Source organism: Muntiacus reevesi, chromosome 1 (assembly GCF_963930625.1).
Source record: "Muntiacus reevesi chromosome 1, mMunRee1.1, whole genome shotgun sequence".
NCBI lineage: Eukaryota > Metazoa > Chordata > Mammalia > Artiodactyla > Cervidae > Muntiacus > Muntiacus reevesi.
In genome coordinates, this window is record NC_089249.1 from 196,623,856 (window position 1) to 196,694,702 (window position 70,847).

The window sequence follows — 70,847 nt, forward strand, 5'->3', positions numbered from 1 at the left end:
ATAAAAGTGAACAGTGAAAGTGAAGTCGCTCAGTCGTGTCCGACTCGTAGTGACCCCATGGACTGCAGCCTACCAGGCTCCTCGGTCCATGGGATTTTCCAGGCAAGAGTACTGGAGTGGGCTGCCATTGCCTTCTCCGGTCTGAGACCCTGGTGGCTACCAACAAGAGCAGGAGGGAGGTTACCTTTTAGATATTGAACCATATTACCAATTCATATGCAACAAGTTAAATACAATTTTTAATAATAATAATATCCTAAGAGGATGCTTTTTAATTTATTTTTTAATTGGAGGATAATTGCTTTACAATGTTGTGTTGGTTTCTGCCATACATAAACATGAATCAGTCATAGGTATACACATGTCCCATCCCTCTTGAACCTCCCTCCCTTAAGAGGGTGTTGATGTAACACAAAAGCTAGCCATGGGGCTTTCCCCAATTATGACTTTTTAAAACCGCCTAGCCACTCAGGCCTCTTGACGAGAGTAGGTGGAGGGAATTCCAGGCTCTCCTTGCTGTAGAAAACATTCTCACTTGGATAGTGAACTCCTACATATACCTCAAAGCCCAGTTGAAATGTCCCCTCCTCCAAGAAATCTTCCCTGACCCTCCAAGAAGCTGAGTCTTTCTCCACTGGAGAAAACACTCCATGGGACTAGGAGCATTGATGCTGGACTCTGTCCCCGGCCCCCAGCCCCATGCCAACATGGAAGATTCTGGAAGTGGGACATGAGATGCTAGCACAGAGATAGACTCACAGGAAGAGTCTGGTGAATAAATGCATCATTAAAAGTAGACAGAGAGCCAGGTCCAGATATGTGGAGTTGGGGGCTAGGGGTGGCTCTCGGCCCTCTGCTTTCATCTACTACCAAGTGGATTTAACAGGGAAAGGTCCCTGATCACCAGCTGGCCATGACCCCGAGGGAGGCCCGGGCAGGAGGTTGTTGTGTCCCTGTAGCTGAAGAACATGGCCCCGGGTCATTTATGCCAGGCGTGCTGGCCCTACAGATTGAAAAACTTAGGAAACAGTATTGAGAAATCTGGGGCAGTCCCAGGGAGGGGGGAGGCCTCGGGAGTGAGGGCTGGTCGGAGGAGGGAGGAAGGCAGGAGCCAGATAAAAGGCAGCCTCCAGCAACCTCAGCTCACTCCCCCCTGCCCTCTCCCTCCGTCCCTCCGTCCCTCCATCCCTCCACTGCCCCAGCACCATGCAGCCCACCTCAGGTCCCAGCCTACTGCTGCTGCTTCTTCTAGCCAGTCTCCCCATGGCCCTGGGGAGCCCCATGTGAGTAGTCACAGCCTGACCCCCAAAAAAGGCTGCTTCAGAGATGGGAGTATGCATTTGTGGTAAGAAGCCCTGCATGTGTAGGGCGTATGTGCAGTGATGAGTGATTCTGCAGGAGAGGTGATTTGGTGTCCTGGACATTTGACTATCATAGATTCTGGGAGTTTGCAGTTTCAGGTTTTAAGGGTCTAGAGATTTCTTATGGGTGTATGTGGCTGAGGGCATGGATCTGGGTCTGGGGTGCCACAGGTTTAGGGAGAAGTTTGGGATGTTCTGGGCTGCCCTAGTGGCTCAGCAGGTAAGGAATCCTGCAATGCAGGAGACACAGGAAACACGGGTTCGATCCCTGGGTTGGGAAGATACCCTGGAGGAGGGCACCGGCAACCCACTCCGGTGTTCTCGTCTGGAGAATCCCATGAACAGAGGAGCCTGGCCGGCTACAGTCTAGAGGGTAGCAAAGAGCCGGACACGACTGAAGCCACTTAGCACATAGCACATATGGTGTTCCAGGGTTGGGTGTTTAGAGATTTGGTGTGTTTAAAGATTTTGGGATTAGAGCTCCTGGAATAAGTGTGTTCAGTGGTGATTTTGGAAGTCTAGAGTCTTGGAAGAGTTGGCACCTCTGATTTTGATGTTCAGGAGTTGATGGGATGTGAAGCACCGCCCCCGCATCCCCCCAGCTGTCTGCCGGGTCACCGGGTCCCCTGTGAGACCAGGGACTGGGGCAGAGCGCTCACCCTGGGGAAGGGCTGGCATCTCGGGCTTCCGGGGATGACAGCTCCACGCCCCATTCTCCCCTCCGGCAGGTATTCCATGATCACCCCCAACATCCTGCGTCTGGAGAGTGAGGAGACGGTGGTGCTGGAGGCCCACGGAGGACAAGGGAATATTCCGGTCTCGGTCACCGTCCACGACTTCCCGGCCAAGAAACAAGTGCTGTCAAACGAAAACACCCAGCTGAACAACGACAATGGCTACCTGGCCACCGTCACCATCAAGGTGGGCGCGCCAGGGAGCCCAGTCCTGCGGACGCTGCCCCAGCTCTGAGAGTCCTCCCCCCGGCTGAGCCCCTGCTCCCTCTCTGAGCCCCGCCCCTTCGGAGTCTCCCCCTCCCCCATCTCAGCCCTCCCCTTTCTGAGCCCCTCCCACTGCTTCATCCTGTGCTTTCTCAGAGCTTCTTTTTAATTTTAAATTAATTAACTTATTTTAATTGGAGGACAATTACTTTACAATATTGTGATGGTTTTTTGCCATACAGCAACATGAATCGGCCACAGGTATACATGTGTCCCCCCCCCCATCCTAAATACCGCATCCACATTGCTCCCCACCCTATCCCTCTGCTGCTGCTGCTGCTAAGTCGCTTCAGCAGTGTTCGACTCTGTGCGACCCCATAGACGGCAGCCCACCAGGGTCCGCCGTCCCTGGGATTCTCCAGGCAAGAACACTGGAGTGGGTTGCCATTTCCTTCTCCAATGCATGAAAGTGAAAAGTGAAAGTGAAGTCGCTCAGTCGTGTCCGACTCTTAGCGACCCCATGGACTGCAGCCTAGCGGGCTCCTCCGTCCATGGGATTGTCCAGGCAAGAGGACTGGAGTGGGTTGCCATTGCCTTCTCCGCCCTATCCCTCTGGGTTGTCCCAAAGCACTGGCTTTGGGTTCCCGGCTTTAAAAAAAAAACAACAACAAACTTTTAATTTATACTGGAGCATAATTGATTAGCAATGTTGCAGTAATTTCAGGTGTACAGTCAAGTGATTCAGTGATACATATACATGTATCTGTTCTTTTTCAAATTCTTGCCCCATTTAGGTTGTTACATAACATTGAGCAGAGATCCCAGTGCTATACAGTAGACCTCTGATCTCTCTCAAGCCCGCCTCCTTCCAAGCCCTAGGATCTCTGGGTCCTTTCCCATTTCTGACCCCCGTCCCTCCAAGCCCCTCCCCCTCTAAGCCCTTCTCTTCTTTCAGAGGCCCTTCCATCTGAGTCTTCTCTTTGAGTCCCCTTCCCCTTCTGAGCCCTCCCTCCTCTGAGCCGCCAGTCTTACTCCCCCTTCCCATCCCTCCCTCTGACCCCCACCCCCTCTCTTACCCTCCCCCCATCTCAGCACCCCGTTACTCCCCAAATCTGGGCAAACCAGAATTGATGGGCAGGCTGTGTTGTGAAGACGGGCAGGTGGAGCAGGCCCCTAATGATCTCTTGGTTCATGCCCAGATCCCGGCCAGCAAAGAGTTAAAATCAGACAAGGGGCATAAGTTCGTGACTGTCCTCGCGACCTTCGGGGGTGTTCCGGTGGAGAAGGTGGTGCTGATCAGCCTTCAGAGCGGGTACCTCTTCATCCAGACAGACAAGACCATCTACACCCCAGGCTCCACGGGTAAGGGGCGGGGAGGGGGGGCTGGAGAAGGCGGGGTGGGGGCGGGGCAGGGCTAGGGGAGGGGCGGAGTCTCAGCCAACGCTCTCTTTCTCTGCCACCGCCTCTCAGTCCTCTATCGGGTCTTCACTGTCGACCACAAGCTGCTGCCCGTGGGCCAGACGGTTATCGTCAGCATCGAGGTACCAGCCAACCGGGGCCCCAGACCTACACGGGGCTGAGACTCCGGGAGAGACAAAGAGATCGAGAAAGAGAAAGAGCCACCCGCGGAGACCCAAAGTCAAAGAGAGGCATATGGAGAGGTCGGGAGAGGGGGCGGGGACCCAGGGAGACCACGTGGGGCGAAGCTTGCTTGCGCCTGTGGATTCTAGCTCCAGATAGACGCCCGGTCACTGTGTGACTCTGGACAGGTCACTTCACCTTTCCGAGTCTGTTTCTTCATCCGAAGAGTGGGATGGTGACAGACACTAATTCTCTAGTGCCGCCAGAGGGCGCTCGTGAGCACTTGAGTCAGGCCCTGCTCCCTCCTCTGCCCCCAGCCCTCCAGGGCTCCCACTTGCCTGAGAACACAATTTCAAGTCCTCCTGCAGCCCACCAGACTCTGCAAGACCTACCCCCTCCCCTCCCTGCCCTCGCTTCTTCCCTCTCTTCTCGGCTCACTCTGCTCCAGCAACACACCAGTCTCCTCAGGCACAGCCCTGCCCCAGGGCCTTTGCATGGCCTATTCCCCCTACCCAGAAAACCCTTTTCCTGGAAATTTCCACACAGACCGCTCCCTCACCTCCTTCAAGTCTTTGTTCCAGTGTCCCAATTTTACAGTGAGATCTCCCTGAGTGCCCTGTAAAATTGCAACACCCCCTCTCCTTCTGGCATCTTGTAAATTGGCTCTATACATTTTATTAATTGCACCTTCTCCTAACCTCCACTGAACATAAATTCCAAATGGAGGGGAAGGGATTTTCTGTTGACAGCATGCTTGGCGGGTAGTAGGATAAATAAAAACTTACTGGAAGGAGGGAGGGAAGGCGAGGGGAGAGAGAAGCAGGGAGAGAAGGGGACGGGACCATACATGTAGAAGGAAGGGGGAGAGAGGGGAGGAAGACTGGGGCATGTCCTCCTCTGGGGACCTTCCTGAGTATTTATTGAGATTACACACAGCTAACAAGTCCCAGTTCCTGAAGGCTGTGAGCTGGCTTTAGAGATTTGGGGGTCTCCAGGGAACAAGACACACATCTCCCCTAAAGGCACAGTGTTCCGCTCCCAGCAAATGTCACCCCGTACCAACAGAAGCATGTTATCCACAGTGACCCCAATTTCCAAGAGAAGCCAGAAAACCAGATTTCTGTGTGATGTCTCCTGATGTTTGACTGTGGGCAATGCATGAAATCACATGTGTATGAGGTCGAGCCGAGCAACACTGCTGTGTCAGAAAGGCAAATGTGGGCAGTCATGTGTGGTGTGTGTATGTGCTAATCAAATGCTTAGCGCAGGGCCCTGCATCACCATAGAAAGACACATGCTCGTTATTATCATTTTTAACATTTATTTGTTAGGTTGTGTCGCGTCTTAACTGCAGCCTGTGGAATCTAGTTCCAATACCAGGGATCAAACGTGTGATCCCTGCATTGGAAGCGTGGAGTCTTAACCACTGGACCGCCACCAGGGAAGTCCCACATGCTCGTTATTATTTGTTTTTGGAGAGACACTTGTCATCTTCAGCTCTTGCCTATATTAACATGTCCCAAACCAGTGACATAGGAGTAAGAATTATCTTTTTCTAGATATGCGCATTGAGCGCAGAGAGGCTAAGTAACTTGCCCAAGGTCACATGGCTTGTAATGGGCTCAGTGGGGATTTGAACCCAAGCTGACTGGCTCGGGGGCACGTTCTTCACCACTGCCCCTTGGACCTAACACAGAGAGAATGTCCAGACACAGACAAGGAGGGGAGAGCCAAGAGGCAAAGCCTCACCTCTGAAGGGCCATTTCTCCGTGTCCCCCCAGACCCCCGATGGCATCCCCGTCAAGCGGGACTCCCAGTCTTCTCACAACCAATTTGGCATCTTGGCCTTGTCCTGGAACATTCCAGAGCTGGTGAAGTATGTCAGGCCCTCCCGGAGGGGGTTTGGGGCTCCCCTACCCCAGGAGAGGGAGTGGGGGGCTGCCAGTTCTGTCCAGATCACCAGCCTGCCCTCCCCACAGCATGGGGGTCTGGAAGATCAAAGCCCACTATGAAGACTCTCCGCAGCAGGTCTTCTCCGCTGACTTTGAGGTGAAGGAATATGGTAAGAGGACCAGGAAGCCGGGGTTGGCGCGATGGGGGGATGCATCAGGCTGGGCCCAGTGCTGGGCCCCCACCAACATGATCTGTCCCCCCAGTGCTTCCCAGTTTTGAGGTCCAACTAGAGCCTGAAGAGAAGTTCTACTACATTGATGACCCAGATGGCCTGAAGATCAACATCATCGCCAGGTGAGGGGCAAGGGGAGGGGCCAAGTAGGGGGAGGGGCTCAAGCAAGGCCAAAGCCAATTTGGAGGAAGATTCATCTGCAGAGGCAAGAATCTGAGACTGTCCCTGCATCGCAGGTTCTTGTATGGGGAGCACGTGGACGGGACAGCTTTCGTCATCTTTGGGGTCCAGGATGGTGACCGGAGAATTTCATTGACTCACTCCCTCACCCGTGTTCCGGTACCTAACAGAGGCCCTGTCTGGTCTCCTCCACTCTGAACACCCTTCCTGTCTCCTGTCGTCTGAGCCCATCCCCCGGGCCCTCCCCCCAGGTCCCCCCTCTGCCATGAACCCTTACTGTCTCCCCCAGATCAACGATGGTAACGGGGAAGCCATACTGAGACGCCAGGTTTTGCTGAATGGAGTGCAGCCATCCCGAGCTGATGCCCTGGTGGGCAAGTCCATATATGTGTCCGCCACCGTCATCTTGCAATCAGGTGCGGCCCAGTCTGGGGGCAGAGGCCCGGAATGAAAGGGGGATCCAGTCTGAGGGGGGAAGTCCAGTCTGAGGGAGGAAACACAGAATGAAGCAGGTATCCAGTCTGAGGAGGGAGGTCCAGTCTGAGGGAGGAGACCCAGAATGAAGGGGAGGTCCAGTCTGAGGTCCAGTCTGAGGGGGGACACCCAGAATGAAGCGGGGGAATCCAGTCTGAAGGGGGAGGTGCAGTCTGAGGGGGAAGGCCAGGAATGAAGGGGGCAGGATCCAGTCTGACAAGGGAGGTCTCGTCTGAGAGAGGAAGCCCAGAATGAAGGGCGGTGGGGGTTCCAGGCTGGCAAGGGAGGTCTAGTCTGAGAGAGGAGGCCCAGAATGAAGCGGGTATCCAGTCTGAGGAGGGAGGTCCAGTCTGAGGGAGGAGGCCCAGAATGAAGGAGGGGTCCAGTCTGACAGGGAAGAACCAGTGCAAGAGGGGAGACTCATTCTGAGGGTGGATGTTCAGAATGAAGCTGGAATCAGGTCGAAGGGGGAGATACTGTCTAAGGACAGAGGCCCAGTATGAAGACAGAGTGCAATCTGACGGGGGAAGCCTGGTCCTGAGGGGTGGCCCAGGAGCCCTCCCTCACGGCTGGCCCCCCTCAGGCAGCGACATGGTGGAGGCAGAGCGCACCGGGATCCCTATTGTGACTTCCCCCTACCAGATCCATTTCACCAAGACCCCCAAGTTCTTCAAACCTGCCATGCCCTTCGACCTCATGGTGAGACCCTGGGCAGGACTGCACCCCTTGGCCCTGCTCCTGAGCACGGTCACACTTCTGGGTCTGCCTGAATGCCCCCCACCTGCCCCTGTACCCACAGGTGTACGTGACCAACCCCGACGGCTCCCCCGCCCGCCACATCCCCGTGGTGACCCAGGGCAGCAACGTGCAGTCCTTGACCCAGGATGACGGCGTGGCCAAGCTAAGCATCAACACACAGAACAAACGGGATCCCCTGACCATCACTGTGAGTTCTGGGCCAGCCTCAGGGGACTTAATTTTGTAGAGTGGGGGTCCTAACATGTGCACAAAAGGATCCCGTCCTGGGCATAGAGTGGGATCCTTTCATTTGCATAAAGGGATGTGCCATCCACAGAGATGTTTTCATTTGCATAGAGGGGCTCTTTTTATGTTTTCACTTAATTGATTGAAGTAGAATTGACTTACAATGTTGTGTTAATGTCCGCTGTACAGCAAAGTGATTCAGTTAGACATATGCATATTTACATTCTTTTTCATGTTTGTTTCATGGTTTATCACAAGATATTGAATAGAGTTCCCTGTGCTCTACTGTAGGGCCTTGTTTACCCATTCTATATACAATAGTTTGCATGCATAGATGTGTTCTCATCTGCACAGTAGGGTCCTACCTTCTAGATGTCTTCTGCCCAGGTGTCTTTTTATTTTAAATTATTCACTTATTCATTTTTGGTGGCACTGGGTCTTCACTGCTGTTTGCCAGCTTTCTCTCCTTGTGGTGCTTGGATTTCTCATTGAGGTGGCTTATCTTTGTCGCAAACCGCAGGCTCTAGGGTGCATAGACTCAGTAGTTGTGATACACAGGCTTAGTTGCTCCACAGCGCGTGTAATCTTCCCGGACCAGGGATCGAACCCATGTTCCCTGCATTGGTAGGCAGATTCTTATCCACCGTGCCATCAAGGAAGCCCCTGCCTAGACATCTTATATGGACACTTGTGATGGCATGGGGCCCACCTGGATCATTCGGTCTCCTCCCCATCTCCTTAAGATCTTTAACCTAATCTCGTCTGCAAAGTCTTTCTCCTCACATAAAATACCCTGGTCTCAGGGGTATGGATTTAGATTTGTCTGGGGAGGGCAGGTGGGCATCATGGCGTCCATCTTTCCCTGACTAGGTACGCACAAAGAAGGACAATATCCCCGAGGAGCGACAGGCCACCAAGACCATGCAGGCCCTACCCTACAACACCCAGGGGAACTCCAATAATTACCTGCACCTCTCTGTGCCCCGCGTGGAGCTCAAGCCTGGGGAGACTCTCAACGTCAACTTCCACCTGCGCACAGACCCCGGGCAGCAAGCCAAGATCCGCTACTACACCTACATGGTCCGTGGCTTTCTAGAACTCCCAGCATCCCCGGGAGCTCTCACCCATCCCAGATTCCCCCCTCCTCACTCCCACCCATTCTCCCACTCACCTTCCTGATCCTTATACCCAACCGTCCTCCCAGATCATGAATAAGGGAAAGCTGTTGAAGGTGGGACGCCAGGACCGAGAGCCCGGCCAGGACCTGGTGGTGTTGCCCTTGACCATCACATCGGACTTCATTCCTTCCTTCCGCCTGGTGGCCTACTACACGCTGATTAATGCCAACGGCCAGAGGGAGGTGGTGGCCGACTCCGTGTGGGTGGACGTCAAGGACTCGTGTATGGGCACGGTGAGCTCCCTGGCACCTCTCTGTGCCCATCTGGGGACCCTCCGCCTGGCTGTCCCTCTCCCCATCTTGTGCCTCTGGCTCTGTCTGTCTCCAACCTTTTGAGTTCATGCCTCTCCCGCATTTCAGAGTTCCTGCCTCTCTTCCTTTTCCATCTCATTCTTTCTTCCATCTCTTTCAGCCTCAGTTTCTTCATCTTTTTTTTCGTGATATGGACCATTTTTTAAAGTCTTTATTGAATTTGTTACAATATTGCTTCTGTTTTATGCTTTTGGTTTTTTGGCTGGGAAGCAGGTGGGATCTTAGCGCCCCAACCAGGGATTGAACCTGTACTTCCTGAATTGGAAGGCGAAGTCCTAACCACTGAAACCCCAGGGAAGTTCCCTTAGTAGCTTCTTTTCTTCCAGTTTTATTGAGATGTAATTTACACACAGCACTAAGTTTAAGGTGTAGAGCATAATGATTTAACTTAGGTACATCATAAGTGACCACCACAATAAGTTGAGTGAATATTGATCATGTCGTAGAGATATGAGATTAAAGAAGTAGAAAAAAAAAATCTTTTCCCCTTGTGGTGAGAATTCAAGGTTTCCTCTAACGACCTTCCTATATGATGGCACAGCAGGGTTAATTACATATATTTATTATGTTGTACATTACACCCCTGGTACTTATAACTGAAAATTTGTTTTTAACCACCTTCACTCAATTCCCCCTCCCTTTACCACACATCTGATCTCTTTTTCTATGAGTATGTTTGTTTGAAGTATAATTGACCTATGGTGGTGGTTACTCGCTGAGTCATGTCCAACTCTTTGCAACCCCATAGACTGTAGTCTGCCAGGCTCCTTTTTCCATGGGATTTCCCAGGCAAGAATACTGGAGTGAGTTGTCATTTCCTTCTCCAGGGGATCTTCCTGACCCAGGGATCAAACCTGGGTCTCCTGCATTGCAGGCAGATTCTTTATGGACTGAGCTACAGGGAAGTACCTAATTGACCTATGCCACTATGTCAGTTACTGGTGTATGACATTTCTACAATCCAAATATCAATATGTGATTCGATATTTCTGTGGGTTTCAAAATGCTCACCATGATGAGTCCTGTTAGTAACCACGTGTCACCATACAAAGATCCTATGCGGTTATTGACTGTCTTCCTCACACTGTGTATTTGATACCTATGACTCATTCATTTCGTGAGTGGAGGCTTACACTCAGCATCTCTCTTGCCCCTGGTTTTCTCTCTTTTCTTGATTTTCTGCCTGATGCCAATTTGGCTTGCTTCTTCCCCTCCCCTTTCAGCCCAGCTCAAGACCTCCTCTGTCTTGGGCTTCTTGGGGTCTTACAGGGCTGACTTCCCCCTCCAATCTGCTCCCCTCCCATAGCTGGTGGTGAAAAGTGGTGGGAAGGAAGAGAAGCACCATCGACCCGGGCAACAGATCACCCTGAAGATTGAGGCTGACCAGGGGGCCCGAGTGGGGCTGGTGGCCGTGGACAAGGGCGTGTTTGTGCTGAATAAGAAGAACAAATTGACCCAGCGTAAGGTATGCCCCAGAGTCGCTGAGGTTGGTTCAGAGATGGCATTGGGGTGAGGTGGGAATGATGCTTGTTGTCATCAGTCACTCAGTCCTGTCCAAGTCTTTTTCAACTCCATGGACTGTAGCCCACCAGGCTTCTCTGTCCATGGCATTTCCCAGGCAAGAGTACTGGAGTGAGTTGCCATTTCCTTCTCCAGGGGACCTTCCCCACCCAGGGATGGGACCTGTGTCTCCTGCATTGGCAGGCAGATTCTTTACCACTGAGCCACCTGGGAATGGTGCTGGAGAGGAGCAGATGGGTTGAGCATAGAGGTCCGAATGAATGTAGACACGGGGATGGGTGGAAGTCAAGTCGAGGATGAGAATGTGGGTGGACAAAGGTCCACGTTGGAGATGGTGCTGGGAAAGGACGCGGTCCAGAGCCCAACTCTGGATCGTCCATCGTGACCTGCTGGCTGGGGGAGCAGGATAAGGATGGATGGGGTGGGGCTGGATGGACACGTTGGTGAGAGGGTGGCGGCACTTCTGACCCTCCGCCTCCACGCCACCCCGCAGATCTGGGACGTGGTGGAGAAAGCAGACATTGGCTGCACCCCAGGCAGTGGAAGAGACTATGCCGGCGTCTTCACCGATGCAGGACTCGCCCTCAAGACCAGCCAGGGCCTGGAGACCAAGCAGAGGGCAGGTGAGGACGCAGGGAGAGGCAGGGCAGGCGAGGAGCAGGGCCTCTATCCCCCAGATACTGGGAACAGGCTAAGGGCAGGGCTCTGGGGTGCAGGTCGGGGTGTTGAAGTCCCGCCTCCACCACCATCTCACAAATCACTTCTTTCCGAACCTCGGTTTGGGCCGCAATAACACTCCAGCATCACGGCGAGGGTGGGGGTGGGGAGGAAACCAAGGACACATTGTAGGTGCCTAACCCATCTGGTTCCCCTTCCACCTGCCTTTAGATCCGCTGTGCCCGCAACCAGCTGTCCGTCGGCGCCGCTCGGTGCAGCTCATGGAGAAGAGGATGGATAAAGGTGTGGGCCCTCCGCTGATCCCCACCCATTCTGGATCCCAGCTAGAGAGGGAAGGGGAGGGTCTGACCGTGGGGAAGTTCTCCCTGGGGCTGTGTCCTGAGCGCCTGCTGCTTCGAGGCCGCCGCTGAGGGCGCGCGGGACGTGGGGGGGAAACCTGTGTTCCCGCAGTGGGTCAGTACAGCGGCGATCTGCGCAAGTGCTGCGAAGACGGCATGCGGGACAACCCCATGAAGTTCCCGTGCCAGCGCCGGGCCCAGTTCATCCTACAGGGCGATGCGTGCGTCAAGGCCTTCCTGGACTGCTGCGAGTACATCGCTCAGCTGCGGCAGCAGCACAGCCGCCACAGCGCCCTGGAGCTGGCCAGGAGTGAGTCCTGTGGCGGGGAGGGCGGGCCTGTCCGCGGTGGGAGGGAGGGGTCCAGTCCTAGGACCTGGTCCTAGGACCTAGTCCTAGTCGCAGGCGGGAGAAAGTGCCTGTCTGAGGGATGAAGGACCTAGTCTAGTAGAGAAGACTCCTTGCCTGAGGGCAAGGAAATTTCCTGCCTGGGTGGATTGGCCTGGCCCTGGCCCCAGACACTCTGAAGTTTGACTTTACCAGTGCCCAGGACTCACATGGTCTGAGGGAACGTTCTAGAAGATAGAGCTGGTCACACTAGTTGCCAGTAGGAAGACCTGAGATGGGTTCTAAGCTTGCCTTTACCAAAGAAAACTAATTCATGTTGCCTTCTTAAGAGAGCTGCTCAACCTTTGCCCAATCAATGTTCGATCATTCATTCATTCATTCATTCGGTTTTGGATAGACATGTACACAGTCAAAACTCTACATCTCAGGCCACATCAATCTTAGGCAAAGCCAGGGGTTCTCTTAGAAGCCCCATTTAAGCAAAATCAGAATGGTCTCACCACAAAGTGGCCTTTACAGAACTGACAAGAGTCTCTACTGCCATCTGTTGAGAGACAGAGGAGCCCGGTGTGGCCTGATCTCACCATTATTCAGTTTTTAAAATTTTTGATTATGCCATGTGGCATGCAGAATCTTAGTTCCCTGACTAGGGATTGAAACTGTGCCCCCTGCAGTGGAATTTCAGGACCTTAACCACTGGACCACCAGGGAAGTTCCTCTCCTTTTCTCTTTTTGTTTTTTAAAAACATCTTTTGATATGTCTTAATTAGAGGACTTCTGTGCTGCAATGGGCTTTGTTGAAACTGAATTATCTGCAGACACCTCTCAAAAGCAGCCATTGCCAAAGTCAAATATTTCTGAATTCCTTTAGCTGGAACACTAGCTACCCCTTCAACCCTCTACCCCGCTAAAAACATAATGATTCCCAACATACATGAGCACAGAATTCTACCTTCAGTCTCTTTGCAAATTATAATGACTAGGCATGCTACTCTCTGCTCCAGTGACCCAAGACTTTTCCTTCACCAAGAAGCAATTTAGACAACCTGTGTATGATTTACACACACATGGATGACTCTCCCCCCACCAGCATTGTGTCATTTCTTTAGCCAACTGGGGGTGATACAGAGGGTTGATTAAGAGTTAGTATCCCAAAGGCACTCTGATAGATTATTCCAGAGTATTGGGCTTCCCTTGTGGCTCAGCTGGTAAAGAATCTGCCTACAATGCCGGAGACCTGGGTTCGATCCCGAGGTTGGGAAGATCCCCTGGAGAAGGGAAGGGCTACCCACTCCAGTATTCTGGCCTGGAGAATTCCATGGACTGTATAGTCCATGGGGTCGCAAAGAGTTGGATACGACTGAGCGACTTTCACTTTCTTCACTTTTATGTGTGTATTTAAGTATCTATGGAATTCCACCTACTTTGTGGTTAGGCAGAAAAGTGGAAGTGTTAATCACTAAGAGTCTGACTCTTTGTGACTCCATGGCTGTAGCCCACCAGGTTCCTCTGTCTATGGGATTTCCCAGGCAAGAATACTGGTGTGGGTAGCCATTTCCTCCTCCAGGGGATCTTCCCAACCCAGGGATCGAACCTGTAACTCCTGCATTGACAGGCAGATTCTTTACCATCTGAACCACCAGGGAAGCCCCAAGACCAAATTAAAATATGTTCATCATTTTTTGAGGAAAGCCCAGCCAGGATTGAACTCTATTCTAACCAACTTTGTGTACTTGCTGATGGGGTCAAGATGACTTTTAAAGGCCACTGTCTCTTTGGCAATCTCTGTCAAGTCCGGGGAATCTCTCAGCTAGCCTCATTGTTTTCAGGATAGACTTAACCATCACATGGCTAACATAACAGAGCAGGCATGGGCCAATGATGCTTTTAGAGGCTCATTCATGCAAGCGTTTTCATTCCCTTGAAAATCAAAGAAGGGGGAAAAAAAATCAGCCTAATGCAGTGTGGCTTATTTTCACCTTTATACCAACCTGGTTGTAAAATATGACTTTTAATATTTTTTTAATGGAGAAAGAAGCTTCTAAAAGGGGCAAATGTGCCTAGGATCCCCGGAAGTGATCATGTGACCTTGGGTGTGTCCATGCTAGGAATCCCTTCAGGGGATTATAAAGATAAATATCTAAAAGGGACTGTGGAGGGAGCAGGAGGGGGGATTCAGTCTGTTTTTACCCCCCACCCCCACCCACAGGTGACCTGGATGATGAAATAATCCCAGAGGAGGACATCATTTCCCGAAGTCAATTCCCCGAGAGCTGGTTGTGGACCATCATTGAGGACTTTAAACAAGCAGACAAAAATGGGTAAGACTGGGATGTCCCCACTTCAACCTATCCCCAGGCCAGCTTCTATGATCACCCCAGATTGGACACTGCATTTGCATGCACCTCAAACCCCCTTCTTTTGTGGAATCATGGTGGAAGCACACAGCCCAGCCTAGAAAAATCGAGTTGGGACTACCTAAATGTACCCACCTCCAGCCCCCTTCCAACCCTGTCCCTTGGGGCCCCTCCCTACCTGCTCTCCCCCTGCACCCTGCTAGAAGTCTTCTCCTAATGCCTGCCCCCCCCCCCCCAATTCTCCCTGGACCAGAATCTCCACGAAGCTCACAAACGTGTTTTTGAAAGACTCCATCACCACCTGGGAGATTCTGGCCGTGAGCTTGTCGGACAAGAAAGGTGAGAGCAGATGGTGGTCCGGTCCTCAGAGGCCGGGACCCCAGATCCCCTGAGCATTTTCCCGTTCCATCCTGACAGATCTTTTGTTTCCTGGTGGCTAACACTTTGCCCTGGTTACTAGAGAGGGATTAGAGTGCAGAATGTGAGTGACATCGTGATTTGGTAAATAGACTTTATTTTTAGTGCAGCTTTAGTTCAGAGCACGGAGAAGGCAATGGCACCCCACTCCAGTCCTCTTGCCTGGAAAATCCCATGGACAGAGGAGCCTGGTAGGATGCAGTCCATGGGGTTGCTGAGGGTCGGACACGACTGAGCGACTTCACTTTCACTTTTCACTTTCATGCACTGGAGAAGGAAATGGCAACCCACTCCAGTGTTCTTGCCTGGAGAATCCCAGGGACGGCGGACCCTGGTGGGCTGCCATCTATGGGGTCGCACAAAGTTGGACACGACTGAAGTGACTTAGCAGCAGTAGCAACAGCAGTTCAGAGCAAAACTGAGAGGATGGTGCAGAGACTTCCTATGTACCATTTCCCCTACCACATCCACAGCCTCCCTCAGCATCAACATTGTAACAGTTGATGGACACATCATTATCTTTGCTAGTTCTTGGCTGATATTAAGGCTCACTCTTGGTGTCATATGTTTCTGTGGGTTTGGACAAATGTATAAAAACACACAGGCTTCCCAGGTGGCGCAGTGGTAAAGAATCTGCCTGCCAAGGCAGGAGATGCAATAAAGGCAGGTTCGATCCCTGGATCAGGAAGATCCTCTGGAGTAAGAAATGGCAACTCGCTCCAATATTCTTGTCTTGAAAATTTCATGGATGGGCTACAGTCCATGGGGTCGTAAAGATTTGGACACGACTGAGTGAGCACACACATACATAAAGACGTATATCCACCATATCATATAGAATTATTTGCTATATGATATAATTATTCTATAATATCACATAGAATAATTTGCCACAAGAACTTGGTAGGGGTGATATTGCCATGGTAGTGAGTAAGGTAATTAAGAAAAACTAAAAGAGGAAGCGGGATGAAGTGAGTGATCGAAACACCAGTGGGTAGGCTGTGAAACACAATAAAAAGGTATATGCATCCCCTCCCCCCACCACTGCCACCAAGGGCTGCGTGTGAGACCCTGACAAACCCTAGTCAAGTATGAATGATTTAGAGCTGGTCTGGGAGTGGGGCAAGGAAAGTGAGGCACTGACTTTGAATGCAAAATTAAGTGGGTGCCAAAAAACTCAGTCATCAAGATAAATTGTATTTTCATGCAATAGTTTTTTTAAAAATCAAAATGAATGCCAAAAAAAAAAAAACAACAACAAAACCTATGATGTACAAAATAACCAGATTCTAAATAAAGATCAGCACTGTGTTGAGCCCTGTTGGAGCTTGAGGCCAAAGGAAAGATGTGTTTCATATACATATTTTCTGTCCATTTTAAAGGTTATTTTTTTCCCCAGAGCATTAAAGTAGTTCAAAAACTATTAAAAACACTAAAAAAAAAAAACAAACAAAAAGATGTATTAAAACTCACAGCATTTAGTGTATTTCATTTATACTACACCCAGTTACTCTAGTATAAGTTTATTTAGTTATAATTTATCATAAATTATACTTCAGTGTCATTTTACTTTCCTGACTTCAAAAACTTTTAAAATCTGCTTCTTTGCTTGTCTTGCTTTTCATGAAAGGAATTGTGATTTTCTGATAATTTCTCTTGAAATTATCAGGTGACGATGGCAGATGAAATCATATATGCAAGGCACATAGTTTTCCTTCTGCCTGGGACTCCAAAGTCACTCAGCACAGTTCTAGTTTGGGGTCCCCATCCCTGTTTCAAATCAGGGCATCTTCATATTTGCCTGTTGTACATTTCTGTATACCAAGGTTCTGTTTGAGGTTTCCTTTACCTAAAAATGTTCCTGCAGCTTGAAAAAAAAAAAAAATGTTAAAAACTACCATTAGACCCTTGCCCCCTAAGCGTGTTCCCTGGACTAGTTGCAATCTGGTAAAGGAGCTTTACCTGGGAGTTTGTTAGACATTCAGTATCTTTTTTTTTTAACTTTTTTATTTTATATTGAAGTATAGCCAATGAACAGTGTTGTGATAGTTTCAGATGGGCAGTGAAGTGACTCAGCCATACATATCCATTCTCCCCCAAACTCCCCTCCCATCCAGACTGCCACAAAACATTGCACAGAGTTCCCTGTGCTATACAGTAGGTCCTTATTTGTCGTCCATTTAAAATATAGCAGTGTGTATAAGACATTTAGGCTTCCTTTATGGCTCAGTCAGTAAAGAATCTGCCTGCAATGTAGGAGACCTGGGTTTGACCCCTGGGTTGGGAAGATCTCCTGGAGAAGGAAATGGCAACCCATTCCAGTATTCTTGCCTGGAGAATCCCATGGACAGAGGAGCCTGGCAGGCCACAATCCATGGGGTTGCAAGAGTTGGGCATGACTTAGTGACAAAACCATCACCATAAGACATTCAGAAATCTTGTACTCCTGACCTGCTGAGTCAGACATGTATTTTGTTACATGATTCCTGGGAGATTTGTATGGCCGTGAATGTTAGGAAACGTCTTCCCTCCTCCAGCATTTCTCAACCTCCTCACTGATGTGATTCTGGGCTGGGTTACTCTATGTGGCAGGAGACTGTCCCATGCAATATAAGATGTTGATAATCTTCATGGCCTCTATCTGCTAGATTTCAGTAGCAACCCATTCTCCTAGTTGTGCCATTCAAAATGTCCCAGGGGAGCCGTGCAGAATCCCTGTGGTTTTTACATCTTGCCAGTGATATCTTTTCAACATCATTAACATTGAATGCTCACAACTATCCTATGAGATTGGTATTATAAATGAGAACACTGAAGCCAGGGAAAGAAGGCGACTTTTCCAGGGTCACCAGTGAATGAAACTTTTAGGAATCCAAGCTTCAGAATAAAGATTGTAGCCTTGTAACCAATAGAATGGGGCTTCCTGGGTGGTGCTAGTGGTAAAGAACCCGCCTGCCAATGTAGGAGGCATAAGAGATGCGGGTTCAATCCCTGGGTCATGAAGATCCCCTGGAGGGGGAAATGGCAGCCCACTCCAGTATTCTTGCCTGGAGAATCCCAAGGACAGAGGAGCCTGGTGGGCTACAGTCCAGAGTGTTGCAAAGAGTCAGACACAACTGAAGCAACTTAGCATGCATGCAACCAATAGAACTTGAAAATTTTAGACTTAAGAGCTCTTATGGGGTAAAGAAAGAGTATCATTAAAAGCAGGGCGCTTCCCAAACCCAAGTCCCTGATTCCAAATCCCACATCTTTCTCTGGGCAGTTGTTTGGCCTTAATCAAGTTACTCAGCCTCTTTATGCTTATCCATAAAATGGGCACGACTGAAAGAGTAACTACTCAAAGTGTTGGGATTTTATAATAGTTATAATAGTACCAGCCACATTGTAATGTTCAATGAGTGTGAACTATTATTTTTATTATTGGAGTTGAGCATATTTTAGGGGCCAAAGAGTAACTGCCTTTTGGAGATGTATAGATGCCTCCTTAAATGACACAGATCAGGTATCAGAAGTCAATTCTTTTTTAAAAGATATTTCTTTTTATTTATTTATTTGACTGCACTGGCTTTTAGCTGTGTCATATGAGATCTAGTTCCTTGACCAGGGATCAAACCTGGGCCCCCTGCATTGGAAACCCAGAGTCTCAGCCCCTGGACCACCAGGAAAGTCCCTTTTTTAAAAATTGAATTATGGTTGATTCACAGTGTTGTGTTAGTTTCTGGCTTAGTCATTTCTTTTTAAGAGATTTTCTTTTTGTCCACACCATGCGATTTGCAGGATCTTAGTTCCTTGACCAGGGACCAAACCCCCCCAGCCCCCCCACCCCTGCCACGATGTTACATCCATGTATGAGTGCTTAGTGGCTCAGTCATGTCCAACTCTGAGACCCCACGGACTGTAGCCCGCCAGGCTCCTCTGTCCACAGGATTTCCCAGGCAAGACTCCTGGAGTGGGTTGCCATTCCCTTCTCCAAGGGAATCTTCCTGACCCAGAGATCGAACCCAGGTCTCCTGTGTTGCAGGCAGGTTCTTTACTATCTGAGCCACCAGGAAAGCCCCCGTATTATGTCTATGGGCTTCTGCAAAGACCTTGGGATAGCTCCCGAGGTCAAGTGTAAGCACTGAAACGTTGGCAGGGGCAAGAATTCGGACCCAGTCCACCCTGCCCAGTCCCCTAGCCCGTATTATGTCTATGGGCTTCTGCCAAGACCTTGGGATAGCTCCCGAGGTCAAGTGTAAGCACTGAAAGGTTGGCAGGGGCGAGAATTCGGACCCAGTCCACCCTGCCCAGTCCCCTAACCCCACTCCTGACACTCTGTTCTGTTTCCACTCCGGGCAGGGATCTGTGTGGCTGACCCCTATGAGGTCACTGTGATGCAAGATTTCTTTATCGATCTGCGTCTCCCCTATTCGGTGGTGCGCAACGAGCAAGTGGAGATCCGAGCGGTCCTCTACAACTACCGGGAGGCGGAGACTCTCAAGGCGCGTCCCTGGTGCAACAGAGGCATGGAGGGTGCGGGGACTTGGTGGAGCGAGTCTGTGGCATGTTCTCCTGACCCCATCCTCTCTCTCCCTGGCAGGTGAGGGTGGAATTGCTCTACAATCCAGCCTTCTGTAGCCTGGCCACCGCCAAGAAGCGCCACCAGCAGACTCTAGTGATCCCAGCCAGGTCCTCGCTGGCGGTGCCTTACGTCATTGTGCCCCTGAAGGTCGGCCTCCACGAGGTGGAGGTCAAGGCTGCCGTCTACAACCACTTCATCAGTGATGGTGTCAAGAAGACCCTGAAGGTCGTGGTGAGTCCTTGGGGTACCTGTTGCCCCTTGTCCTTCAGGAGAGGCTCCTGTTCGCCCTGTGCTGTCAACCCAACTTGGAGACCCAGGCCCACCATAGGAGATTCAGGAGTTCTGGAAGTTTGGAAGGAGGGCCAGGATTAGGGTTAGGCAAGTGAGCACAGAATTTTTAGCAGACACCCGAAAGCTCAGAGATCAATAATATTTTTTCATTAAAACGTATTTTAATATCAGATATGATATCTTGTAACATTTTAGCAGAGGCGTTTTCTTCTGACTTTAAACATCTTGGGGGCAGTTCCCTGGTGGTGACTAGGACTCAGTATTTTCACTGCTGTGGCCCTGGGTTTGATCCCTGGTCTTGAAACTAAGATATCATAAGCCACACAGCTCAGCCAGATAAATCAATAAATTTAAAACTCTTGAGAAAATATATTTCACAGAGCAAATATTGCAAAGGAATAATATACAATTGCAAGAACTAGGACACTTCTTTACCTATGATTCTTACCCTTAAAAAATGCACTGACACACACAACAAAAAAGAAGACCCATGGGAAAAAAAAAAAACTCAACCCAGAAAAAAGAAATATGCATTAACAGTCATGTTTCTGTTACTGTTTCCTATAGTGTCGAACATTTTCAAATATAGACAAAATCATCCAAAATGAAAGGATTTTAGCATCTTTCATGAATACTTTAAAGCAAAACATAAGATCATAAACAAGATCAAAAATATTCTAATGCAATATTTTAAGAAATCAAAATTCATTCCAAAAACCCCTGCAATATACAAAATATCAAAATTTTAGAGACAAATTTTATGGTGTCAAACCACCTCATATTGACGCCCAAAGCAAAAGAAAACTGAGTTGGGCCTGTGTATATTTTTTATTGGTTATTTTTTCCCAAAAACCATTACAGTAGTTGAAAAAATATTGAAACATTGAAAACCAAATGTATCAAAACTGACAGATTTCACATTGAAATGTTTTATTTATACCCAAATCATAATTTAATATAATTTTTCTTTCCTGGCTTTAATGGAAGCAAACATATTTTTTCAACTACTTTAATGTTCTGGAATTAATCTAACTATTAAAATAATACATTTAAAAAATTACACAAAAGTGTGTATATAAAGGTGCACACATTTCTCCTCTTGCTGTGAATTTCAATATGACTCAACACAGGCACTGGTGGGAAGACACCAGTAGTGTGCTGGAGCCTGTGTTACCCAGCTTCCTAGATCCAGTATGTCTACCACTTCCCAAGTCTGTACTCACTCACGGTGGTAGCTTGGAATCCATCGTGGTGGAGATATTTACACCAAGGAAATTGGCAGCACTACAAATCAAGAGCTTTTCTTCCTAGAGAGCTGGATGTTACATACTGATGAATACAACATAGGAAGGAACTCAGTCTGCAAAGGAAAAGATGGGAATCACTCCAGACAAAAGGAGAATGGGTTCTGTGAAGGCAAAAGCAGCCACTGTCCTCCATGGAGGCTTATGTGCATAGACACATAAGAGCTTGTGTTGGGCCTTTGACTCTAATTAAGATGCCCCTATTTTAATTGAGCACTTACTGTCTGCTAGGCACTGTGTTAAGTAGTTATGTACATTCTTTCATTTATTTTTTCCTCTTTCCTTTAATACTGATTCTTGTTTACTGGCTCAAAAATTTTCTTTTACTTTTAAATTATTTGTTTTAAAATTTTTATTTTATTTAGCCCATTAAGAGGCTTTGGGTTAAAAACAGACTCTGGAGCCAGACTATTAGGTTCAAACCCAAATTCTGTTCTACTTGCTTTGTGACCTTGGGCAAGTTACTTTACCTGTGTGTTCCCCAGTTCCCCCATCTTTAATATTTATTTATTTGACTTAGTTGTGGCACAGGGATCTTCTTCTCTAGTTCTGGCACATGGGCTCAGTAGCTGCAGCACATGGGCTTGGTTGCCCCATGGTATGTAGGATCTTAGTTCCTTTACCAGGGATCAAACCCATGTACCCTGCACTGCAAGGCAGATTCTTAACCACTGGACCATGAGGAAGTCCCTCCCCCATCTGTAAAATGGGAGTGATAAAAGTGGGTCATTGTGAAGATTAAATGAATTAACCACAGGAGAGCAATCATCTAGGCACATAGAAAGATTTCTAAAAGTTGTTACTTCTTTATTAATTTATAATTTCATTATGAACTTGCACAACAATAGGCATGAGGTAGATGTTTATATTACCTCCTTATAAAGAAGGAAGGTGAGGCACAGAGAGGTTAAGTAACTGACCTCCAGTCACACAGCTAAGATCGGGTGGAGGTCCTTTTGCCTTATGCTACAGTAGTCCACAGAATATGACCGACTGTCTGTCTGTCGTCTTATTCATGCAACTCCGCCTGCCCTTAACACCATCCAGCCAGAGGGAATAAGAGTCAACAAAACTGTGGCCATTCGCACACTGAATCCAGAACATCTGGGTCAAGGTGAGTCAGCCATGGGAGAGGGAGTGAGGCCTCGGTGGTGGTGATGCAGGATGGGGTGGGAGGGAGCTGGTGCCATCGGTATCTCCCATTCACCCCACAGACGGAGTGCAGCGAGTGGAAGTCCCAGCTGCAGATCTTAGTGATCAAGTCCCAGACACCGAGTCAGAGACCAAGATCCTCCTGCAAGGTGAGATGACCTTGAACCCCAACCCCAGGAGCCCAGAACAGTGTTGGGAGGAGAGTCATGACCCGAGAGCCGGGAGCCCAGTTCCATCTACTCTCACCCCAGGGGTATTTAACCACTGTGTCTCCTGCCTCCTCTTCACCACTTCATAGAAGGCTCCAGGCAGTACTTAGTTCAGCAAACAGCTTTTGCTGATAAAGAGAAATGTAGTTCAAGAGCAGAAATTCCGGATCTAATTATCTTGGGTGGAGAACTGGGGCAAGACGGAGCTAGAAAGGCACCTTGCATCTTGACAGCTGTGAAGTTTGGGGAGGAGACCCTTGGTTTCCTCATTTGTGATAGGAGCGAATAATAGTATTGATATCTAAGGGTTGTTGGGAGGATTAAATGAGATACTGTATGGTATTCTCTTAGAACAGAGCCTGGGGAATAGCGTGAAGCCTGATAAAAGTATTCATGACTGTTGTTACCGCTGGTGGAACCACAGGAGCCAGGGCCCAGAGTTCCCTGTGAAGCACAAGCCCAACCCCACCCCCCACAAATGCAAAACCCCCTCCAGCCAGTCAGCCATGAAGCATCTCCATCATTCACATGCCCCCAGCTGTCCCTGACCCCTTTGGCCCTAGCTGGTCAGAGCCTGAAAAGTCTGGAAGCAACCGTGGATTTGAGTGCCATCCTCCTACCGGGTTACAGGGACTCCAGTGGCCCAAATGACGGAGGACGCCGTCGACGGAGAGCGGCTGAAGCACCTTATCCAAACCCCCTCGGGCTGTGGGGAGCAGAACATGATTGGTATGACGCCCACGGTCATCGCCGTGCACTACCTGGACAGCACCGAGCAGTGGGAGAAGTTCGGTGTGGAGAAGCGGCAGCAAGCCCTGGAGCTCATCAGAAAGGGTGCACGTCCTACCCGTCCCTATAAGCCTGCTCCACCCCTGAGCCCCGCCCCTCTGTCCTTGCTCCGCCCCTGAGCCCCGCCCCCCTGAGCCTGCTCCACCCGAGCCCCTACCCTCTGAGCCGGCTTCAGCTCTGAGGCCTCGCCACTCCTGAGACCCCGCCCCTCTCGGGGTCCTGCCCCTCCTCTGAGACTGCCCCCTCGCCCCTCTCGGAGCTCCCTCTCTCGCTGAGGCCCCCTTGCCCCTGAGAACCCATTTTGAGAACCTCTTCTCTCTGAATCCCCTCTCCTCCAAGAATTCCTTCCCCCTCTCTCTGATCTTCCCACCTTCTGAGTCCCTCTTTAGCTCTCCGTCCTCCCACACACCTGCCCCCTACCCAGAGCCCCTCTTTCCTCTCTAGACCGCTGTCCCGCCCTTCACAGAATCTTTATCCTCTCTCTAAGCCCCTTCCCTCCCTGGAGGGTCCACACCCACCAGCCACCCCCTCCGCTCAGCCTCTGCTGACACTTCTCTCTTCCCTGCAGGGTACACCCAGCAGCTGGCCTTCAGACAAAAAAACTCAGCCTACGCCGCCTTCCTAGGTCGGCCCGCCAGCACCTGGTGAGTCTCCGGATCAGGTTGCACATCCTCAGCCTTTCACATCCCTGAGCAGGCCCTGGATCTCGGCCTGGGGTGGTCTAGGTAGGTCTCCACCCAGAGTCAAGGTACCAGCCCGCTGAATAATCCGCATGCCACCCTGGGTTACAAGCTTGATGGAACCAGGCCAGGCCCGGACCCCACTCTGCTCATTGGTTGGCTGGGATGCCAGTCTCCGGATCCCAGAACCAATTGGCTCACGCTCTGTACCCACCCCCAGGCTGACAGCCTACGTGGTCAAGGTCTTTGCACTGTCCGCCAACCTCATCGCCATAGATTCCAAGGACCTCTGTGAGACCGTCAAATGGCTGATCCTGGAGAAGCAGAAGCCTGATGGAATCTTCCAGGAGGATGGGCCCGTGATACACCAAGAAATGATTGTAAGAGGCAGAGATTCGGGGCAGGCCAGGGGAGAGGGCACCAGAGCATCACAGGATGGACTGGAGAAAGACGCCACCATCCACCCACTGCCCAATTCATTGCGTGCGGGGACAGGGACATAAGGGAGCTGAGTGTCCCTCCTCCCTTGCAAAGATCGGAGACCTGCAGGATCCAGTGCAAAACGAAACCCCCTTGCTTCCTGTTGCTCTTAAACATAGAACTCCTTAGAGCTATGGTCCTAAGAGTGTGATCCCCAGGCCTGCAACATCAGCAAAATTACCTGCAAGCTTTTAGAAATGCAGAATGTAAGAAATTCTTAGGCTGGACTCCAGGTGCACCGAATCAGAAGCTTTAGGAATCCGAGCTTTAACACCTCTCCACCCCCACCAGGTGTGCTTAAGTTGGAGAACTGATGCATAAGCCTGACCTTTCAGGCTTCCAGCCTCATGGGCTTACCCACTTCTCTCCTCACTCCATCTGTACTGCCAGGAACCTTGCTCTCCTTTGCACATGCTGTTCCTCCTGCCTGGCATGCTAAGCCCCACCCTCTTTGAGAGTTGACTTCTCCTCCCTGCTCAGATTGTGGTTCCAGCTGTCATCCCTCAGGGACACTTTTCCACGACTGAGTCACACTCCCATAGTCCATTCTCAATGCCATATCCACTTCTGCACAGCACTCATCACTTTCTAATTATATATCTGTTGATGAGCTGGTTGGTTCCTATCTGTCTCCCCTAGAAGACTGCGAGGGCTGGGGCTAGAATCTGGTCTTCATCCAACATCTCATCCACAGCGCCAGCAACATTTCCAGGATGAATGAATGAATACTAAAGAGCCTGGCCCTTCTGGAGAGACACTGGGGAGAGACCCAGCCCTGCCTTGATCCACTGAGCCTACAGGGGGCGTAGGTTGACATGTGAAGACATTGGTGACCCTGTCTTTGCTTCTGTGCTTCTCTAGGGTGGCTTCAGGGACGCCAGGGAGAAAGATGTGTCCCTTACAGCCTTTGTTCTCATCGCGCTGCATGAGGCTAAGGACATTTGCGAGGCACAGGTCAACGTAAGTGTCCCCCACCCTCCCCTCCCCCACCTAGGACACACCCACCTGAGGTGAGATGTTGCTTTCAGGCCATTTACAGTGCTCCCAGTGCACCAACAGTCACCCCAGTGGCCATAATAGTGTCCACATTTATCTGGCAATTAACTAAGATCCCAGGTGGCTCAGTGGTAAAGAATCTTCCTGCAATGCAGGAGACGTGGGTTTGATCCTGGGCCGGGAAGGTCCCCTGAAGAAGGAAATGGCAACCCACTCCAGTATTTTTGCCTGGGAAAGTCCATGGACAGAGGAGCCTGGCAGGCTACAGTCCATGGAGTTGCAAAAGAGTTGGACACGACTGAGCGACTAAACAACAAAACAATAGTCTCATATGTTTAATTCCTGTAATGCTTGTAACAGCCCAAGAGGTAGGCTACTCTTATTGCCCTCAGTTTACAGAAGAGACAACTGAAGCACAGAGAAATGAAAGATTGGGTGTTTTCTGCCTGCTTTACCATTTTCAGAGAGTTGTAGCCTAACCCAACAAAAAGCCCCTTCAGCTTGCTTTCCATGAGACTCCTACATTCATATTCCTGTGTGTTAGTCAGTCAGTCATGTCCAACTCTTTGCAACCCCATGAACTATAGCCCACCAGGCTCCTTTGTCCATGGGTTTCTCCAGGCAAGAATACTGGAGTGGGTTGCCATTCCCTTCTCCAGGGGATCTTCCTGATCCAGGGATCAAAACTGGGTTTCCTGCATTGCAGACAGATTCCTTACCATCTGCGCCACCAGGGAAGCCCTTACATATCCTTATGGCTTCCCTAAAGAAAACTGAGGACACAGAACTAAAAATGGAAGGAAAATCTTTCCTGGAGATCTTTAAGGGGATTCTTAAAGGGGTCCATGTCCATGACCCCAAAGGATTACCCAGTGGCTCAGTAGTAAGAATCCACCTGAAGTGCACAGGAGATGCAAGAGATGTGGGTTCGGTCCCTGGATTGGGAAGATCCCCTGCAGTAGGAAAGAGCAACCCACTTCAGTATTCTTGACCCTGGTGGAAGTTTTTATGCCATTTTAATGGACAATTTATTGGATTGGCAAAAGTTCAGGTTTTTCTACAACATCTTACAGAAAAGCCTGAATGAACAACTATTACCACACCCCTGGCCCCCAGCCCAGTCCTGTGCCTTCACTAGAGAGCTGGTTGTTAAATATTCACCAGCACACCACTTGGTATTTAGACACACACACTGCACCACACACACACACACACATAGAGCCCATAGTAGGTACTCAGCAACAAAGCAACTCACAGTGGAAAACCCTCAAACATAGATCCAAGGCAAATAGGTCCCAAGGACAAAAGCCACATGGTCCCAGAAAGTGATCTTCATCAGTTGCCTGTAACAGCAATGCCCCCCTGACCAGAGTACCCAATTCTATTTGTCATAGAGCCTGGGCCGCAGTATCAATAAGGCAGGAGACTTCCTTGAAAACCACTACAGAGAGTTGCGAAGACCATATACTGTGGCCATTGCTGCCTATGCCCTGGCTTTGTTGGGCAAGCTGGAGGATGACCGCTTCACCAAATTTATGAATACAGCCAAAGGTGAGGGGTAGCCTGGAGGAGTAAGTAGGGACCCATGGCTGGGGACTGAGGGTGGCCCTCTCGAGCTGGGGTGCATGGCTTTAAGCTGCACTGGAATGGACCTCTCCAAGCTGAAGTGGGATGAATGGCTCTGTGGTGTGATAATTTCTCGTTGTAAGCCACACAAGGAGGCTCACTGCATAATTCATTCAACCATATTGAATGCTGTGTGTTGAGCACTTGCTATGACCCAGCAGTGAGGTGTGATTAAGACCATGAGCACGGACATCAGACAGATCTAAACTGAAATCCCACTCTGCCACTTTCTCACTGTCTGACCTTGTACAAGTCGCTTAACCTCTCTGGACCTTAGTTTCCTCATCTTGAAATGATACCTAGGCCTTCCCTAGTGGCTCAGTGGTCAAGAATCTGCCTGCTAGGAGATTCTTGGTTTCAATCCTTGGGTCAGGAAGATCCCCTGGAGAAGGAAATGACAACCCAATCCAGTATTCTTGCCTAGGAAGTCCCACGGACAGAGGAGCCTGGCAGGCTACAGTTCATGGAGTCATAAAAGAGTCAGATACCACTTAGTGAGTAACAGCAACAATACTGTAATGCTGCAATTATCTCAAGGGTAATTAGGATTCAGTAAAATAATACCACAGGGAATTTAGCACAGTGCCTAGCACATAGGGGGCAGCTAATCATTGGTTCCAGTGATGACAGTGTATCATGTTTGTACTCACTGATAATAAGGTATCTCAAGTATCATATAAACACCAAAGTGGTTTAACACGACAAAAGTATGTTGTTGGTGGACAGCTCTCCTCCATACAGTGATGCAGGGATCCAGGTCTCTATCTTTTCATGACTCTGCCATTCTGGAGCCTCAGAATCCTGCCCTTTCAAGCTGAAAGGGAAATAGGAAGATTGTGCAAGGGACTAGACATAGAAGAGGCCCAATCACTGCTGTGCGCATTCCATTGGCCAAAGCTTAGTCATGTGGCCATATCTACCTGCAAAGGCTTATGGGAAATGTAGTCCAACTGTGTGCCCAAGGAGAGGAAGTTATCCTCCTCTTGGTTCTCAGTGATAATCTCTGCCATCATAACTTTCTTAGGCACTTGGGACACCACCGTGAGTACAGCACAGCCCTTGCCATTGTGTCCTCACACTCCAATTGAAGAAAGAAATGAGTTCATAGGTTACTATAGAGTATCAGAGTGCTGAGATGGGAGAAGCACAGGATCCTTTGAGAAACAGGAGGAAGAGGGACCTCCACTCAGTCTTGGGGTGCCCACTAATTGTGCAGGGTGGGTAAGAATTAACAAAGTAAATGGGGAAAAGGTACTCTATGTAAAGGGAACAGAATATGCAAAGGCTCAGAGATAAGAATGTGTGTTTCAAGTTTAGGAAATCTCCCACAGTGGGGCTGCAGTGCAGAACTCACATGGAGGAGGGAAGGTGGATGAGGGAAGGTGGATGAGGGAAGAGAATGAGGCAGGAGCCAGCAGATTGAGGACCTAGAATGTGGGCCAGAACACCTGAACACCGAGAGGTCTAGGCTATGAGTCTTTTTTTCCTGAGCTTTCTCTGAGCTGTTTACAGGATGGACAGAGCAGTGAGCACTGGGGGTGGGGGGTTCTCCCTGCAGAAAAGAACCGCTGGGAGGAACCCAACCAGAAGCTCTACAACGTGGAGGCCACGTCCTACGCCCTCTTGGCTCTGCTGGCACGCAAAGACTACGACACTGTGCCTCCTGTCGTGCGCTGGCTCAACGAGCAGAGATACTATGGAGGTGGTTATGGCTCCACACAGGCAAGTAGGCCACACATATCGCACCCTGATAACTGCATCCCAACCTCCTCTGGCTTCATTAGTCTTCCGAAGAAAGTACCGAGACCAAGAGAGGCAGTGCTTCTCTTCCATCAACCAGGATGACTGGAATGAAGTCAAGAATCTTTTTTTTTTTTTATTGCAAACCCATCTGTGGATTCTAGACTACATTCTGGATGCCCCGAGCTGTGTTCCAAGCCTCCCTTTCCCTCTTGGCATCTAGATCATGTTCTCAAGGTCCAGGTTCAGGTGTGAACCTCTCTCTCTCACTTTCCCAGTGCCCCATCTTACTCTGTCTCACTGGTGGGTTCTAGATCATGTTCATTTCACCAGGCCCCCAATGTTACTCAGTCTCACTGGTGGATTCTAAATTAGATTCTTAGTAACCCTACACCATTATCCAAACCTCTCTGTCCTTCTGGTAGGTTCTAGATCATGTTTGCAGTTCCCTGTCTTATTTGTCTCACTTTGTGGGTTCTAGCCCATGTTCATTTCACCAGGCCCCCAATGTTACCATGTCTCATCGTGGGTTCTAGACCAGGTTCTTAATGACTCTACAGCATTATTCAAGGGGCTTCCCTGGTGGCTCAGCGATGAAAGTATCTGCCTGAAATGCAGGAGACTCGGGTTTGATCCTTGGGTTGGGAAGATCCCCTGGAAAAGGGAATGGCAACCCACTCCAGTATTCTTGCCTGGATAATTCCATGGATAGAGGAGCCTTGTGGGCTACAGTCCATGGGGTCACAAAGAGTTGGACACAACTGAGCAACTAACACCTCACACACCATTATCCAAGCCTTTGTCTCCCACTGGTGGGTTCTAGACCACATTCTAAGTTCCATCAGGCTCCCAGTGTTGCCACATCTTATTGTGAGTCCTAGACCAGGTTCTTAGTTATTCTAATCCCTGATAGGTTCTAGACCATGGGTTCAATAACCTCAAACTCCAGGAACCTCAGGCTCCAGTTTAACTGCTTTTCTTTCTGGTGGGTTCTCAATCACACCCTCAGTGACACTTTGGGGTTCTAGATCAGATGCTCAGTGTTCCCAGATTCCAATTTCATTCTTTTATTTCATGAGTGGGTTCTAGACACATTCTCAGTGCCTCTACCAATGCTTATCTTAGTCTCTCTCCTCTGGATGTGTCTAGAGCACCTTCTCGGTGTGGCTGGACTTTCTGTCTTATGTCTGTACACTCTGGTGGATTCTAGCCATGTTCCCAGTGTCTCTAAGCTCTGTCTGACCTATCTCACTCAGAGAGTTCTAGGACATGTCCTCAGTATCCGACCAGCCCCCAGTCGTATTCTCGCCCTCTCTGGTGTGTTCTAGTTCACTGCCTCAGTGCCCCAGGTCTGATCTGAGTCTCTTCATCCCTCAGTGGTTAGCCACCCAAATTCATCCCCTTTCTCTGTCATGGGCAACAGGCCACTTTCATGGTGTTCCAAGCCTTGGCCCAATACCAGAAGGATATTCCTGATCACAAGGACCTGAACTTGGATGTGTCCATCCAACTGCCCAGCCGCAACTCTTTGGTCAAGCATCGTATCCTCTGGGAATCTGCCAGCCTCCTGCGCTCAGAAGAGGTAAAGTCACCTGGCCACACCCTCATCACTTTCATCCTCCATGACAGCCAGACTTTCTAGGAGGCAGGAGGGAGGGTCAATGACCATCACAAATGGGGGAAGGCTTGGTTCCAAATACTCTCTCTTCTCTCTCCCCACTCCTTGCAGACAAAGGAAAATGAGCGTTTCACAGTAAGAGCTGAAGGGAAAGGACAAGGCACCTTGTCGGTAAGGAATGGGAACCCACACCTTCTTGACCCACCACCTTCTCTAGGCCCCTGTGCTCCAGTATCCCCTTTCCTTCCCAAGTCAAATGGACTGACACCTCATCTCCCCTCCCACCTCACCAGGTAGTGACTGTGTACCATGCCAAGCTCAAAGGCAAAGTCACCTGCAAAAAGTTCGACCTCCAGGTTTCCATACACCCAGCCCCCGAAACAGGTAAAAGGAGGAGAGACCCTATCTGTTGCCCTTCCCCCAACCCTGTTCTTATGTCTGCCTCCCTCCTGGATCAGAACCCAGGAACTACACCCCTCCCCCTGCCCCACCACCATCCATCCTTCTGTTTTCTGTGTTTCTAGTCAAGAAGCCTCAGGATGCCAAAGGTTCCATGATCCTTGACATCTGTACCAGGTAAGAGATGGTTCCCTGGGATTCATCTTGGCCACCCCTCTGTCTCTAGCAAGACTTTCTACAAATAATAACTGTGATGCTTAATGCTTTCTGAGAGTATATTGTGCATCTAGTCCTGTGCTGAATACAGAATAAGAAGTCCTCACTTTGCATGGCAGTGTGAGATTAGCAACATGGTCTTGATGTCAGAACATGGTGCTGGGGGACTGGCGACGTTGAATTAGACCATGGTAACAGAATCATACAAAGTGAGACCTATGCATGTTCATTTCCTAGAACTGAGGTACAGAGAGGTTAAGTAACCCATCAGATGTTATAGAGAGCTGGGATTTGAACCCGGGCCAGTTGGGTTCCAGAACCTGAAAAATGAATCACCTTGATCATTATGTAGCTTTTCCTGTATTCCCCTTAGGAGAAGGTTTCCTACATTTGAACCTCCCTCTGTGCTCCTATGTGGGAACTAGAGGCCTCAGTCTTTGATATGACCCCCTTGTGCAGGCACTGACCCCACCTTGGGGGCCAACACCCTCTCCCCCTGCCCCATCCAGGTACCTGGGAGACCAGGATGCCACTATGTCCATCCTGGACATATCCATGATGACAGGCTTCTCACCTGATATTGATGACCTCAAACTGGTATGAAGGCCTTGGGCTCAGGGGCTGGGATCCATGGGCAGGAGCCCAGGGTCTGGAAGAAACTGGAGTGGCAGGGGGAATGGGGATGCAGGAGGGATTTTAACAAGCCACATCCTTCCCCAGCTGAGCAGTGGTGTCGACAGATACATCTCTAAGTATGAGATGAACAAAGACTCCAACAAGAACACACTCATCATCTACCTGGACAAGGTAAAGCTTCCATTGGGATCCTGAACCTCTACCTGGCTGACCTTTCCTTCTCCACTGGCCTCGTGCCCAGGTGGGGCCAGGGAGACAGGGTCTGGATGTGGGTGTGCGAGGACAGGGGCATGTAAAACAAGGCCAACCCATCTTCTGTAAGCATCTCACCTTCTGACCACTCATGTCCCAACCGCATTTTTCACTTGTTCCCTCCAGCTTCTCCTCACCAAAGTCTTAAACAACCACTGAGGGGGGAAAAAACCCACTTGTGGTTTAAAAAAAAGCAGTGCTTGATGGAGAGAAAGAACTTCCTTTGTTCCCCAGCCCCTAGCATTTCTCTCTTCTCTTATTTTCTCCCCATTCTTCCCTTGTTCTGTTTATTTATTTATTTGGCAGTGCTGGGTCTCCATTGTGGTGCATGGGCTCTTAATTGTGGCCTGTCACAACTACTGAAGCCACATCCCGTAACTGGAGAAGTCCACATGCCAATTTGCAGTCCGACCAACAGGGCACAAGGCTTCCCAACATTTGTTATTTGTGTTCTTTGTGATGATAGCTATTCTGGCATGTGTGGGTGCTATCTCATTACAGGTTTTGGGGTTTGTTTGGTTTTTTTTTTTTTTGGCTGAACTGGGTCTTCTCTGCTGCACATGGGCTTTCTCTAGTTGCGGCGAGTGGGGGCTACTCTTCGTTGCGGTGGCTCCTCTTGTTGCTAGAGCGTGGGCTCTAGGGCACAGGCTCAGTAGTTGTCGCACACAGGCTTAGCTGCTCCGCAGCATGTGGAATCTTAGTTCCCCAACCAGGGATCAAACCCGCATCCCCTGCATTGGCAGGTGGATTCTTAACCACTGGACCAGCAGGGAAGTCCCTTCCCTTGCTCTCTTTCTCTCCGCTATGACTTTTCTCCAAATACATGTGTCATCACATATACACGTGTATATGTATCAATATGGGGCTTCCCAGGTCGCTCAGTGGTAAAGAATCCACCTGCCAATGCAGGAGACTCTGGTTTGATCCCTGGGTGGGGAAGATCCCCTAGAGAAGGAAATGGCAACCCATTCCAGTATTCTTGTGCGGGAAATCCCATGGACAGAAAAGAGCCTGGCGGGCCACAGTCCATGGGGTTGCAAACAGCTGACGCCACTTAATGACTAAACAACAATGTGTCAGTACATATATGTGTATATCTGTCTCCTTCCTCCCTCCCTCACTCTCTTTCTCCCTCTTTTCTTTCTTTCTCTATAATTTTTCCAATTTTATTGAGATGTAATTGACATATAACACTGTGTAGTTTTAATGTGCACAGTGTAACGATTTTACATATTTATATACTGAGAAATAATTACACAATAAGGTCAGTTACATCCACCCTCTACATAGTTATAATGTGTGTGTTGAGAACTTTTTTAAGATCTACTCTTTTGGCAACTTTCAAGTGTCCAATGCAGTCTTGTTAACCACAGAATGTTTTTAAGGACAATAGATAGCAGTCCTTGGCCAGAGCTCAATCACATGGCCACAAGGAACTGAAACATACTGAGAAGTGCAATCTAGCCTTAGCCATGGGGAGGGGGCGGGGGTGGTGGTGGTGGTGGGTAATGGATTTCATGAACTGCTTATTAATCTTTTGTCAAAGATTCCTGCCCACTGCCAGCCACCACCCCCCGCACCATCTTCCCCACCTAGATCCCTCAGTTTCTCCACCACTTTCCAACCCCCATGCTGGACTTCCTCCCATGTCGGCCCTCCCCCGACCAACCTCCTCCTTCTTCCCAGGTCTCACACACGGTGGAGGACTGTCTGTCCTTCAAAGTTCACCAGTACTTTAATGTCGGACTTATACAGCCTGGGGCAGTCAAGGTGTACTCCTATTACAACCTGGGTGAGCAGCCATCCTAGGACCTGGGATCTGGGAATTAGAGTCTGGGGATCTTGGGGATCTGAGGGTTAAGAGTTTGGGGGTCCCCAGGTCTTGGAGTTAGGGGTCTGGGTTCCCCAGGTGTGGGAGTTAGGGGTCTGGGAGTTAGGGATCTGAGAGCTAGGAGTCTGGGGATCGGGAAATCTGAGGGTTAGGAGTCTGGTGGTCCCTGGGTCTGGGAGTTAGGGATCTGGGGGTTCCTGGGTCTGGGAGTTAGGGGCCTGGGGGTCTCCAGATCTGGGAGTTAGGAGTCTGGGTGTCCCAGGGCTGGGGACCTGGCATCTGGAGGTCTGACCCACTGGAGTTGGATAACTGAGCCTCCAGGTGTGGTGTCTGGGGCGGAGGCCCTAGCCCTCTGACCCCTCCCCATCACCTCTGCCGCAGATGAAACCTGTATTCGCTTCTATCACCCGGATAAGGAGGATGGAATGCTGAGCAAACTCTGCCACAAAGACACCTGCCGCTGTGCAGAGGGTGAGTGCTTAGGCGCCAGGAGGGTGGCCACACCCACTGGACCCCGGCTCCCTTGGGGTAGGGAGATGACCCAAGAGGGCTGGACCAGGGGACCGGGCGTACCCCTGGGTGGTAGGCACCCTGAACAGGAAGTGGGTCTTAGACCGTGTCCCCCTCCCGCCCCCCACCCACCCCTCAGAGAACTGCTTCATGCACCATCTGGAGGAGGAGATCACTCTGAACGGTCGGCTGGACAAGGCCTGCGAGCCAGGCGTGGACTATGGTGAGTGGGGCCCCAGCCGAGAGGCGCGGAAAAGGCGCACACACGCATGCTTGTGTGTGAGCAGTGTGAAGGCGGGTGTGGTCCTGGCTGCATGTGGTGACCGTGGTTGTGTGTGTGTGTGTGTGTGTGTGTGTGGTGAGGGGCTCTGATTGCACGGGGTGACATGGCCATGAGTGGGGTGGGTTTGTGGGCGTGTGTGTGACGGTGGTTGGGAGTGGATGTGGTTGCGCCATGTTGTGGGGAACCCATGGGTCACGGTGGATAGGAGTCGCTATCATTGTGCCTCTGACGGTGGTTGCGGAGGTCTCTGACTGTGTGCATGGCTATGAGTGGAGCCCGGCGTGTTATACTGCGGTGAGGCGGGTGGCTAGCAGGAACGTGAGCATGCCTGGCTGTGATCATCGCTTGGGAGGAGCCAGGTGAGGGTGCCCCACAGACAGCCCTGCCCAGGACGCCCTGCTGTTCTCCACACCCCTCAACAGTGTACAAGACCAGACTTATCCAGAAGAAGCTGGAAGATGACTTTGACGAGTACATGATGGTGATCGAGCAAATCATCAAATCGGGTTGGTCCTGTGTCTACTGTCTTTCTACCTCTCCCTGCCCCCAGCCCCTCCCCTTCTCCTCCCCCAGCTCAGCTTCCCTTTCCCTCCCCTCCAGGCTCGGACGAGGTGCAGGTTAACCAGGAGCGCAAGTTCATCAGCCACATCAAGTGCAGGGAAGCCCTTAAACTGAAGGAGGGAGCCCACTACCTCGTGTGGGGCGTGTCCTCTGACCTGTGGGGCGAGAAGCCCAAGTGAGTTCCCGCCCCCTGCCTTCCGGAGGCCGCCTCCTCCCACCCTCCCGGCCGCTCCTGACCCCTCTGTCTTCCCTCAGCATCAGCTACATCATCGGGAAGGACACCTGGGTGGAGCTGTGGCCCGATGCTGAAGAATGTCAGGATGAAGAGAACCAGAAGCAGTGCGAGGAACTGGCCAACTTCACGGAAAACATGGTCGTCTTTGGCTGCCCCAACTGATCCCACACACACCCTCACACACACACTGTCCACCCAATAAAGCTCCACTTCTACTTTACATGTCTCCCAAAGTCTGGAGGTCTTTGAGAGGGGGACAGAAGCAGCTTCGACCCCCCCACCGCCTCACTTGCCGCTCAGCTCCATCCTACGGGAACTTGACCTGATTCCCACTTCACTCCCTCCTGCAGTTCACCTTCACGTTCACGGGCTTCCAGTGCCCATGCCTGCCTCACCTGTTCCTAACCAGAAGTGCATATGCCTCTTCCCACATTGCAGGCGGATTCTTCACTGTCTGAGCCACCAGGGAAGCCCAAGAATAGTGGAATGGGTAACCTATCCCTTCTCCAGGGGAACCTTCTGACCCAGGAATCAAACCAGGGTCTCCTGCACTGCAGGTGGATTAATTACCAGCTAAGCTTCCCTGCCCAGGGGTTGAACCCTGCATTGGGAGCATGGAGTCTTAGCCACTGGACCACCAGGGAAGTCCCTCTTCATGTTTTCTTACCAGCATCCTTGCCTACATCCTCACCTGGGTATTTACCTGGCTTCTTGCTTGCACCTCCCCCTGCATCTCTACCTGTGTCTTCGGCATCAGAACCCGCCAGTCCTTCTCTGCCTCCTCACCCTCATGCTCACCTGTATCCTGAGCTCCCATCCTCACCTGTTGGGACCGTCATCGCATTTACCCTCCTCCTCAGCTCACTTTCACTCCATTTCCTGTCTCACCTGCACCCCTCTAGATTCACCCTCCCGGTCACCATTTTGTAGATGGTCCTGAGCAGACTGGTGGGATTGTGTGAGGCGGCTGGGCCAGGAGGGGGCGGTCACAGGCAGCTCAGGGTGATGTTTCCGCCTGGAGCCTGAGGGGCCAAGCCAGAGATATGATTCATGAGCCAGCGACTGAGGAAGGAGTGCAGGGGCCCTTGTGGTCACAGCCTCATCAGAAACACATGGGCAGCAGTCACAGAGGGTGAGGCCACCCTCTGCCCAAGGGCCCTAAGTGCCTGTCCACCTGTGGACCCTTGAGGATGGTTGAGGGCGAGGTCCAGGCTCCAGCTCTGGGTGAGACAGTCACAGGAAAACACCTCTGAACCTGGAAGTCACCCCTGCACAGCCCCCTTCCCCTGAGACCCCAGGTTCTGGAATTCCCCACCCCCTTAACTCCAGGAATGTGAGGGGAAATTGACTCATAGCCCATCCCTACTCCCTCCAGTCCCTGACTGCCAGAGACCCCTGTCAAGGGGACACTCAAAAATCCTCCTTACTCATTAGGTGTCCCTGCTGACGTCTACCAGCCACTCCCCTCCCCACCGCTCTCCTTGGTGGACAGTTTCTCATTTCACATTCATTTCTCCTTCCTTCTGGCTTGGAATTCAAGTTCCTCGTTTCTTTAATGCATTGGGTATTTCTGTTTTGTTGTTTGATTTTTTTTTTTCAGAATCTATGGTTCGAGGCTGTGAACATATGGTTTGAGGATCTCACATTTCTAAAGATAGCATGGAGTTGATTTCAGACAGTGAGGGTGTCCAAAAAAAGAAAGGAGAACAGGGTGATGTGGAAAGCCTGCCTGTGATGGAACCACCTTCAAAGTCATTTAGATTGAGGGATGGTTCAGTTTACATGTCAGTTTTTGCTAGGCTATGGTGACCAGTTGGGTTAAACACCAGTCTAAATGTTGCTATGAAGGTTTTTTTTTTCCTTGAAATTTTTTTTTACTATTTTTGAAAACTGGACAAAACACTAAATATCCACCTTTACAATAAACAAATACAGTAACAGTAACTCTCACTAAAACAAACCATATTGGAGAAGGAAATAGCAACCCACTCCAGTATTTGTGTCAAAAAATCCCATGGACAGAGGAGCCTGGCAGGCTACAAGCCAAAGGGTCACATGGGGTCGGACAAGACTGAGCAACTGAACACACACATGGCTGATTTCATGTTGCTGTGTGGTAGAAATCAACACAACATCGTAAACAATTATCCTGTAGTTAAAAATAATTTTAAAAAACAGATTTCTGATAGCTATTATTTTTCTGTTTGGGACTGTTTTCAGGGTTTCTTCTGTTAATATTTATGTATTTATTTGGCTGTGCCAGGACTTCAGTTGCAGCATGTGGAATCTAGGTCCCTAACCAGGGATGGGCCCCAGGCCCCCTGCACTGGGAGTGTGGAGTCTTAGCCACTAGACTACCAGGGAAGTCCTTGTTTTCAAGGGTTTTTTGTCTCAAAAACATGAATGTCCCAATCCAAAGGCTCAAAATAGGCCATCTTTTAAACAAAGAGGCGATGATTGACAAAAGGCTATGAATACAACATGTAACCAGTTGATACAGACCTAATAGGATTTGTCAAAATCAGGCACATCTAATAACACACCTGAAGTGTTCTTCTATAAAATACCATGTGAAGAAAAGAAGACTTTATCTAAAAAAAGTGGGCTTGTTTATAGACAATCTGACAAGTTATTATAAGAAGTGTTTCCTGAGACTTCCCTGGCGGTCCAGTGGTTAAGACTCCATGCTCTCAATGTAGGAGGCACAGGTTTGATCCCTGGTCAAGGAACTAAGGTTCCACATGCCACGCAGCATGGCCCAAAAAAAAAAAGAAATGTTTTCCTGAGACATAAGTTAATGCAACATTATTCTTGAACCCTTTCAGTTTGACTTCCCACTCAATAAAATAGCTGAGGATCTGAAACTGAGAAAGTATATTTGAGTACAAACAGCTTGTGAAACTTAATACATTTTTAAACTCTTTTTAAATTTATGTTTTAATTGGAGGAAAATTGCTTTACAATGTGGTGTTGGTTTCTGCCATGTGCGCTTTAGCGCTCAGTCGTGTCCTACTCTTGTGACCCCATGACTGTCGCCCGCAAGACTCCTCTGTCCGTGTGGATTCTCCAAGCAGGAATACTGGAGTGGGCTGTCATGCCCTCCTCCAGGAGATCTTCCCAACGCAGGGATTGAACCCAGGTCTCCTGCATTGCAGGCGGATTCTTTGCCATCTCAGCCACCAGAGAAACTCTGTTTCTGCCATACAACAATGCAAAATCGGCCATAATTATGCATATATCCCCTCCTTCTTGAGCCTCCCTCCTCTTGCCCCACCCCAGCCCTCTGGGTCACCACGGAGCACCAAGCTGGGCTCCCTGCGTTACACTGCAACTTCTCACCAGCTATCTGTTTTACACACGGGAGTGTGTATATATATATATGTCAATGCCTCTTTCTCCATTCATCCCATTCTCTCCTTCCCTCCCTGTGTCCACAAGTAATTTTTTTTTCTTTTTTGCATTATCAGCGGGTCTTACTGATCCAACAACCAACTTACCCACTCCATTTGCATTTCAGATGAGTGAGGCTTCTCTGTACAGGAGCCTGTATTGTCTTCGATCCTATGCTCAAGGTTGTCTCACAGAACAGTTTTCTTCCCATTTTGCAGTACTTTAGCCTTCCTATTAGCAAAAGAGGTGACCAGCCCCATAGACCAAAGGGACTACAGTCACAGAATGGGGATTTCCTCTTACTTTCTGTTTTCTGACCGAGCTGCATGGCATATGGGAGGGAGCTTAGTTTCCAGACAGGGATTGAACCCACGCCCCCTGCACTGGAAGTGCAGTCTTAACCACTGGACCACCAGGGAAGTCCCACCTCCTCTTACAATTTTTTATTTTGATGTTTGGAATTCTTTTGTTGTTTGAGTTTTGGGTTTTTTGGTTTTTGTTTTTTTTTTTTTACTTGTTTGGGGTTCTTTTTGTTTGCTTGTTTATTTTTAATAGAAATAAGAGCTTCCCAGGTGGCGCTAGTGGTAAAGAATCTGTCTGCCAATGCAGGCGACACAAGAGACATGGGTTCAGTCTCTGGGTGGGGAAGATCCCCTGGAGGAGGACATGGCTACCCTCTCCAGTATTCTTGCCTGGTGAGGAGTCCTATGGATGGAGGAGCCTGGCCGGTTACAGCCCATGGGCTTGAAAAGAGTGGGACACGACTGAGTGACTGACACTACTGCTACTACTAAAGTTGACTCACAGTGTTGTGTTCGGATGTTTGGGACTCTTGATGCCAAGTCTATTTATTTTATTGTTTTGAGTATGAGTTTATACACCCTTTCTGTGTTTCCTGTCTAGAGAAGATCCTTTAGCATTTGTTGGAGAGCTGGTTTGGTGGTGCTGAATTCTCTCAACTTTTGCTTGTTTGTAAAGCTTTTGATTTCTCCATATTTTAATGAGATCCTTGCTTGGTACAGTAATCTGGGCTGTAGGTTATTTTTTTTTTCATCACTTTAAATATGTCCTGCCATTCCCTTCTGGCCTAAAGAGTTTCTATTGAAAGATCAGCTGTTATCTTTATGGAAAGCCTCCTGTGTGTTATTTGTTGTTTTTCCCTTGCTGCTTTTAATATTTGTTCTTTGTGTTTGATCTTTGTTAATTTGATTAACAGGTGTCTTAGGGTGTTTCACCTTGGGTTTATCCTGTTTGGGACTCTCTGGGTTTCTTGACTTGGGTGATTATTTCCTTCCCCATTTTAGGGAAGTTTTCAACTATTATCTCCTCAAGTATTTTCTCATGGTCTTTCTTTTTGTCTTCCTCTTATGGAACTCCTATGATTCAAATGTTGGGGCATTTAACATTGTCCCAGAGGTCTCTGAGGTTGTCCTCATTTCTTTTAATTCTTTTTTCTTTTTTCCTCTGTTTCACTTATTTCTACCATTCTATCTTCTACCTCACTTATCCTATCTTCTGCCTCAGTTATTCTACTGTTGGTTCCCTCCAGAGTGTTTTTGATCTCATTTATTGCATTATTCATTATATATTGACTCTTTTTTATTTCTTCTAGGTCCTTGTTAAACCTTTCTTGCATCTTCTCGATCCTTGTCTCCAAGCTATTTATCTGTAACTCCATTTTGTTTTCAAGATTTTTGGATCATTTTCACTATTATTATTTGGAATTCTTTATCAGGTAGATTCCCTACCTCTTCCTCTTTTGTTTGCTTTGGTGGGCATTTATCCTGCTCCTTTACCTGCTGGGTATTTCTCTGCCTTTTCATCTTGTTCATATTGCTGTGTTTGTGGTTCCTCTTTATTGTGGAGGTTTCTCACTGTGGGTGGGGTTGGAAGGGTGACTTGTCAAGGTTTCCTGGTTAGGGAAGCTTGTGTCGGTGTTCTGGTGGGTGGAGCTGGATTTCTTCTCTCTGGAGTGCAATGAGGTGTCCAGTAATGAGTTTTGAGATGTCAGTGGGCTTGGTGTGACTTTGGGGCAGCCTGTGTATTGAAGCTCAGGGCTGTGTTCCTGTATTACTGGAGAATTTGCATGGTATGTCTTGCTCTGGAGCTTGCTGACCCTTGGGTGATGCTTGGTTTCAGTGTAGGTATGGAGGCGTTTGATGAGCTCCTATCGATTGATGTTCCCTGGATTCAGGAGTTCTCTGGTGTTCTCAGGATTTGGACTTAAGCCTACTCCCTCTGGTTTTCAGTCTTATTCTTACAGTAGCCTCAAGGCTTCTCCATCTATACAGCACCGATGATAAAACATCTAGGTTAATGATGAAAAGTTTCTCCACAGTGAGGGACACCCAGAGAGGTACACAGAGTTACATGGAGAAGAGAAGAGGGAGGAGGGAGATAGAGGTGACCAGGAGGAGAAGAGGGGGAATCAAAAGGGGAGAGAGCAAGCTAGCCAGTAATCACTTCCCTTTGTGCTCTCCACAGCCTGGACCCCTCAGGGATGTTCACAGAGTTACACAGAGAAGAGAAGAGGGAGGAAGGAGACAGAGGTGGCCAGGAGGAGAAAAGGGGGAACCAAAAGGAGAGAGACAGATCCAGCCAGCAATCAGTTCCCTAAGTGTTCTCCACAGCCTGGAACCCACAAACAGATTCACAGAGTTGGGTAGAGAAGAAAAGGTGGAGTCGGGGGGAGATAGAGGCGACCTGGTGGAGAAAAAGGAGAGTCAAAAGGGGGAGAGAGCAATCAGGCCAATGATCTCGCTCCCAAGGGAAAAATGGGTACTGAAGATTGGGTTCTTAAAGGTACAAAGTTGATAACAAATACCAAAAAGCAAAGATTAAAAATCTAGAGTAGAGGTTAGATTCTCAAAAATACAATATTAAAAAAAGTCACAAAAATTATAAAAAAAATATATATGAAGTTTGCTTTAAAAATAGGGTCTTTTTTTGCAAGGTAATAGTAGGTTATAAAAATGAAAATTAAAGGAGTAATAGAGGACTTAAAAAAATAATAAAAAATAAAAAATTTTTTTAAAAATTAAAAAAATGATAATAGTGAAAATATATCTAGGACTTTCTCTGGAGCTGTTGTGGACAGTGTGGGGTCAGTTCATTTTCAGATAGTTCCTTGGTCCGGCTTATACTACTCATGGTCTATAACCCCCTTCCTATGTAGTCGGTGCTAACTACAGGGTTTTAATCTATTGCACCTGTCACTTCCAAAGCGGTTCCCTCTGTTTATTTTAGCTTCTTCTGTTTGCTGGTCTCTTCAGTGTCTAATTTCCGCCCTGACACAAGGGGGGCGGTGGTGTCGCTTTCTTCAGGCTCCCTTGTTCAGTCGTGCTGGGGGGAGCGAGGAACACCGCGAACAATTATCACCAGCGTGTGCTCACAGTGATTTAGGCACACTGCGTTTGCCCCCGCTCACGGCGTGGGTGCTCTCCCAGTCTACACTGCTCAGGCTCCAGGTTGCTCTGCTGGGAACGGTCTGACGCGGTCCCTGGGTTGCATGCCCTCCCGAGGTCTAAGCCGCTCAGGCTCAGGTTCTCGGTACTCCACAAAGGCGCAGACTCGGTTGGGCCTGCGTTTTGTGCCCGTCCCAGGTCCGAGCAGCTCAGGTGACCAGGCGCTTGGTGGGCGCAGTCGCCCCAGTTGGAGGCTGTGACTTATCGCCGCCCCCACCCCGTCCCAGCCGCCCGGTTTTCTGGGTGTCCAATGGCGCGCCTTCTCAGGTGGGCCGTGTGTCTCTTCTGGGGAGCTGGTCTCTGGCTGCGACCCTCTCGGTGGATGTCGACTATCCAGAATCCCAAGAAGTCTTGGTTAGCAATGAAGCCTGCTTGCAGTTCGGTATAGAATGCCTCTCTGGGGCCCCGACTGCCCCTTTCCGGCTCTGGCTGCCCTCACCTGCCTGCCTCCAGCAGGGGATGGGTCGGCCTGCAGCCAGCTAGCTCTGCTCAGTCCTTTGTTGTGTGAGCGGGCCTGGCGGTGTCTTAGGTTAGGGCTTTTTGCGGGATAGCTATCCCACAGTCTGGGCTGCTATCTCAAGCTAGTTCCCTCAGATTGTCCTCGGGGCATTCAGGCCTGGTCCTTACCCTAAGCAATGCAGCCCGCGCCTCCCTGTCCAGCCCCCGCTTGCTAGTGGGGGATGCGAGCGTCTGGGCTGCTGCTCCGCTGGGAGTTGCTGTTAGGCACATAATCTGTGGGTTTTAATTATTTATTTATTTTTCCTCCCGGTTATTTTGCCCTCTGAGATTCCAAGGCTCCCAACAGACCCGTCGGAGAGAGTGTTTCCTGGTATTTGGAAACCTCTCTTTTTTAAGGCTCCCTTCCCGGGATGGATCTCCATTCCTACCTCTTTTGTCTCCCTTTTTATCTTTTATATTTTGTCCTACCTCCTTTCGAAGACAATGGGCTGCCTTTCTGGGTGCCTGATGTCCTCTGCCATTATTCAGAAGTTGTTTTGTGGAATTTGCTCGGTGTTCAAATGTTCTTTCGATGAATTTGTAGGGGAGAAAGTGGCCTCCCCATCCTATTCCTCCACCATCTTCTGTGTCTCCCCTGATGCCAAGTCTAGAGCAAGGTGTTCAGGACCTGCTGTGCCCAAGGAACAGATAAAGGACTTCTTGGTGACTGATGCACAGATGGAAAAACTTAACACACAATAACAGAAGTTGGTTGTTACTAAATCACGTCCTAGTCTTTTTCTGTGCTTTCACAAGCAGATCACATCTTCTTCAGTTTGCCCATGCCTCCAGCTCTTTTGTAGTTTTAACTCTGCAATGTCCATGGTGCTTATGTACGGAATCAGTTTAAAAGACTGTCGAATTCCTTTTCTCTTGAAAGTGAAAGTCACTCAGTTGCATCCGACTCTTTGCTACCCCATAGACTATACAGCCCATGGAATTCTCCAGGCCAGAATACTGGAGTGGGTAGTTGTTCCTTTCTCCAGGGGTCTTCCCAACCCAGAGATTGAACCCAAGTCTTCCACATTGCAGGAGGATTCTTTACCAGCTAAGCCACCAGGGAAGCCCAAGAATACTGGAGTGGGTAGCCTATTCCTTCTCCAGTGGATCTTCCTGACCCAGGAATTGAACCAGGGTCTCCTGCATTTCACGTGGATTCTTTACCAGCTGAGCTACCAGGGAAGCCCTAGAGCAAACAGTTGACCCTGACACGATCAATTTTTTAAAAAAATTTTATTGGCGTAGAGTTGATCTACAATGTAAGGTTAGTTTTAGGTATACAGCAAAGTGAATCAGTTATATGTACACATATATCGACTCTTTTTTAGATTCTATTCCCATGTAGGTCATTCATTACAGAGTATTGAGAAGAGTTCCCTGTGCTATATAGTAGGTCCTTACTAGTTATCTGTTTTACATACTAGTGTGTATGTTGATCCCAAACTCCCAATTTATCCCTCCCTTCTTTTTCCTCCCTGGTTTGTTTTCTACATCTGTGACTCTATTTTTGCTTTGTAAATAAGTTCATTTGTACCATTTTTTTTTAGATTCCACATATAAGTGATACCATATGATATTTGCCTCTGTCTGACTTACTTCACTCAGTCTGACAATCTCTAGGTCCATCCATGTTGCTGCAAATGGCATTATTTTATTTTTTATGGCTGAGTAATATTCCATTGTATATATGTACCACATCTTTTTTATCCATTCATCTGTCAGTGGACACTTAGGTTGCTTCTACATCCTGGCTATTGTAAACATTATTTCAATGAACATTGGGTGCATGCATCTTTTCAAATTATAGCTTTCTCCAGATATATGCCCAGGAGTGGAATTGCAGGATTGTATGGTAGCTATATTGTTAGCTTTTTAAAGAACCTCCATCTGTTCTTCACAGTGACTGTACCAATTTACATTCCCACCAAACAGAGTAGGAGGGTTTCCTTTTCTCCATACCCTCTCCAGCATTTATTCTTCATGGATTTTTTGATGATGGACATTCTAACCAGTGGGAAGTGATACCTCATGGTAGTTTTCACTTGCATTCCTCTAATAATTAGTGATGCTGAGCATCTTTTCATGTGCTTTTTGGGCTATCTGTGTGTCTTCTTTGGAAAAGTTCATCTATTTTTCACCTGGTCTCAGGTGTATCTGAAGGATTACCTTTCGTCACTCTCTGCTATCCCTTGTAGGGGATGTTCTGGATCATCCCTGTGTTTTGCAGGTTTGTTGGGAGAGGGAGCTTGGGGAGGCTGTGCCACTGTGGAGAGGTTGTGGGTTACCAGGATGCCTCCAAGAGCTGGTCCCTCCCTTGGCTGCAGGAAATCATCCTGGAGCCCTGCCCATGATGCCTTGTGGGCATCTGCAGTGCCAACGCTTCACTCCGGATGAATTTCTTGCTGCTCTATATGGACCAGGTGCTGTTGTGACCAAGAACTCCTTATTCATACAGTTCCTTAAGTCTTCTGGGATGCAACTTGTGATTGCCAGGTAGGTCTCTGCTCACTCGACCATGCCGTGGGAGGTGTACAAATGAGAGATCTTTCAAGGACCCTGAGCAAAGCTGTAAGGCTCTGATCAGAGGACTGCCAAGGACCACCCCTCTATCCTGCCTTCCCTGAGGTTTGGAGCTAAGGATTTCTCATCCACCAGTCCCTCAAGTGTCTCATTCACTAGAGATGCTCCATACCTCATCTGCTCTTTAAAAAAAAAAAAAAAAAACACACACCTCAAATTTTACTCATGGTACAGAAGTATTTCATAAGCGCCGTGTTGGTAGAGAAAAACACACAGCCTACAGCTCATCCTTTAAAACCAGAACAGCCAAGTAAAAAGTCAGTTTTTTTGTTTTTTTTTTTTTTACTGAAAGTCAGTATTATTTTTACTTGACAAATTAAAACACAAACAGAAAAAAAATTAAGGTACACATTGGGAACGGAACTACTATGGTTTTTGTTTCTAGGGATGTGACATCCATGCTTTCTGCTCAGTGATGTTCTACCAAACATTGTGCTAAACCAGCGTAGGAAACCCAAGCAAACAGATGACCAGTGAGGCTGTCTGCTATCTCCTACTGATGCTGAGGTCGGCCAGTGGAACATTATCATGATGAAGTTATTTTGACAGAAAGAAGGGAGTGCAGAGGGCTTCCCTGGTGGACCAGTGGTTAAGTATCCTCCTTGCAATGCAAGGGACACTGGTTCAATCCCTGGCCTGGGAGGATTCCACATGCCATGCAACAACTGAACCTGTGCACCACAACTACACAGCCTCCACTCTGGAGCCCACGAGCTGCAACCACTGGAGCCCACGTGCAAAGAGTCTGTGCTCTGCAACAAGAGAAGCCACCACAATGAAAAGCCATCGTCATGCAAGGAAGAGTAGCCCCCATGCACTGCAATTAGAGAAAGTCCCAGTGCAGCAACAAAGACCTAGTGCAGCCAAAAATTAAACTAAATAAGTAGATACAATCTTTTTTTTTTTTTTAAGAGAAGGAAGTGCAGAGCCCTTATCACAACAGAAAACCTAAAGAGCTGATTTACGTAGAAAGTGTTTCAAGCAAACTTGTGCAAACACCAAGGTGCTTGACGAAAAGAATGCCGTTTAGTCTACTTCCACCATGCATTCATTAGTGTCAGTAAAATAGGACCACCTGCTTTATTTTGTTGTTGTTATTTAATTCTTTATTTATTTATTTTTTACTTTACAATATTGTATTGGTTTTGCCACACATTGACATGAATCTGCTATGGGTGTACATGTGCTCCCCATCCTGAACCCCCCTTCCACCTCCCTCCCCATCTCATCCCTCTGGGTCATCCCAGTGCACCAGCCCCGAGCACCCTGCATCATGCATCAAACCTGGACTGGCGATTCATTTCACATATGATAATTTACATGTTTCAATGCCATTCTCCCATATTATCCCACCCTCGCCCTCTCCCACAGAGTCCAAAAGACACCTGCTTTATAGTAAAGTCATTGATGAGGTGGTGGTTATGTCCATTGAGATTACAGTGGAAGGAGACGACAAGGAGACCGCTCTGATAACAGTAAGTCCTGAGAGGCATAGACCATCTGCAGCCCCAGGGACTGCTCAATCCTGTCCTGCAAGTAAGGGTCATAAAATATGATGCGGAGGGATTTCCCTGGAGGTCCAGTGGTTAAGGTTCCGAGCTCCCAATGCAGGTGGCCTGGGGCAGATCCCTGGTCAGGGAATTAGATCCCACATACGGCAACTAAGATCAAAGAATGCAGGGGATGTGGGCTGCTTCCCCAGATCAGCTTGATGTTTTGTATTGATGTGCCTGAATTTGGCAATAAGGAGATCATGATCTGAGCCACAATCAACTCCCGGTCTTGTTTTTCCTGACTGTATAGAGCTTCTCCATCTTTGGCTGCAAAGAATATAATCAATCTGATTTCAGTGTTAACCATCTGGTGATGTCCATGTATAGAGTCTTCTCCTGTGTTGTTGGAAGAGGGTGTTTGCTATGACCAGTGCATTCTCTTGGCAAAACTCTATTAGCCTTTGCCCTGCTTCATTACATACTCCAAGGCCAAATTTGCCTGTTACTCCAGGTGTTTCTTGACTTTCTACTTTTGCATTCCAGTCCCTCCTTATTGCCAAATTCAGACTTAAATTGAAGAAAGTAGGGAAAACCAGTAGATCATTCAGGTATGACCTAAATCAAATCCCTCATGATTATACAGTGAAAGTGAGAAATAGATTTAAGGAACTAGATCTGATAGACAGAGTGCCTGATGAACAATGGATGGAGGCTCATGACATTGTAGAGACCATCCCCATGGAAAAGAAATGCAAAAGAGCAAAATGGCTTCTGAGGAGGCCTTACAAATAGCTGTGAAAAGAAGAGAAGTGAAAAGCAAAGGAGAAAAGGAAAGATATTCCCATTTGAATGCAGAGTTCCAAAGAATAGCAAGGAGAGATAAGAAGGCCTTCCTCAGTGATCAATGCAAAGAAATGGAGGAAAATAACAGAATGGGAAAGACTAGAGATCTCTACAAGAAAATTAGAGATACCAAGGGAACATTTCATGCAAAGATGGGCTCAATAAAGGACAGAAATGGGATGGACCTAACAGAAGCAGAAGATATTAAGAAGAGGAGGCAAGAATACACAGAAGAACTGTACAAAAAAGATCTTCATGACCCAGATAATCACGATGGTGTGATCACTCACCTTAAGCCAGACATCCTGGAATGTGAAGTCAAGTGGGCCTTTGAAAGCATCACTATGAACAAAGCTAGTGGAGGTGATGGAATTCCAGTTGAGCTATTTCAAATCCTGAAAGATGATGCTGTGAAAGTGCTGCACTTTTGGAAAACTCACCAATGGCCACAAGACTGGAAAAAGTCAGGTTTCATTCCAATCCCAAAGAATGCTCAAACTACCGCACAATTGCACTCATCTCACACACTAGTAAAGTAATGCTCAAAACTCTCCAAGCCAGGCTTCAGCAATACGTGAACCGTGAACTTCCAGATATTCAAGCTGGTTTTAGAAAAGGCAGAGGAACCAGAGATCAAATTGCCAACATCTGCTGGATCATCAAAAAAGCAAGAGAGTTCCAGAAAAACATCTATTTCTGCTTTATTGACTATGACAAAGCCTTTGACTGTGTGGATCACATTAAACTGTGGAAAATTCTGAAAGAGATGGGAATACCAGACCACCTGACCTGCCTCTTGAAAAACCTATATGCAGGTCAGGAAGCAACAGTTAGAACTGGACATGGAACAACAGACTGGTTCCAAATAGGAAAAGGAGTATGTCAAGGCTGTATATTGTCACCCTGCTTATTTAACTTATATGCAGAGTACATCATGAGAAATGCTGGGCTGGAAGAAGCACAAGCTGGAATCAAGATTGCCAGGAGAAATATCAATAACCTCAGATATGCAGATGACACCATCCTTGTGGCAGAGAGTGAAGAGGAACTAAAAAGCCTCTTGATGAAAGTGAAAGAGGAGAGTGAAAAAGTTGGCTTAAAGCTCAACATTCAGAAAACTAAGATCATGGCATCTGGTCCCATCACTTCATGACAAATAGATGGGGAAACAGTGTCAGACTTTATTTAGGGGGGCTCCAAAATCACTGCAGATGGTGACTGCAGCCATGAAATTAAAAGATGCTTACTCCTTGGAAGGAAAGTTATGACCAACCTAGATAACATATTAAAAAGCAGAGACATTATTTTGCCAACAAAGGTCCATCTAGTCAAGGCTATGGTTTTTCCAGTGGTCATGTATGGATGTGAGAGTTGGACTGTGAAGAAAGCTGAGTGCCGAAAAATTGATGCTTTTGAAGTGTGGTGTTGGAGAAGACTCTTGAGAGTCCCTTGGACTGCAAGAAGATCCAACCAGTCCATTCTAAAGGAGATCAGTCCTGGGTGTTCATTGGAAGGACTGATGCTAAAGCTGAAACTCCCAATACTTTGGCCACCTCATTCGAAGAGTTGACTCATTGGAAAAGACCCTGATGCTGGGAGGGATTGGGGGCGGGAGGAGAAGGGGATGACAGAGGATGAGATGGTTGGATGGCATCATTGACTTGATGGACATGAGTTTGGGTGAACTCTGGGAGTTGGTGATGGACAGGGAGGCCTGGCGTGCTGCGATTCATGGGGTTGCAAAGAGTCGGACACGACTGAGCTACTGAACTGAACTGAACTGAATGGTGTGCCTTCAGCAGCTTGCCCTGTATCATTGATGCCTATCTGCAGGGTCACTCTCAAGGGCCTTGAACTTCTCGAGGTCCTCCCCGATGAGGGTGATGATGTGATACATCGTGGCACCATGGGGGATCTTAGTTCTCTGACCAGGGATTGAACCCATGCCCTTGGCAGTGAAAGTGTGGAGTCCTAACCACTGCACCACCAGAAGTCCCCTTAATGTCTATTCTTACTTTAGGGGACAGCCCTTCTATAAAGGGCTATACAGTAAATGTTTTAGTCTCTGAAGACCGAGAGATAAAATTAAGACTATTAAGAAGGTATTCATAAAATGAAGGATGCTTCCAGCCTGCCTTATGCCTCATTTGCTTAGGATGGACCACCCAGGGTTGGAAGACAGGATTTGTGTCCAGCTCTGGAGACATTCTCTGGATGAAGAGTGATAGGCCCAAGGCTTGGAGATTATCAACTACAAATTGGCACTCGCCAAGGGCGTTTGCCATCTTCCTCTGCGGAGATGGGATCCTGTGCTGCTGCAGTTGCTGATTCTCAGGGTGGAGAGTGAGGCACTCTGCTCCAGAGAAACCAGTGGGACAGGTCTTTAGAAAGCTATATATTTTCAGAAACTGATTTCATGACCCCAATCCTTATATCTCCTCACATCTAGTGAGTGACTGTTAGTCGCTCAGTTGTGTCCAACTTTTTGCAACCCCACAAACTGTAGCCCTCCAGGCTCCTCTGTCCATGGAATTTCCCAGGCAAGTATACTGGAGTGGGTTGCCATTTCCTCTTCCAGGGGATATTCCTGACCCAGCAGTCGAACACAGGTCTCCTGCATTGCAGGTGGATTCTTGACTTTTATCTAGAAAAGCACTAAATCCCTTCATGATGACATCAGCTCCTCATGACTAGCAGAAAACCTCATGCAAAATGAGTGCTTGATTGCACTGAACTCCCCCTTCACCAAAATCTTATATATTGACCTTCTTTGACGACTGCTTTTTGAAGCAGTCTCTCAGAGCTATCTAAGGTGCTGTCTCCTGCGCTGCAGTCCTCATTCTATCCCAGATAAAACTTAACTTACAACTCTCACACTGTGCATCTTTTTTAGTAGACAAGATCCAGGTGAGTGGAGAGGGTGTGGGATGACCACTAAGGCCAGTTTCTCTCTGCTCCAGTGATGCCCAGTTTCCAGCCGACCTCTCTTTCCCAAGGCTAGGCTGTCTCATCTGGGTGAGCTGGCCGGAGTTGAAGCAACATGCTGAGTCACCAACCCCCAGAATCAGATGCACCCAGTCAATGCCTAGTAACTGCCAACAGAAGGCACGCCAACATGTAGGTGGCAGCCCATGTGATGATTACGCAGCCCAAGCTTGCTCTGCTCACCACGCAACAGGCCAGCTAACCAAGAGAGGTGTGGAGGCAAAGAACACGACTTTATTCAGAAAACCGGCTGACCCAGAAGACGGCAGACTAAATGTCTCAAGGTAACCATCTTATTGGGGTCTGGATACCAGGTTCTTTTATAGAAACAGAGAGGGAGAGGAGATGAGCAAATAAAGTAAAAAGACCATTTATCTTGCAAAGTAGAAGGGGGTGTGTTAATTTCTTCTTTTCTTGCAGCCACTCACAGGTGGGCAGGGTCAGATTCTCTCTCTGGGAGCTAAACAAAGGCACTTTAGTTCAAGTCAAACAGAAGGGCAGGGTCCTCTGAGGCAGTCAGTCCATAATGTATGATTATAAGAACAAAAGCAAGAAAAGAAAGTCACAGTTCCTGCCAGCTCACCCAGATGAGACAGCTGAGGCAGAATCAGTTCTTCCCTGCAACACAATCAGCTATGAAGCCTGGATAGTGGTGAGTGTTAGCTGCCATTTAGGAAGCCAGTTGGAAGCAAAGGGGGGAACAACCAGAGGAAGTTGCCCCATCTGGGACTTCAGGAAACTAAAGTATGACCCCCTGAGACCACGTCCTGTGGCTATACAGAAATATAAGCCTGGCCTGACTCTGCCCACGGGCCACAATCTGTCAACCCTCAAGCTCAATGTGCGGTCCCTGGAAGATTTGTACGGATGAGAGAATTGGACAGCTGCGGCAGAGCGTGCAGGGGTGGGGGCTGCACAGCACAAGAGCGGGGAGAAGAGTTACCCCAAGTCCAAAGTCAGGAGTGGCGGCTGAGAGGAACTACCCCAGTTCCAAGTTCAGGAGCAGCGGCCGAAAGGATCTACCCCACGTCCAAGGTCAGGAGTTGCAGCCGTGAGGAGATACCCCATGTTCAAGGTAAGGAGCAGCAGCTGCGCTTTGCTGGAACAACCCTGAAGGGATACACGTCCAAGGTAAGAGAAACCCAAGTAAGATGGTAGGCACTGAGAGAGGGCATCAGAGGGCAGACAGATTGAAACCACAATCACAAATAACTAGCCAATCTGATCACATGGACCACAGTCTTGTCTAACTCAATCAAACTAAGCCATGCCGTGTGGGGCCACCCAAGATGGATGGGTCATGGTGGAGAAGTCTGACAGAATGTGGTCCACTGGAGAAGGGAATGGCAAACCACTTCAGTAGTCTTGCCTTGAGAACCCCATCAACAGTATGATAAGACAAAAAGATAGGACACTGAAAGATGAATTCCCCAGGTCAGTAGGTGCCCAATATGCTACTGGAGATCAGTGGAGAAATAACTCCAGAAAGAATGAAGGGATGGAGCCAAAGCAAAAACAATACCCAGTTGTGGATGGGACTGGTGATAGAAGCAAGGTCCAATGCTGTAAAGAGCAATATTGCATAGGAACCTGGAATGTTAGGTCCATGAATCAAGGCAAATCGGAAGTGGCCAAACAGGAGATGGCAAGAGACAACGTTGACATTCTAGGAATCAGTGAACTAAGACGGACTGGAATGGGTGAATTTAACTCAAATGACCATTATATCTACTACTGTGGGCAGGAATCCCTTAGAAGAAATACAGTAGCCATCATAGTCAACAAAAGAGTCCAAAATGCAGTACTTAAAGCTCAACATTCAGAAAACTAAGATCATGGCATCCAGTCCCATCACTTCATGGCAAATAGATGGGGAAACAGTGGAAACAGTGGCTGACTTTATTTTTTGGGCTGCAAAATCACTGCAGATGGTGATTGCAGCCATGAAATTAAAAGACGCTTACTCCTTGGAAGGAAAGTTATGACCAACCTAGATAGCATATTAAAAAGCAGAGACATTACTTTGCCAACAAAGGTCCGTTTAGTCAAAGCTATGGTTTTTCCAGTGGTCATGTATGGATGTGAGAGTTGGATTATAAAGAAAGCTGAGCACAGAAGAATTGATGCTTTTGAACTGTGGTGTTGGAGAAGACTCTTGAGAGTCCCTTGGACTGCAAGGACCTCCAATCAGTCCATCCTAAAGGAGATCAGTCCTGGGTGCTCATTGGAAGGACTGATGTTGAAGCTGAAACTCCAATACTTTGGCCACCTCATGCGAAGAGCTGACTCATCTGAAAAGACCCTGATGCTGTGAAAGATTGAGGGCAGGAGGAGAAAGGGATGACAGAGGATGAGATGATTGGATGAACTCAATGGACATGAGTTTGGGTAAACTCTGGGAGTTGGTGGTGCACAGGGAGGCCTGGCATGCTGTGGTTCATGGGGTTGCAAAGAGTCGGACACGACTGAGCGACTGAACTGAACTGAGAATTGGGCGATCGAGAAGGCTGAGTGCCAAAGAACAGGTGCTTTCAAATTGTTGTGCTGCAGAAGACTGTTGAGAGTCCCTTGGACAGCAAGGAGATCAAACCAGTCAATCCTAAAGAAAATCAACCCTGAATATTCATTGGAAGAACTGAGGATGAATTGAAGCTCCAATACTTTGGCCACCTGATATGAAGGGTTGACTCTTTGGAAAAGGCCTTGATTCTGGGAAAGACTGAGGGCAAGAGGAGAAGGGGGTAACAGAGGATGAGATGGTTGGATGGCATTACTGGCTCAACAGACATGAGTTTGAGCAAACTCCAGGAGATAGTGAGGGACAGAGAAGCCTGGCGTGCTGCAGTCCATGGAGTCACAAAGAGTCAGACACAACGTAGTGGCTGAACAACAACACAAACATGGAAGAGATGAGAGCTGACTTCAGTGTTTAAAAGCTGATGCCAGCAGATTTCCCTGGAGGGCCAGTGGTTCAGACTTCACGCTTGCACTGCAAGAGGCATGGGTTCAATCCCTGGTTGGGGAGCTAGGATCCCACATGCCCCATCGTGTGACCAAAAAATTAAACTATAACTTTTTTTTAAGGCTGATCCCAGCAGTTCCTGTCCTAGGTATATACCCAAAAGAATTGTGACCTGGAATCCAAACGCATGCACACACATGCTCGTAGCTCCACTCTGAATTCAGGGGACCTGGGTTTGATCCCTGGACAGGGAACTAGATCCCACATGCTGCAACTAAGAGTTCGCATGCCACAACTAAAAATCCCGAATGCCACAATGAAGATCAAAGATCCCACATGCTTCAACTAAGACCCAGCACAGCCAAATAAAGAAATAAATACTTAAAAACAAACCACACAAAAAAACCTGCATGCACGCACACAGGAGTGTGTACAGACACACAAGCACACTCAAACACAGGCATGCACATGCACCTGCACACATCTGCACGCATACACTACACACAGAGGTGCACACTTGCATCCACACACTCATGCACACACATAATCACACCCACACACATGTACACACACAAACCACTCTGTGGGCATTTCCCATTGCTCATATTACCATCTCAAGCACTCTGAAGTATTTTCTTGCTTACTACGCTGGTCTTTCTCACTCCGCTAGAATAGGAATGGTTTAAGACCATGGACATCTGTCTCTCTTGCTCACAGCTGTGCCCCCAAAGCTAGAACAGTACCTAGGACACAAGAGGTGCTTGGCAAACATTTGGTGACCAAGTGAATGATGCCGAGGTGCTCAGCAAACACTTGGCAACCACATGGTTGATGCCATCAGAAGGGAAAGCTGGGGCTTTTCGTCTCCCATCCCCACCTGAGTCACGTCTCCAGATGCCTCTGGAAAGTGTGAGAGAGTCTGAGTGAGAGTGAGATGGGGCCAGCCTGGGGGTGGGGGGATGACAGGAAGGAGAGGAGGGTGTGTGGGGAAAGGGGAGGGGCTGAGCCCCAGCTCTAAAGGCAGCCCCGGGACCCACGAGTGCCTGTCGGCAGTGTGAGAAGCCCAGGCGTGTTGGGCAATCGTGGTTTCCTCCCTCCTGGCCTGCAGGATTCAGCCGAGCCAGCCGGGCCCTGGGCATCTCGGGGCCTTGTGCACTCAGGCATGGAAGAGACAGTCGTGAAGCCCTCGGTGTTCGTGGTGGATGGACAGACAGACATCCCGTTCAGGAGGCTGGGGTGCAGCCGCAAGAGACAGCCCTGCAGTGCTGCCCAGCTGGGACTGGGCCTCATGCTGCTGTTGGTGGTGGCTGGACTGGCTGTCCAGGGCTGGTTCCTGCTGCAGCTGCACTGGCGCCTAGAGGCGGTTGGCACCCCCCTGCAGGTGAGCACCACTGGGGTGGGGGTGGGGGTCTCCAAGCCAGTGTCACTGAGCATCTGTACGTGTGTATGTGCAAGGACGGAGGACAGACTAAGAGCAGTCCCAGGCAAGCCAATTCACCTCTGGAACCTCAGTTTCCTCATCCATGAAATGGGCATGATAATAAGAGTCTCCATAGGGAAAAAAACAGAATATTGTGTGTCTGGCACAGGCAAGCACTCAATAAATAGGAACTTACTTTTTGTTTTAAACTGAGATATAATTGACGTAGAGCATTGTGTAAGTTTAAGGTGTACCACATATTGATCTGTATGTAAATACTGCAATGGCATCACATAATTATAATTTCTTCTAGTGATGGGAACTAACAAAACCTAGGTGTTTAGGAGCAGGCTTCTCAGGTGACTCAGTGGTAAAGAATCCACCTGCCAATGCAAGAGACACAGGACAAAAAAAAAAAAGAGACACAGGGCATTCGATTTCAATCCCTGGGTCGGGAGGATCCCTTGGAGGAGGCAATGGCAACCCACTCCAGTATTCTCGCCTGGAGAATTCCATGGACAGAGGAGCCTGCTGGGCTGCAGTCCACGGGGTTGCAGACTCAGACACAACTGAAGCGACTAAGCACACACACCTCTAGGAAGCTTAATGTTTTATAAAACAGTTGTGTTGTCTATATCCCCCAGAACCACCATCCTGACATGGCTAGTTGTTTGTTTGTTTTTAAAATATTTATCTGACTCCTCAGTTTGACCACTTTTTAAAATATTTTAATTAAAAAAATTTTTTTTGGCCATGTCGCACAGGAGTGGGGTCAGACCTTCGCCCTTAAATTGGAAGTTCAGAGTCTTAACCACTGGGCCACCATGGAAGTCCCTGACCTAGCTAGTCATTATCAGCAGGGCCCTGATCACCACTACCGGGGCTGTCACTAAGCCAATATTCTCAGTCTGTGAGCATGTCTCTCTGCATCCGTCTCCTACGGCCGTGGATGTCGCTGCCACACCTGTAGGTCTGTGTGTCCCATGCCATGCCCACACAGTCTCGGCCTTTTTGTTTCCGGGTCCTTTTTCTCCTCGTGCCTGGACCTGGTGGCCACAGGCCCACTTGGACCTGTGCTGCTATCCCACACACGTGTACCAACACAGCTACTTCCTCACTCATCTACAGCCTGTGTATTGACATTGTGTCTGTTACTGGGTCTCTGTATGCACAGACCCGAGTGACTCCGTAAACCCTGCACCCATGCATCTGCCTCCGTGTGTCTTGTCAGTACGTCCAGGTCTGAGTCTGTGTGTCTGTATTCACGTGTTTGCGTTTATGTACAAGTGTCCGGCCATTCGGGTGACTGTGTGTCTTCTGTGTGTGTGTGCTAAGTCACTTCAGTCCTGTCCGACTCTGCGACCCCATAGACCATAGCCTGCCAGGCTCCTCTGGCCCTGGGATTCTCCAGGCAAGAATACTGGCGTGGGGTGCCATCACCTTCTCTAGTGGGTTGCCATTTCCTGATCCAGGGATTGAGCTCCCTAGCACCTATGTAATAAACACTTCTATAGCGCTTGCTCTGTGCCAGGCATTGTAATACACTTTTCACATGGGAATTCAAACCAGGCATTTTCCATGTGTCCATTTACAAGAGGGGAAAACTGAGGTCCTGGATGGTTAAGAGCCTGCTGGGTGGCAGGGAGTAGGGGCAGGGCGTGGATGCACGTGGCCTTGGAGTCAGCGGAGGGTGATATCTGTGGCTGTGGTCTGCGTGTGCCTCCGGGCCACGAGTCTGAGTGATGCCAGGGCGTGGGCCCCAGAGACCCTCACCATGGGACTGCTCTGTACTTTTAGGACAAAGGTGCAGAACCCTGGGAGCAGATGCTGCAAGGTGAGTCAGGGTCCTGGTCCTTGCCCCCCCCCCCCCCAGGAGGGGACAGTATGGTTCCTATGCTGCCCCCACTCCCTCAGTCCATTGCCCAACGCAATTTGCACAACTGGCCCAAGCCCCACGGAAGCCCCTCCCCCAGGCCGGAGAAGCAGAAGTTTGGGTCATTCCGGAAAGGGTGAGGTTGACACCAGGAGGTGGACTAGATGACCCCTCTGGAGGCTGGCCCTTTACCCTCAACCACCACCTTCACCTCTGACCTCTGACTCTCTCTCTCCAGAGCAGAAGCCCCAGCAACGCAATCCAGCAGCACACCTCACAGGTGAGGGGGCCCTCAAGTCCTGGCAGGGCGTAAGAGGGTTCAGGGGGTCCTGGGGAGACCAGACAGACACCCCAATGGTGGCTGAGTACTCCTTTATTCATTAGTTCTTCAAAGCTGCCCAGAGCACAGACACTGCCTGAGTCCACGAATTTCTAATTTCATTTATTGAACAAAGCCTTGTAGGGTGCTTACTCTCTGGCTCACACTGTGATGGGCTTTCCAGCTCTCCATTCATTCGATCCTTAGCCAGGACTGTTCATAGCTCCATTTTCCAGAGACGGAGACTGAGGCATACAGAGGTTATAAGGCTGCTGGGCCATGATGTGTATTTTGCTTAAATCCTTAGTTCTGCCACTTAACAATTTCTGACGGTTTGGGTGAATCGATTGCTCTGTGCCTCGGTTTCCCCGCCTGCAAGAAGGGGATGAAAGCGTTAAGATGGAGGATAAGCAAGTTATTTTGCCACTTATTGTGATTTAGTTCCCCTACCTGTAAAGTGAGGATAAAGTGAGTGCATACATTTAAAGCCTAGCACAGAGCAAGGTGGCGCTCAGAGAGGGCTGGCGACTGGCCCCGGGTCCCACTGAAAGCAGACGTGCGCTCACGAGCCCTGCTCTGCCTCCCTCCACAGGGGCCAACTTCAGCCTGATGGGCAGCAGTGACCCGCTGCTGTGGGAGACGAAACTGGGCCCGACCTTCCTGAGGGGCCTCTGCTACCGGGATGGGGCCCTGGTGGTTACCCAGGCCGGCTACTACTACATCTACTCCAAGGTGCAGCTGGGTGGTAAGGGCTGCTCCCAGGAATCGTCCGGCTGCCTGCCCATCACCCATGGGCTCTACATGCGCACCGCCAGCTACCCCAAGGAGCTGGAGCTGCTGGTCAGCCGGCAGTCACCGTGGGGGCAAGTAGGCGGCTCCCAGGTGTGGTGGGACAGCAGCTTCCTGGGCGGAGTGGTCCACCTGGACGTGGGGGAAGAGGTGGTGGTACGCATGCCGGGCGAGCACGTGGTCCAGCTCCTCGACGGCACACGCTCCTACTTCGGGGCCTTCATGGTGTGAAGGACGTGGTCAGGGCTAATCTAAGGTGTGTCTGCGATAAGTGAGAGACCTCAGAGGATGCCTCAGGACACAGAAAAACACGAGCGGAGGTTTTTAGAGTGGGCCTGGGGGACACCCAAACGTGACAGGTGGAGAGCTCAGTGGGGACCAACGAGGCCGAGAACCCAGCTGCCCCAAGAACCAGCAGGCGCCTCCGAAGGACCAAAGGAGACTGCAGGCCCTGCCGTGTACAACCCCGAGGACATCGACCCGGAGACTGGGGGTCTGTTAGTCCCCAGGCGGGGGGTAAAGCCGATCTTGATATTCAGGAAGGGGTGAGGGGTGGCTATTTATACTTCTGATGCAGATCAAAGGGACATGGTGATGGTGGTGGTGGTTGGCTAAGACAGGAAATTGTATTTATACTTTTTGATTCAGATTAAAGTGGGACATGGGGGTCCAGGGAGTTGACTGAGAACAGAAAATTTCTTAACACCCTCTACCCTCTCACAAGTGTGGGCGAGTCTTGGGGGGGCGGTGTGAGGATTTATCATCAAGAATCACCCATCCTGGAGAGCCCAGCCCAGCCCAGCCCTACCCATGGTCACAGTCATGACCCAAGTTCCACCCACGGGGCTTGCGGCCACACCACAGCCTGGTCACAAAGCTACACTCAGAGAAACAGGTGTAGGGACATGCTGGGAGGTGTTCAACAACCAGCTGTCCCAGGAGGGGATGCCCATTTCCATGATGTAAATACGCCCTCTGCGATTGGTTTCTGGCTCCTAGTGTATATCATCCACAGGCTGGCTGACACCCAGCACTGCTGTTTTAGCACCCAAGCCAGAGCCTGGAGCACAGGCACTTAGAAAATGTTTCTAGAGAGAAAAAGAGAGAGTGAGAGAAGGAAGGGAGAGAAGGGAGGAAAAATGAAAGAAAGGTGGAAAGAAAGAAAAGGTGAAAGAAGAGAAAGATGGATAGATAAAGACAGAAAAGAAATAAAGGTGGAAAGAAAAGAAGGGTGAAAGAAAAGAAAGATGGATTGATAGAGAAAGAAAAGGTGAAAGAAGAGAAAGATGGATAAAGACAGAAAAGAAATAAAGGTGGAAAGAAAAGAAGGAAGGGTGAAAGAAAAGAAAGATGGATTGATAGAGAAAGAAAGAAAAGGTGGAAATAAAGAAAGGAAGAGTGAAAGGAAAGACAAAGAAAGAAAAGGTAGAAAAAGTGAAAGAAACAAACTGTCATCACAGCTACGGCATCCCAGAGAATCACAAGCTCAGCCACTCCTTGACAACCACAGACACATACACACCAAACATCAGATTCTCACACAACCTGGAAGTCCTAGACAGCAGAGCAAACCCTCAGTCACAGACACTGCATTACAACCACATACGACACAGTCACACACAAGTCATCATCACAGCCCCAGTCACCCACACTGGGCCGTACAGTCACACCACATATGACACACGGGATGCGATGCTTCTCATGTCAGACTTTCGCATGCTGCATCACGGTCACAACCATCACATACACTTGCAGCCTCACAATTACAAACACACAAACACACATAGCCAGTTCTTCCCAGCCACCTCACATCCTGGGGTGAGGACCAGACTTAGTCTGTAGCCCTTGGACCACTGGCCTTGGAAATAAATACTGAACACTGCAGCCGGTCTGTCTAGTTCTTAGCGGGCGGGTAGCTCATGGAGGCCCAGGGACAGATGGAATGACCCACAGAGGTCACTTTTACAGCTGAGAACTCTGAACCCAGCTGACCCAACTCCATGCAGGAAGTTTATCAGAGAAGCCAGAGAGCTGGGGCCCAGGTGTGCCTTAGCCTCAGATCCACAGTTCCTGAGAAAGCAGAGGCTACACACTTCAGTACCCTTCTTGCCGACATTCAGCACAGCCAGCTGGGAGCTTGGGGTATCAGGGCATCCAAGAGTGTGGGGAGGGACAGGTAATGATATGCTTACAGACCTGATGCTTTATGCAAATGAGCATGGACCCAGGAAGCAAGGTTTCCCTGGACCCTAGTATCACAGCTCAGACCCCAGAGAAGAATGAATCACTTGATATTGACCCAGTTGCCTGGTAAAGGGGTGAAGGGAACCGGCTTTGCCATCTGATGGTCTTGGGTTCCAAGTCTACTCTGTCATTTCCTGGCCATGTGACACAGGAGCAAACCCCGTCACCTCTCCATGCCATTTCCTCATCTGAAATACTAGGTAACAAGGATTCTCACCTCCCAGGTTTATGGTAAAGATGCAATCAGATGAGGAGGGACTTCACTGGTGGTCCAGTGGCTAAGACTCCGCAACTCCCTGCTCAGGGAACTAGATCCCACATACCGCAACCGAGAGTTTGAATGCTGAACTAAAGATCCCTCGTGCCACAACTAAGATCCAGTGCAGCCAAATAAATAAATATTTAAAAAAAAAAAGAAACGCAATGAATGTTAAAATCAGATGAGGAAAAACGCCACTTGGTATGGTGCCTGGTATGCAGGAAGAGATACATAAGTACATGAGTGTCATTTAGAGATATTAAGGAGAGCATCTGTCAGGCATGTGCCCTGCGTATTGTGCAAGTCACATCTTTTTATTTTTTAAATGAAGGATAATTGCTTTACAGAATTTTGTTTTCTGTCAAACATCAACATGAATCAGCCATAGGTGGCGAGTCACATCTTTATCTGCATCTCTGGGGAGGAGTTGCTGTTGCCCCCACTTTCCAGATGCAGCGACCAAGGCTCAGGTGCCTCCCCCACCTCACTCTGCCCACACCAAGGGCACCCAGCTTCATGCCTCCCTGGCTGGGCTGGTGGGAGGTGAAACAGCCCCAAGGGCCCAGCCTCCACCCCTGCTGGAGTTTCCTTTACTCTCTTCGTGGTCTTTCTGTTTCCGTGGCTTTGATGAGAAGACCAGGGTGTGTTTGTGTGTGTGTGGGGGGGGGGGGGGGGGCGGGACTCATCAAAGTCACCAGCAGCCACCAACATCTGCCTGGGGATAGAACCTCTACGGAGTTGAGCCTCCAAAGATCACCTTTGGGAGGGGCTTTGATTTCAGATAAAGTGCGGGAGCAGGAAGCCCCCAGCCCAGGCCAGTGACCTATTTACAACTTCTTAGAAGTCTATCTACTTGATTTCCGCTAACACCACCGGTATCTTTTCAGATTTCACTTCTCCCCGCCCCATCATCTCTTTCGCAATACCCAAAGTCTCCTGTCTTCACTTGATACCACCCCCCACCCCCAGCCCTGAAACAGAAAACTCTTCTCCTTCTCCCAATGTCTTGCCAGGATCCAGAGGTAATAGAAGGAAAAACCCTAGCGATTAAATTGTTTCCTGCTTTCCTGTGATGACACTATGCCCCTCCCTGCCGCGTTATTATGGCATACAAACACTGAGATGCATGTCTCCAAGAAACGGGAAGAACCTGCATGATTGGGGAAGAACCTGCATGCCATGTGGCCCAAACAAACAAACAAAAATAAAGTATCAAAACTTAAAACAAATTTTTTTCTGATTCTTTTCAGTTATTACATAAGGTGATCTGACATCTGTAGATGTAAGATCACGTCTAATCACCGAGTGTGTTTGTTTTTCAAACAGCAATTAGTAGCCAGTGTTTAAAGGTTATGAAACTTTACACATGGACAAATCGAGATTTCTTGGCAAGTTGGGGGCTGTGACAACAACCCAGGTTGGGTAGCAGTTGTCCCCTGTGGAGAGGGCGTCAGCTCACCAGTCTCCACTCCTCTCCAGGGTCTTCCACTTGAAGACTGGATGTCAGTTCCCTTTCATCATCACGTCTGCACGACTGTTTTTCTTAAAATAATAATGATCTTTAATTATAGGTCATACTAATGCACGCACCGCAGGCCAGGCACTATGCTAAGTGCATTGCTGTTTTTCACTCGCTAAGTCGTTCATGTGTGACTCTTTGTGACCCTGTGGGTTGCAGCACGCCAGGCTTCCCTGTCCTTCACTATCTCCTGGTGTTGGCTCAGACTCATGTTCATTGAGCCGATGATGCTATCCAACCATCTTCATCCTCTGTTGACCCCTTCTCCTTTTGCCTTCAGTCTTTCCCAGCATCAGGGTCTCACCCAGTGAGTCAGTTCATCACAATTCGAAAGCATCAGTTATTTGGCGCTCAGCCTTCTTTAATTCACAGTAACTCACTGAATTCTCACAATGACCCTATTGGGGGTGGGGGTATACTGTTTTAATACCCATTTGATAGATGGGGAAATTGAGGCACAGAGAGGTTAAGTCATTTCTCCATCAAAGGTGGGAACGTATATGACAGCCTGAGATGACCATGAATTTCAGGAAAATTGAGAGTTCTTAGTTGTATTAGTTTCCTGTTGCTGCTTAAGGCAATACTAAATTGGTTATCTTACAGTTTCGGAAGTCAGAAGTCAGAAATGAGTCTTAGGGGACAAAAATCAAGGCTGAGTCCCTTCTCTGTTCACTTGAAACGACCACAACATTGTTAATCGGCTACACCCCAACACAAAATTAAAAGTTCAAAAAAAAATAAGGAATTAGAAATATTAAAAAAAAAATGAAGGAGGGATCTTGTCTGATTCTTTTTTTTAATTTTTAATTGAAGGATAATTGCTTTTCAGTATTGTGTTGGTTTCTACCAAACATCAATATGAATCAGCCATAGATTTACCTATGTCCCTCCCATCGTCTGATTCTTAAGCCACACACGCACATGGTGCCCAGCTTCTTCTGATCCACCCACCCCCTGTTTGTGTTCCTATAGTCTCTCTAGAGTGGTGCATTCTCTGCTAGTCCTGAAGTCTTGCTCAGGAGGCCGGTATTTAGGCCGGGTTTAGGTACAGGAAACTCTTTGAGGCGCTCTGTGGCTTCAGCTGCCCAGAGACACCATTGAGTCATTTCCTCTTTGGAGACCTGCAGTCTCTCTGCAACGGAGAACAGGACTGCAGCCTCTTCTAGGTTTCAGTCCCCTTCCCCCAGAATTTCTCGGGGGGAGAGGGACTTTCCCCTTTCCAGGGTGGTTTTCTCCAAAAAGCAGAGCATAGGAACTGCCCACCCTGTAATGGATGCTGAATTGTGTTCCCCCCAGAATTCATTTGTTGAAGTTCAAACCCCAGGATCTGCCAATGTAACTATATTTGGAGATGGCACCTTAAGGGAGAAAATTAAGGTGATTCGAGTGGGCCTTAATCCAATGTGACTGGTGTCCTTATAAGAAGATCTTTTTTGATCCACCTCCTGAAGTAAGGAAAATAAAAACAAAAATAAACAAATGGGACTTGATTAAACTTAAAAACTTTTGCACAGCAAAGGAAACCATAATCAAGATGGAAAGACAACCCTCACAATGGGAGAAAATATTTGCAAATGAAGCAACTGACAAGGGATTAATCTCCAAAATACACAAACAGCTCATGCGACTCAATATCAAGCAGACAAACAACTCTATTAAAAAAAAAAAATGGGCAGAAAATATAAATAGACACTTCTCCCAAGAAGACAGATGGCCAAGAGGCACATGAAAGGATGTTCAACATCACTAATTATTGGTGGTGTTCAGTCACTAAGTCATGTTCGACACTTTGTGACCGCATGGGCTGTAGCCCACCAGGCTCCTCTGTCTATGGGATTTCCCAGGCAAGAATGGGAGTGAGTGCTATTTCCTTCTCCAAGGGATCTTTCTGGATCAGGGATTGGACCCATGTCTCCTGCATCGGCAGGGGGATTCTTTACCACTGAGCCACCAGAGAAGGCCATCCATCAACAGAAGAATGGATAAAGAAGATGTGGCACATATATATAATGGAATATTACACAGTCATAAAAAGGAACTGAATGATGCCATTTGCAGAGGCGTGAATGAGCCTAGAGACTGTTGTACAGAGTGAAGTAAGTCTGAAAGACAAAAACAAATATACATGAACACATATATGTGGAATCTAGAAAAATGGTACTATATGAACCTAGTAGCAAGGCAGAAATAGAGACACAGAAATAGAGAACAAACACATGGATGCCAAGGAGGGAAGGTGGGGTGAGATCAGTTGTGAGGCTGGGATTGACATATATTCACTACCATGTATAAAATAGACAACTAGTGAGAACCTACTGGAGAGCACAGGAAACAATACTCAATGCTCTGTGTTGACCTAAATGGGAAAAAAATCTAAAAGAGAGTGGAGATATGCATATGTGTAACTGATTCACTTTGTTGCACACCTGAAACTAACACAACATTGTAAAGCAACTATACTTCAATTAAAAAATAATTTAAGAAAAAGAAAAGATTTGGACACAGGCACACACAGAGGTAAGACCACGTGAGGACACAAAGTGGTCTCTGCAAACCTAGGAGCAAGGCTTCAGAAGGCACCAACACTGCTGACGCTGTGGTCTTGGATTTCCAGCCTGTGGAAATTTCCAGTCCTTCTCCAGGACTGTGAGAAGGTACATTGCTGTTGTTTAGGTCACTCCGGCTGCAGTCCTTTGTTATGGCAGCCCCACGAACTAATATATCATCCTAACCCTCTCCACAACCCCACTACCTGGGAAGAGTTAAGATGTGCCAAGTGCTGGGACTCCTCAGTGGCTCAGTGCATACAAACCTCCCTGCCAATGCAAGAGACACAGGTTCACTCTCTGGTCCAGGAAGATTCCACATGCCCCGGAGCAACTAAGCCTGCGTGCCACAACTACTGAGCTTGTGCTCTAGAGCCTGGGAGCCACGGCTACTGAAAGCCTATGTGTCTTGAAGTCCAGGCTGTGCAACAAGAGAGGCCACTGCAACGAGAGGCCCGTGCACTGCAAAGGGAGAGTGGCCCCCGCTCGCCGCAACTAGAGAAAAGCCCCTGAAGCAACAAAGCATAGTCAAAAATAAATAAATTTTAAAAATTTTAAAAAGATATGCCAAATGCTAAGTTGAGTGGCTCCTGGCACAACTAGGTGCTCGGTAAACACTGGCCGTCGTTGTTGGGCTTCCCTGATGGCCCAGCAGTAAAAGAATCAGCCTGCAATGCAGGAGACACACAGGAGATGAGAGTTCGGTCCCTGGGTTGGGAAGATTCCCTGGAGGAGGATGTGGCAACCCACTCCAATATTCCTGCCTGAAAAATCTCACGGTCAGGGGAGCCTGGCGGGTTACAGTCCATGGAGTCACAAAGAGTCAGACACCACTGAGTGACTGAGCACATACATCATTGCTGATGCTATTATTTATTTCTCCTGGCCCTTTCCCGTTCAGGTAGTAGTTGACTTTGCATCTTCATTTCTTCACAAAAGAGATGGTGGAAAGCAGGAATCACCTACTAGTCTCCTCCTGGCACTGATCTCCAAAAAGCACAAAGTGATGAAGAGGTTTGAGGTTTGGCCAGAACTTGGGGGTGGGGGGTGATGTGGGGGTGATTTTGAAGAGCCACCCCACCTTCAGAGCTTCCCATGAGACCCACTGAAGTCCCTGTTGTCGGCGCCCAGCTCTTCCCTCTGCCGAGTCCCAGTGCCCTCCCACGAGCTGAGCCTGACAGAGTGACAATGCAGGGGCTGTTGCTCTATGGATTGAGGTGGGAGGGTTAGTCCCCAAAGTGGACTCTGGGGGTGAAGAAATGGGGATCTGGTATCCCTTGGGGACAACAACATGGCTCTGCTGTGGCTCAGAGGCTGAGGAAAGGGAATTGGGGCCCCTGCCCGGACACTGAAGCCTGGAAAAGTAGTCCATTCTGATGAAGGGGGTCTAGAAAAAACTCGACCTATTGTGGGAGGGGAGAAAAGTCACCCACAGCAGATGGAGGCCTCAGACCTGCCGCACCTGTTAGGGCAGCTGGAGCCTCTATAGAAAGCGCAGGAACCAGAAGGTGAGCGCCATGGGGGCAGGGAACGTGCCCACCCTGTGCCTCTCTTCACCAGGACACGACAGGTTCGCAAAGCATCGCGGCTGAGTCAATTGACTCTGACTTACTTTGATAGAATGTTACAGAAGTGACATTCCAGGAATTCCAGAATCGAGTCCTCAGGAGGCCAGGACGAGTTGAGAGAGTAGCACTGATGTATACACACTACCATGTGTGGATTAAAATAGCTAGCTAGCGGGAAGTGCTGGGTAACACAGCGGTGTAACCTGAAGGGGTGGGAGGCGGGCTCGAGAGGGAGGGGACAAAGGTATACTTAGCGCTGATTCATGCTGTACAGCAGAAATAAACACAATGTCGTAAAGCAACCATCCCCCAGTTTTAAAATATATCCGATGATAAACCATAATGGAAGAAAATACTTTAAAAAGAATGTATATATACATGTACAACCGAATCACTTTGCTGTATAACAAATTAACAACATAGTAAACTATATATCAATAAAAAATAAATTAATTAGGGGAAAAAACTAAACTAAGAAAAAGGAGGCCAAGCGGCTTGCAACGTTTGCCTTCTCAGAGACCCAAGTGGCCATGTGAAGAAGTACAGTTGTCTGGTGAGAAACGATGGGTGGCCGGACAGCCCTGGAGGATGAACGACGTGAGACCAAGTCCTTATTGTTAACACCAGCCCCAGATGAACTGCCCGGATCCGCAGAGCTGAAACTAACCATCCCCGTCAAGCCCTGTTGGGCCAATTTGCAGGATTATGAGCAAATAAAACACTTGTTGTTTTACACCACTAAGTTTGGGGTGATGTTATGCATCAGTAGGTAGCTAGTGGACTGTGCAAGCCCTTTTCTGTAACCATACAGATAGATAGGTAGGCAGACAGATAGAGACGCATAGATGAATACATAGGTAGATGTTTCGATGAGTGGATAAATGATGAATGAATGGGTAAATGAAAGCGGATGGTTGGATGGATAGATGGATGGATAGTTGAGTGGACGGATGTGTTGAGGGGTGGGTGGATGGATAGTTGAGTAGATGGATGGATGGTTGATTGGATGGATAAATGAATCGATGGATGGATGTGTGGATGGGCAATAGATATGTGTGGGCAGACTGAATGTATGTATGGCTGGATGTACAGATAAAAGAGTGACTAAATGGATGATGAATAAATGTATACAAACATATTCTAAATCAAACTCTAACCTCAGTAAGAGCCTATTTTGGCAAACAATAAACACTAATTCATATCATGCAGGCATCCATTGTAGATGTACTCCAATCTTAGATCAAAAATCTGTATAAGTAGAAAGCCCCTCCAAAAAAACCCAGGGCTAATATGTATGCTCCATGAGATCACAAACAGTTGGACATGACTGAGCACACACGCACGCACTATGCATGCCAGATTTTATCTAGTTTAGAGGATGCGGTAAGTTGTCACAGGTCTATCATCCTGATGGCTTGAAAGTCCTCTGAGAGTATCTTTCATGTCTCAGGAGGAAGCCAGGCAGATGATAAACTATTCCAAGGGCTGATGTGTCTATACCAATACTAGTACCACACTGCCTTCACTAACATGATGAGTCCAATAAGCCCTGCTATCTGGGAAGACAGAACTCTTCTTATTCTGCATCTTCAGGATTATCGTGGTTATGTACAGTACTTTACTCTGCTTGTCAAATTCCATGAAAATCAAAGTTGAGATTTTTATTAGAACTGCAATGAGACATATACAGGTAGGATTGGCTTGTATCATGGTATGGCAGAACCCAACACAACATGGTGAAGCAATTATCCTCCAATTAAAAAAATTTTTTTTTTAATTTAAGAAAAGGACTGCGTTGAATCTGGAGATCAAATTGGAGAGTACAGATACCTTTGTAACACTGAATCATCCAATCAATGAACATGGTATAACTCTCTTTTTATTTAGGTCCTCTTGAACGTTTCTGAATAATAATAATATTCTCCATAAATATCATGTACCATTTTGAGATTTATTTCTAAGTGCTTTACATGTGTTTGTGCTATAATAAATCTCATCTCTTTTTTAAATGATATTTTCTAACATCTGTTGCTCATGCAATGGATGTTTGTAATCATCACAATAACATTGAAGAAAAAGCCCCTAAAATGGGCATCCTTGTCTTATTTCCAATCTTTGAGTGAAAGTTTTTTAATGGTTTTATCATTAGTGATGAATCTACTGTAGGGTTTTTTAGGTGGCCCTAATTAGATTACGAAAGATCCCCTTCTGTTCCTAACTTCCTAAGAGATCTTTTTAAAACATAAATAAATGTTGAATTTTATTAAATGTTTTCTCTGCCACTCTGAAAGTATCACATGATTTTTCCCCATTAGACTGACAATGCTGTGAATTCTGTTCCTCAGTGTTCTAACGTTAATCCAAACTTTTATTCCTGGAACAAATCCAATTTGATCATGATATATGTTTAATACATTACAGAATCAATTGATATTTTATAGAGGATTTTTGCATTTCTAAGTTTAAAAGGGAGATAGTCTGTGGTTTTTCTGACTCATATTATCTTTGTCAGGGTTTGGTATTAAGGCAGTGCTGGCCTCATGAAAGAAACTGGGTGTGTGGTTTTTTTCCCCCTGTATTCTGAACTAGTTTGTATATGGTTAGCATTATTAGTTACACAGATACTTACTAATAGTTGGACTCTTTTGTGAAAACATCTGGATCTAGTGCCTTATTTGTGAGGAAGGTGTGTGTGTGTGGGTTTGTGTATGGGAAGGTTTAAAAGTTATTATTCAATGTCTTTAATGAGCTTTCAGTTCTCTGTTGTTGTTCAGTTGCTAAGTCATCTCTGGCTCTTTGTGACCCCATGAACTGCAGCACATCAGGCTTCTCTGTCCTTCACCATCTCCCAGAGTTTGCTCAAACTCATGTCCATTGAGTTGGTGATGCCTTCCAACCATCTCATCCTCTGTCACTCCCTTCTTCTCCTGCCCTCAATCTTTCCCAGTATCAGTGTATTTTCCAATGAGTCAGCTCTTCCCATTAAACGGCCAAAGTACTGGAGCTTCAGCTCCAGCATCAGTCCTTCCAATGACTATTCAGGGTTGATTTCCTTTAGGATTGACTGGTTTGATCTCCTTGCAGTCCAAGGGACTCGCAAGAGTCTTCTCCAACACCACAGTTCGAAAGCATCAATTCTTCGGCACTCATCCTTCTTTATGGTCCAACTCTCACATCTGTACTTGGCTACCAGGAAAACCACAGCTTTGACTTTAAGGGCCTTTGTTGGCAAAGTGATGTCTCTGCTTTATTTCAATTCTTTAGATGTGTTTTTTAGTGATTTGGGTTAAGTTACATCTTTCTAAAAATGTGGATATTTTATCTACATTTTTTCAGTGATGGGTGAATAGATGTTATATTGGTGAATAAAATTTTCATCATTCTCTATGTCTTAATGCTTCTTCAACCTCTGCAGCCTCAACGATAATACTTTAAAAAAAATTTTTAACTTATTTTTGGCTGTGCTGGGCCTTTGTTACTGTGTGCAGGCTTTTCTTTAGCTGCAAAGAGCAGAGGTTACTCTCTAGATGTGGTGCACGGGGTTCTCACTGGAGTGGCTTCTCTTGTTGCAAAGCAGGGGCTCTAGGCACGCCGACTTCAGCAGTTGCGGCTCTCGGACTGCAGCGCACAGCCTCAGTAGCCGTGGCACTTGGGCTCAGTTGCTCCGAGGCTTGTGGGGATCTTCCAGGACCAGGGATGAACCTGTGTTTCCTGCATTGGCAGGAGGATTCTTTACCACTGAGCCACCAAGGAAGCTTCTATGTTTTCTTAATGCTTCTTCAGCATCTGCAGTCTGTAATTATGTTCTCTTTCTCACTGATAATATTTCTAATTTGAGGTTTATCATGTTTCTTCTTTTCAAAACACTAAATATTGGCCATTTTAATTTTTTGAGGACTCGCCATACTGTTTTTCTATTGTGGCTACACCATTTTACATTCCAACTGGCTCCTCAAACATTTGTTGTGTATTTTTCAGAGGGTCTATGCATGTTTCATGATCAAGCTTGTTTACTGTGTTGTTCAAATCGGATCATTACTATTTTTAAAGTGAAGCAGAATTCATTTACAATGTTTCCAGTATACAGCAAAGTGATTCGGTTACATATATATGTAAAGATATTCTTTTTCAGATTCTTTTCCATTATGGGTAATTACAAGATACTGAATACAGTTTTCTGTGCTATAAATAGGCCCATGTTGATTATCTATTTTATATATAGCAGTGCATATCTGTTAATCCCTAATTTCCAATTTATCCCTCCCTCCCTTTCCCCTTTGGTAAGCATAAATTTGCTTTCTATGTCTGTGAGTCTATTTCTGTTCTGTAAATAAGTTCATTTGTGTCATTTTTTTTTAAATTCCATGGGACTTCCCTGGTGGTCCAGTGGCTAAGACTTGGAGCTCCCAACGCAGGAGGCCCAGGTTCAGTCCCTGATCAGGGAACTAGATCCCACATGCTACAAATTAGAGTTTGTACACTGCAACTAAAGACCCATGATCCCATGAGCCACAACGGAGACCCAGCACAGCCAAATAAATAAAACACACATGTAAGTGATAGCATGTGATGTTTGTCTTTCTCTGACTGACTTCACTTAGTATGATCATCGCTAGGTCCACCCATGCTGCTGCAAATGGTGTTATTTCACCTTTTATACAGCCGAGTAATATTCTACTGTGTGTATGGACCACATCTTTATCCATTCATCCGTCGACATTTAGGTTGCTGCCATGTCTTGGCTATTGTCAGTAGTGCTGCTATGAACATTGGAGTGCATGTATTTTTTTCAAATTAGTTTTCATCTTCTGTGGTATATCCTCACTTTTTGTCTGGTTGGGGTATCAGTTGCTAAGAAGGATGCTGTAAAAACCTCCCACTTCAGTGATATAGTTACCTAATGTAAGGTATTTTAGATACCCCGTCCTCCATTT

The 70,847-nt window shown here is 48.1% G+C and overlaps 2 protein-coding genes across 2 annotated transcripts; both read left to right on the top strand.

The window, feature by feature from the left end:
• Window positions 1-1,130: 1,130 nt before the first annotated feature.
• C3 (complement C3) lies at window positions 1,131-35,381 on the top strand. The gene is made up of 41 exons (XM_065917918.1): window positions 1,131-1,283; window positions 2,090-2,282; window positions 3,499-3,661; window positions 3,770-3,840; window positions 5,662-5,756; window positions 5,860-5,942; window positions 6,037-6,127; window positions 6,242-6,344; window positions 6,475-6,601; window positions 7,243-7,358; window positions 7,459-7,605; window positions 8,514-8,723; window positions 8,848-9,054; window positions 10,439-10,597; window positions 11,147-11,276; window positions 11,542-11,613; window positions 11,782-11,979; window positions 14,225-14,336; window positions 14,626-14,711; window positions 19,131-19,273; window positions 19,372-19,584; window positions 21,996-22,062; window positions 22,163-22,249; window positions 22,940-23,143; window positions 23,667-23,742; window positions 23,999-24,158; window positions 25,120-25,218; window positions 26,649-26,805; window positions 28,439-28,602; window positions 30,044-30,202; window positions 30,350-30,409; window positions 30,532-30,622; window positions 30,763-30,814; window positions 31,363-31,450; window positions 31,574-31,660; window positions 33,428-33,533; window positions 33,954-34,043; window positions 34,222-34,305; window positions 34,788-34,871; window positions 34,966-35,101; window positions 35,182-35,381. The coding sequence occupies exons 1-41, from the start codon at window positions 1,207-1,209 to the stop codon at window positions 35,321-35,323; spliced, it is 4,989 nt and encodes a 1,662-aa protein (XP_065773990.1). The 5' UTR covers window positions 1,131-1,206; the 3' UTR covers window positions 35,324-35,381.
• Window positions 35,382-54,448: 19,067 nt separating this feature from the next.
• TNFSF14 (TNF superfamily member 14) lies at window positions 54,449-58,470 on the top strand. The gene is made up of 4 exons (XM_065933439.1): window positions 54,449-54,757; window positions 56,594-56,630; window positions 56,908-56,949; window positions 57,581-58,470. The coding sequence occupies exons 1-4, from the start codon at window positions 54,539-54,541 to the stop codon at window positions 58,006-58,008; spliced, it is 726 nt and encodes a 241-aa protein (XP_065789511.1). The 5' UTR covers window positions 54,449-54,538; the 3' UTR covers window positions 58,009-58,470.
• The last annotated feature ends 12,377 nt before the right edge of the window (window positions 58,471-70,847 follow it).

What these genes read in the sequence shown, in the direction of transcription:
- C3 (XM_065917918.1), top strand. Translation starts at nt 1,207, where the DNA reads ATGCAGCCCACCTCAGGTCCCAGCCTACTGCTGCTGCTTCTTCTAGCC. An exon ending in TGGCCACCGTCACCATCAAG is followed by an intron (nt 2,283 to 3,498) that starts GTGGGCGCGCCA and finishes GTTCATGCCCAG; the next exon opens with ATCCCGGCCAGCAAAGAGTT. An exon ending in CTGTGGGGCGAGAAGCCCAA is followed by an intron (nt 35,102 to 35,181) that starts GTGAGTTCCCGC and finishes GTCTTCCCTCAG; the next exon opens with CATCAGCTACATCATCGGGA.
- TNFSF14 (XM_065933439.1), top strand. Translation starts at nt 54,539, where the DNA reads ATGGAAGAGACAGTCGTGAAGCCCTCGGTGTTCGTGGTGGATGGACAG. An exon ending in CGGTTGGCACCCCCCTGCAG is followed by an intron (nt 54,758 to 56,593) that starts GTGAGCACCACT and finishes CTGTACTTTTAG; the next exon opens with GACAAAGGTGCAGAACCCTG. An exon ending in TCCAGCAGCACACCTCACAG is followed by an intron (nt 56,950 to 57,580) that starts GTGAGGGGGCCC and finishes CTCCCTCCACAG; the next exon opens with GGGCCAACTTCAGCCTGATG.